Source organism: Nuphar pumila, chromosome 6, assembly GCF_984573655.1.
Source record: "Nuphar pumila chromosome 6, dmNupPumi1.hap1.1, whole genome shotgun sequence".
Lineage (NCBI taxonomy): Eukaryota > Viridiplantae > Streptophyta > Magnoliopsida > Nymphaeales > Nymphaeaceae > Nuphar > Nuphar pumila.
This window is the reverse complement of record NC_143254.1, coordinates 120,807,250-120,872,401: the sequence shown is the minus strand read 5'-3', so window position 1 is coordinate 120,872,401 and position 65,152 is coordinate 120,807,250. Positions and strand designations below refer to the sequence as shown.

Genomic DNA, 65,152 nt, shown 5'->3' with positions numbered 1-65,152 from the left:
TAAGGTTGATTACCTTCTGTGTTATGAACATGACCAATAGTCATAGGCATAACAACCAATTTAGCACCAAACATTTGGGCTTGATCAAGAAGTTCATAAGCATATCTTTTATGATTCAAGAACAAGCCACTAGAGAACCATTGAACTTCAATCCCAATGAAGAAGTGAAGAAACCCATGGTCTTTCATGACAAACTATCGACTTATTTGCTCAACAAATTGAGTCAGAAACCTGAGGATCACTTCCAGTGAGAATAATATCATCAACATAGAGCAGCAAAATAATTTTCTTTTGATTGTCTTGACAAATAAATAAAGATGGATTTGCCATAATAGAAAAGAACCCAAGGGATAACAAAAAAATCCCAAATCGATTATACTAGGCACATGGTGCCTGTTTGAGGCTATACAAGCCCCGCTTCAACTTGCTAACATCATTTGGGTTCTAAGGATCTTGAAATCTGAGAGGTTGTTCCAGAAGCACTGTTTTATCTAAGTACCTATGTAGGAACACATTTTTGTCATCTAATTGTTTGATGTTGCATTAATGAATAAGAGCTAGGATGAGAACTAGGCATATGGTGGTTGACTTAATAACTGAGAGAAAGTCTCCATAAAATCAATACCATGAACTTGATCAAAACCTTTTGCAACAAGTTTTGCTTTTAACCATTCCAGAGTCCCATCACTTTTTAACTTAGTTTTATAAACCTATTTGCAATGAATAACATGCATGTCTGGATGATGGGGAACATGTTCTCATGTATCATTGACATGCAAGGCTCTCATCTACTCTCTTATAGCATCATTCCAACCCTTGTGCTCTAAGGCATTTTTAAGGATTCTGGGTTCAAGCAAAATTGTGAGGGCAATGAAATACTTGGGGTTTGGCTTGATGATATGCAAGTCAACATGTGATGTGCTCTTAATGGAGGCAACCCTGAATCAGTTGGGGGATTCACAATGTGACTATCAGCTGAGGTGCTTCCAATACCTATTTTGGCCTAGTCATGGATCATAATAATGTCTAACTTAGTATTACCATTACTCTGATCATGTGTCTCGCTGGTCACAGACTCGTTGAATTCATGTTGATTAGGGTGGGAAATATCATTGGACATCCGAGCATCCTCACTATCTGGACTATTCTGAACACTATCATCTTGACGACTATGGGTCTCTTGAATTGTTTGGCCATCCCACTCCCTAAAACTGATGAGTTCTTTAGATTGTTTACTTGAAGAAAAGATAGTGCTTGTCTTGGAGTAAAAAAATATATTTTCATCAAACACAATATGTTTGGACGTGTAAACATGCTCAGTAGAGGGGAAAATACATTTATACCCTCTGTGTTGAACATTATAACTCAGAAAAACACACAAAAGAGTTTTTGGTTCAAACTTGTTAGCATAATCCCGAAGATAGGGAAAACACCGACATCCAAAGACCCTTAGACAAGAGTAATATATATTTTTTTAAAAAGTAGGACCTTAAAAGAATATTTCATCTCTAAGTTGGGTGTGGGCAGTTTGTTGATAATCTATGTCACAATCAAGAAAGCTTCAACCCAAAATTTGCTTGGCGTTTGAGCATAGATCATAGCAAAGCCCAACTCAGTAATAGAGCAATAGAGTTATTCAACCAGGCCTTACCGAAACCCACATCGAAGGTGGAAGCGGTAGAGGAAGAGTGTGGTGGTTGTCGCCTCTCCCTCTTCCCTCTCGTAAAAGGGGAACCCTAATCAGGCTCCTCTCTTATGAATGAAAAAAAAGAGAAAAAAGGAAAGGAAAAAATAAAGAAAAAGAAAGAAAAGAAAAGAAAAGACAAAAGAAGAAAAGGGGAAAATATTTAGATAAAATTACTTTCCTACCCTTGACCTTTTCAATTATTTTTGTTTTCACCCGTCTATTTTTCCAAATAGAGGCTTTGTTTTCTAGGTAATTTCAAAAACATGCCTATTCTCTAGAAAATACCTGAGATATAGTTATTTTTTTGTTTTGTTTAGAATGATCCCCAAACTTTTTTAAAATTACAAAAAACCACCTAAATTTTTTATTTAACTCAAAAATTTCTAAATTTCCTGTTTTTGAGTTTAGAATTGTTATTTTTGCTCAGAACTACTTCTAACTTTTCTAATTTTGTAAAAAAATGCATTTGGTTTGCAGAATACCTTTGAAAACTTTAACCAAACAGGTTTGGATTTGGATTGAATCAAATTGGTACTGATAGTTTCTTATAAACCTAGTTGGATCTGATAAATTTCTTTTAGACCTAGTTATAATCTATTTTGGATCTCTACTATGGCATGTGAGAGAAATTTTTAAAATGCATATATTTATTGGATCCTAAAATGATTTGCATTATTGAATATTATTTTGATAAGCTATATATTTTCTCCATGTTTGAATCCTAATATATATAGATCTGGATCCAATATGACTTAATTTTGATCCATTTTTTTATGGATCAAGTTTAACTAGAGTAGGATCTATTAGATCTGATGTTTGAATAAATATTGGATCTGATCAATATTGGATCAAAAGTTTCTATCTAGTAAGGTGACATAGACTTAGTTTGACTCGATAAAGCAATATTGGATCTGTGTGAATTTGGATAGATCCAGTTAAATGAGTTTAGATTTAGTTGATTTAGTTTTGGATTCAGACAATGCGATTGGATCTTGTTGAACTTGAATGGATCTAAATATATTCAGTTAATAGGGTATGAATTTAGATTTGATCCAGACACAAATCAGAAAATATACTGCAGATATGGGATATGAAACTAGTTTTTGATCCAGGTTTTATCTGGGTAGTGTCAAGACCGAATGCTGGATCTAATAATAACATGTTCTGTATGGGTCCTAGTTTGACCCAGATAGATCCATATAAGAATAATGCTAGATGTAAGATATGGATCAATTTGAATTTGGAATATATGCATATGGATTTGGATTATAAACAAATTCTTTTATGATCCATGGTTTTATTTTTCTTGAGATGCATTCGAATTTTAATATGGATCGTGTTGGACTTGATGGATAATATCTAAAGTCGAATTTGTATATGAACTCATACAAATCCAATGGATATGGATATAGATTTTTGAGTATATCCAATAATGGATTGAACTTATATGTTCACAAGCTTATGGTTTGATTAAAGCCTCTGAATGAGCTTATCATGTTTGGCATATCTAAATAGTAATAAGATAACTTTCATGGGATTTGGATATGGATATGTTGATTCAAAAGAATTAGGTGGTGATTAAATGGATATTAGGAGTATGTACTATGGTTAAAACTTCGAAAAGTGAGTATTTACTTGTTTGGCAAATCATTTGTTATCATGAATCCATGAGTATATAAAATCCATAGTACTCAACTATTACGCATGTGGACATGATGATGTCCTATAGTATGGTCATGGAAGAGTAATAAGTACCCCATGACTTATGTGAGATGCACATTATGATTTATTCACTTTACTCTAGAACTATAGACTACATAGTTGAGTATGCAGTGAATGGTGAATACTGAAAATATATTGCTACACATTGTATTGCACATTAAGGGTTATGATAAAAATTATGACATGAGAAAACTATATAGTTATATGAAATGAGCGCATGAAAGGATCATCCTATATTGTGCATAACCGCATGATAAGGATACATCATGAAGGAGAAATCCAACCAATATATGTAAAACCTCATGATGTCATAGCTAAATTCATATTATATGTAAAAAAATATTATGGTTCATATGATGATGAAAAAACTATATGACTATGTGGGAAATAATTCATAGCATATGTGAAAACCTCATTCTTGAATATAATGATAAAGAAAATCCATATGACTATGTGAGAAATAACCCAAAGCATGTATGAAAACCTTATACGTGAATGATAAAAAAATCACATGATTATGTAAGAAATAACCCATAACATGTGAGAAAAACATCATTGATATAACAAAAAAAATTATGCATGGTTATTTGGTGCATGTTTTATCATGAAATGCTATATGTGATACATGATGCACCAGTTATTAGATGTTGGATCCTAGATTTGAATCTAGTGTGTTCATAGGGTCTCACACCAATTTGAATCAATGCTTAATTCTGGTATTTATACAAAATTTATCGACCATGGACAAATTGATGAACTTTTGGATGTTAAAAAGGGTTGGAGCTAAATCAAACACATTATGGATCCGGACCTCGGTAGCAGATCCAACTACATACCTCCCTTTTCTTTAGTTTTTTTTGTTTGGATCTTTAAAAGATCCAAATCCAAAACACATTGTCTTTGGCTTTATATATATATATATAGTAGATAGGCCCTACCTATGTCTGCCTCCTCCCCTTTTCCCCCTACTCTATCAGCAGGCCACAGTGGCATGCCCGCCAGCTTCGCTCCCCTTTCCCCTTGCTCTGTTAGCTGGCCGTGGTGGCCACTGCCTTCAGCAGTGGCTTGGCCGCTAGCCTCGCTCTCCTTTTCCCCCGCAGTGGCTTGGCCGTTGGCCCTCTCACTCTTCCCCTCTTGTTGGAGGACTGAGCCAGACTCAGTCCTATCCTGGTTTGGGATCAGGTGCAGCTCGACTTGACTATCAAGCCCTCACCCCCCGTCCTCTTGATATACCCAAGCCGACTCGGTCCAACTCTCCCAGGCCGACTAGGTTACACCGAGTTTGACTCGGTTCCTTCAAGCCAGCTCGATCAGATTCTGTCCTGCTCCCTCGGTTCTCCTTGGCCCAACTCAGCTAGCTGTTGAGTTCGGCTTGACTTCTTGTACTGAGTCTGGCTTGGTCCAGTCATCTCGAACTAGGTTTAAGTTTGACCACTACGACACGATCATTTCCACTTTTACTAAATTTAAGAACTTAAACTTGTTTCTTATGCATTGCGTTAAAAACTATTTTGCAGCACACCACATCGGTGCAACAGACGAGACTCCATATTTCCAACATGCTTATCGAGGCACGAAAAATCTAATAACCTATGCTTAGAATCGTTAGAGATTCATAGCATCTCTAAGGTAGGGGAAAGTTGTATATAATGACGCCGACAAAATATTTACTGATATATATGTATTATATTTATGTCAATCTCTCTCTATATATATATGTATACGCTTTTAACTTAAGGATATAATTTTACGTATTCTCGTCCTATTTAAATTACATTATTTACTTTACCATCGCATTGTATCGTGCATAGACTATTGCTTTATGAAATTTACTTAGCCCGATATACAGTTTCATATACCCAAGCCTTGTTTACACAATTTACTTAGCCCAATATATGGTTTCGTACATCAGATATTGTTTACGCTATTTACTTAACCTGATGTATGGTTTCGTACACCGAGCCTTATGCAATTTATTTAGCCCGATGCATGGTTTCATACACCGGGCCCTGCTTTATGTTGTTTACTTTGTCGTCATGCTGTAATGTGCACAGGCTTCTGTTTTAATATATATGTATTCTATATACATATATAAATATATAGGATATGTATTTTTACATATTTTTGTTTACTTTATATTATGTTAGTATTTAATTATTTAAAAGACCCTGATTTGAGCAATCCTTGTTGAAACTTAAATTTTAAAAGAATTTTCATGCGAGGTTTTAAACTTGCATGCCTCGATGTCTCAAAAAATAAAACAAGTGTTTTGCGTTCACATATTCGCGATGTCCATCAATTACATACATAACTTATCCTACGTATAAAGCAAGGCTCACATGGCCACATATATCAATGTTGTTGCATCCATGCTTATCAGTCAAACTCCCTAGCGTTAGAGAGATCTTCTAAACACCTTTGCAACTTGGTTCAAACTTTAAAATAAGTTGGGATTGACATGACTCAAGAATTCGCAAGTGAGTTTTGTCTTCGAACCAACATAACAAAAAGGCTTCGACTACATAGCCTTTGGTGGTACGTACTTTATGTCCTTCATTTATGTATCCAGAATGACTAAGATATTACCTAGCCTAAGCGGTGAGACATCATGATTTCCAATGTTGTGTTTGAGTTTCTTTTTGAGAAACCAATATCCTTCTCATCGTTGTAGTACTATCAGATATGCACGACATGCTAGTATGACGATGAATAGACTGGATGCTTATGATAACCTTATAGTGCGACAATGCACCATGTTAAAAAAATCACATAAATAAAGATGATCACTTTCACATGCAAGATGTTCGATTTGGTTAAATACACTAGAGCACATTGAATGGGTTGTCAGATAAAATAAGACTTGACATACCCATTCATCATTTGGTTATGTCAAGAGAGAATAGGAGGTCCAAACTTTGATGGATAAGTTATTAACAACTATGTTCATCAAGTGGTAATGACTCGACGTCCTCAATCATTAGAGTTAGAGGACTGAGCTACCAAATATTATCCTAGGTGGTAGATCTCTTAGACTTCTACAGAAGTTCGGATGCATCCTCCGGTTATAAATGACCTTCAAAATTTTTTCTCTCGATCATTAGACTGTCTCCTTTGGTGCAGATTCAGCTAGTTGTCCGGGGTATCAAAATATATGAAATTATAAATTTCTAAACGATCTTAGTTGTTTCTATGCATTGTTCTGTGAGTATCCACCAGTCCTAATTATCAAAACAAAATTATCATGTTCACTTTACTTCGCTTGAAACTGAATGTTGTGAAATATGTTAATGTATATGTTAGTTTTGTTCTGACGTCTTATATCAATGCACTTATCAAGCTTTCATGAGTCTGACCCATTTTATGGGATACAAGTGACAAAATTAGGTTGATGTTGCAGGTAATGATGCAATGACACGATGATATTAAGAATTCTCTCTTTCTATTGTTCGTTCTTGAGCCTGTTTTATAATTTTGTATAAGAATTCCTTTGTAATAACTCTTTATATATATAATCTTGTTTTTGAATCTGCATGTTTTGAACGAATCTATGAAGATATTAACCTAAAGATTTGAAAAAAAAAGTTTGCCTGTAATCCACTCAAGGTTCGTGAACTTGTTCTTTTCAAACATTGTTTCTGCTGAACTATTGTTTTTAACTGTGAAAAATGATTAATTGTAAAATTTTTAAAAAAAAATTAAAATTTTACAAGTTTGAGATTTTAGGGTGGTTACACCGAAAGCCCAAGAGCTACAAGATTGGTAGGCGCATTAAACCTAATTATAAAATATAATTATATGATTTATGAAATATTTATGGAGAGGGGTACTCGATTTTATGGAACACTATTTCTAATTAGTGGTGAATTAAATTCAATCCTCAGGAGTGCCTGTAAGTGAAGACCATGGCTATAATAGTTCATAAGCCAGAGTGTTTGCTCATTGAAAGGATTATGGAGAGCCCCACAATCAGAGATGGGCTGAAATAGCTCAATGGATAGAGCATGTGTTCTTCGCATAGATGACCTCCAAGGCTTGTACTTTCTTAGGCTTGTGCAGAAAAACTACATATTTAGGTTTTCAAGCATTCAACATCCTAATCAGAAGGACGCCCAACCCCTGGGCTAGGAAACAAGCTGAGCATCTCGTGGTTCAAAAATGGAAAAGGGAGCACATGGACAGAGCTAGCATGACCAGTATGTGGATATGAGAACCCACCCATGATGAATCCATCCAACCTGCACCATGTCTCACTCGTGATAGGACTGACTTATTACATTGGTAAACTGATGATTCTCTCTATACACATCAAATTCTATGTTTTGATGTTGATCAAAGTGAATGCGAGCTCTGCCTAATCTTCTCTCCAGTCTCCACTGCTGCTTCATTTCCAAGTGTTGGTGTCACAAGGAGAGCACCCTTCTTGTGCAATTTCCTGAATCTGAACACCCGAATCATAGACCATCCCAGCTTTCCAGACATCTGGAAGGACTTCCTGGTTGGCCCAGATCCATTTTCCATCATATCCAGCTGTTACCACGAACCGGAATTGAAGCGGACCCGGAGGAACCCGGCTGGTCTGCCAGACTGCTCCATAACTCCTACTCATGAAATTCCAATTTGATGATCCCACCTAAGTACAGGAAGAATGAAAATATTAGTGATAACAAGAAGGGTGCAATTACTCAGTCATGGTTGAACAGGCGAGAATTGGTAGAGGTGTCAACAGGTCGGGTTTGGTTCAGACTCAGGTGGAACCGGATTTTGATAATGGTATCGGGTCTGAACCCGAGTCCAATCGGGTCTGAACCAGATCTTGTGATCACGGTCATGTTTCTCCTGATATCAAATGGGTGCCTCTAGTTTTAGAAGCGTTGAAATTCAAGAATTTGGTCAGAGATGCCAAACGAATTCTAATCGTACCCGAGCAACATCAACGGCCACGATGTCCGTTTGTCCACCTTGGAACAGAAACTTGACTGCTAGATAGTATGGGTACTGACTTCTCTCTTCCACCCTTACACTCAGGTTTTGCTTTTCATAATCGCAAGGTATCCTGCACATTCAAATAGCATCGTTAACTTGGGACACTTGAACTGTAGATCACAAATAACTTGACAAAAATAACTCGAAGTCTGAAAATGAGATAAAACCAATCATCATTGATCAAGGAAAATGGTGTTTCTCTCTCCAAAATCAATCTTTTGACAAAAGTAACTCAAAAGTTTGAAAATGAGATAAACCAGTAATCATTCATTGATCAAAGAAAATGGTGCTTCTCTCTGCAAAACTAATCTCATTATACCTCTTGTAGTCCACGTCCACAATGCCAAGTTTCATGAGCTCTAGGCTCCTTCCTGATCTGCTCATGGCCATGAAAGCCTCGCTGCTCAACACCCAACCAGTCTTGTTGTTGGCATTTTGGTCTGTAAGCACCACTTTTACACCTCCACTACCGCATAACGTTGAGTTTTTACATCTTATCTGCACAATCATATAACACCATTAAAACCAAAATTCAACTATACATTTCATATTATACACGTTGCTAGTATAAAAAGACCAACAGAATTTTCTTTTGCTAATTTGCTTGAGGCGCTTGTAACTTGCTGAGTGAAGAGCCCTCTTCTTTTTTATTTTAATTTTTTTATAGAGAACCATCCAACTCCAAGCTGCAGACGAGAGATACTAAAGGGAAATTGGTGGGTCTTACAATGAGTCACCACTTTTAGCTAAGCATAAATGCACCATATCTACTTTTGGTCAAATATAAGGGAAAGGTGTGCATACCTGAAAACACCCTCCACAACCCATCCCTTGCCTGTACAGTGTAGGATGAGCAGCAGCAATGAGTCCACCATTGAAACCCAAAGCCAATGAGCCATACCCACAAGCCCCAACTGAAAAAGGCAACCAAAATCAGGCAAAAGATCAAGTAAACATCATCTTCATGAGAAGCCAATGACCCCAAAACGAAGAACGGGGGAAAAGTGCCAAGGTAAAAATAGGAACCTGAAATGGCAGAAGGTGAGGAATAGTAAGCAGCAACTGAACTGTGAACGCAACGATCACAGGCCATTGATGGAGAGAGAAAGAAGAGGAAGACACCCACTAGAGGGAAGAAGAAACCCATGTTTGCTTCTGAAAGCGCTATCCACAAATTGAGAAGCGGTCACTCGGTTGATCTCATATATAGCAATGTGATGGACGGTGGGAGTGGAGTACAGATGGGTGGATCTGTGATTGGGATCTGGACACCAAGTATTTGAAAAATTTGCACGCGTAAACATGGAGGGTTTGCTCCACACAGACGTGTGAAGACCACCATTATTTCCCCTTTAGAGAGAGAGAGAGAATACCGCCGGTTTGCTTTTCTTTGTTGACAGCAAGTAATTGAAAAAATTGCACGCGTAAGAGGGGAGAGTTTGTTCTGCACAGCTGTGTGAAGACCACCATCTTTCCCTTTTCATTTTTCGGGTTTCCTTGAGAAATCTTTTGGATTATTTAATGCGTGTAGGAGGAGAAGGAGAAGGAGAAGGTTCGTCTGTTGACGTTTGTGGTGTATCATAAGGGAGTACAGTTGGGCCACTTTGAATCTCTTTCAAGGAAAAATTATATGCCAAGGACAGCCCTTCTTTTTCACAACCAACAGTGGCGATGTGGTTAGCACATGGGGGTATGGTCACCACCCACTACCCACTAGGTTGTTTGGTTCCAATTCGGCTCAACCTGTGGTCCAAACCAAAAGGGTTCAGGTCCAGTGTCTTGATTCGACCAGATATTCTAATATTCTATGGAGCCATTCTTAGACATAGATGACTGGGCTTAGTTGAGTTGACACGCACCTACCTTATGAAATAGATCATGAGTTGATGAATCCACTCATTGAAAACATTTGTCAAGACTTAAATCATATCATGTAAAAACACATGAACTTCCTAGGTTTACCCCTTTAATCATCATGTGCAGCATGACCCAATTGATTACCCATTAGAAGTCACGAACTTGTCACATCTTGCACATCACCCAATGTTACTTATGGTCTAGGACTCTCTTAAGACTATGGTTGTAACGACCCCAACTCATATCTCTTGAAAATATAAAATTTATTTTTTTATGCAAAAAACTTTTCAAAAACCTCAGATTATCATAGTTCCAATTTCAATTGGATAGCTAAACACTACAAAAAGACTTACATTTATCATCAACAAGAACCAAAGCAAACCTTTTTATTTATAAATCAAAATCCAACTCAAGAGACAGTATTCTACTTAACAGAAAATGAAGTAGCAACTAACTGAAACAAAAGAACTGAAAGAAGCAACAAACTAAAAGAATAAAAATAAAGAGTCATTCTGTTCGCTAGTGAAGTTGTCAAGAACCAAGTGTGATACTCGTGCCCTCCAAGTAGCGGCCAACTTCACTGATCACCCGTCTTTATGAAAAACCAATAAAGTAGGGTGTCAAAATCGAAATCTTGAGCACAACTACTTCTTTGTAAAACAGGACAAAGGGTTAAGATAAAATGTCATGCAGTAATTTGAGAAAAATGCAAATATGATCATTTATAGCATTTAAAGAATTTTTCATACAATAACTATAAGTGCTAAGCATGCAGAAACATTAAAGCAGTAACAAATAACAAACCTTTAACATGCAATAGGAAGTAAATATCACACAATCACCATCAAGTAATGATTGAAGAAAAAATTAAAATATACATGATCTAATGCATAGCATGAAATGCATGAGACATTTTATTATATTTCATTTAAGTTTCTCTTTTCCATATGCATGCCCTATTAAATGCATACAACTTTAAGTTTCTCTTTCTAATTATCATTGCCCGCTGATACACCAAATGAGTACAATTCTCGAGGTCAAGTTAGGTTCCCAGAGTAGCTTAACATACAATTTGTATTTTATTATTGGGTTTCAAACTTAGCCCTCGATCGATATCAGAAAATAACACCATCCATCAGAACATTAGACCTCCACATCTAATGTCGGGGACACCAGAGACACCCCACGCCCACAAGTGCCACTTTCTTGGTATACCAAAACAACAACTGTGTCAAAACACACCACCCCAAGGTCAAATGGCGGACTCTCCCTAAAACTGTGGCCAAGAGAAGGAACCTCAATATCGGGTTCAAGAGATAAAATAAAGCCCACAGAGTTTTTGTATCCTCACAGTCTCTCTAAGACCGGATCGCTAAGATCCTCATTCTTTTGATGAAAAATCCCAGAACGTATATTATATTATTCTTAATTATTATCTTTTATTAACAATCATTTATTGACATTTGTAATACCAGATGCATAAGTAAAGGCAAAAGCTCGCATTCACACCTGCGAGGACCCTTAAGGGACTTCAGCCAGTGAGAAAAACAAGAACAGTGTAATAAAGTGCAGTACCACCAAGTGTGATTCAAGTGATGCAATTAAGTATATAAGAAAAAGTAGCCAAGCACATGGCTCCCCAGGCTGGCGATGGTCCACTTAGGCCATCGATGCATCACACGCCAAAACCAAAGCAGTAACAAAAAGTCTCATATTCCATATGCACATACACACATGCAATGCTTTATCGAATATGCAAATAGACTATTCATAAGCATGTGATTTCTAAGGGTATATGCATATTTGCTATGTGAAACCCTGCATTAACATACATATATTCGTGCCAAAACATACTCCCTTGAGTGTGTGTGCACGTGAATAAACCCATCAATTATGCATGTTCATGTTAAATGAAACATCAACCATCTAACAGTTGCATGACAACATATTTTGCATGTTTTATTGCGTAACCATATCATTGTTCATGTCAATCAAAAATCTGAATATATATATATATATATATATATATATATATATATATATATATATATATATATATATATATATATATATATTCTCATTCTTCCTGTCAACACACACAGTTCAACATATAATTGAGTTAGGGGTCGGGTATGTTGCCCCGGACAGGACAACCTGCTGGCTGGCTAACCCCACCAGTCCAAAATCACATGAGCATACATGACTGCAAATACAAAAAAAAATGCAAATTTGACTTATACGTATACATTTGTATACTTTCTAGATTTTTTTTTTGAAGAACACACATCCAGTCGATCACTCGGCTGGGTCTGTTCAGCCCACACCCAACCGACCCCTCGGTTGGGTATGACAGCATAAACACAGGCCCAATTCGGGCCTATGTATACTGTCAAACTGCATAGCATAACACAAGAAAAAAATACTTTACACCATATACTTATTTTTTTTCTTATAGGACAAAACCAGCACAGCCGACCCTATCGGCTAGGTTCGTCAGCCTATGCACAGGCCCGATCCGGACCTGTTTTTGTTGTCAGGACCGAATAGGGTAACCATTAAAAAAAAACTATCTACCCCTTTTTTGTGTGTGTTGGTCCATACCATACCCAGCCGACCCTGTCGACTGGGTCTGGCAGCATATGCACAGGCCCGATCCTGGCCTGTGTATGTTGTCCAAACCCTACAGCAAAGTAAACAAATGTTTATAATTTTTTTTAAAAGCCCAACCCAGCCGACCACTGTCGGCTGGTCGGCTGGGTCTGACAACATATGCACAGGCCTGATTCGAGCCTGTGTACGCTGTCAGAAATGACCAACATAAGCATAAAAAAAACTATATATTTTTTTCTTCGAAAGGTCACATGCCCAGTTGATCGCTCAACTGGGCCTACTATCATGGGTATGGCCTGATAGGCCAACCGAACCGGGTTCGGTTGGTCTGTTAGCCACCGGTTCGGTTGGTCTATTAGCCATCACCAACACAATCTTGATGGTCATATATAATTTTTTTTCTTGAGAAACAGTGAAAAAACACATAAAATATATATATATATACAACAATAGAAGTCATGGGTCCACTGTTTCACCATGGATTTCCATCAAAAGCATGCATGGAATCCATCTCCACCCGATTTCTCAACCATTTCATATAAAAGTACCTGTACCTTGAAGGAGAACACAAAAATAATGGTGGAAGAGCTTGGGCTGAAGGTTAATGGCCTCTCTCTTCCTCTTCTTCCTTCTCTCTCTCTCTTCCTGCCTTTCTTTCTCTCTTTTCCTTTCTCTTCTTTCCTTTCTCTCTCTTTCTTCTTTTTTTTCTATAAATAATGGGTGGGAGAAGGGATGACGTTCCCCCTTCTCCAGCTTTCTCTTATGAGAGTTTCCAAGAATATGGAACTCCTCTCTAGTTTCCAATTTTTTTGAAAGACCATTAAATGTTGACTTTTCTATTCCTAAGGCTTTCCAAACTTTCTAAAACTCTCTTAACCCCTCTTGGGTAAGAATAGAGACTCTTTTAGAGAGCCCCCACCCATCCCACAATACAAACTCGAAATTCATATTAATTAATTAAAAATATCTAAAAATTTCCAAAAATTACCAAATTAATCCAGGAGGCTCCCTAATCTTATTTAACCCCAAAATAAACCTTGATACTCAGTTTAAAGTTACAAAAATGTTGGACTTGGATTTGGATCTGGATCCGGATCTAGATCTAGATCCAAGATCCAAACTCATACCCAAAACAAAAATTGGAGTAGGACCCGGATCAAGTTCAGATTTTCATAAGACCTAACTAGGACCCAAATCCATAAAAAATTGGATCCTAGGCCTTGGATCCAATCCGATCCAACTCGGATCCATCTCGACAAACTGCTAAAATTCTAGAAAAACACAATTTTCGGGTCAACCAGAACTTGAATTGGGAAAAGTAAAATACCATCGCGCGCAGAATTCTGACACATCCAACGATATATTACACGAATACCAAATTCCAAATTTTGTCTGAAAATAACTCAAATTTCGCTTGAATTTTGCTTAAATTTAAAAGTCAAAATTAAAACTCTTTCTCACACTTCATTTGACTCACCTTGGCCTTGTCGATGAGATCTTGGTTAAGCCCAGACTCAAAGGCTTCAGCCCAAAAATTGAGCTTCAAACGATTTTTCTTTCACGCAACCAAATTTTTGTCAAAATCATAAAATGACCAAGTGCTAAACTACGAGGTATTACAATGATCCGAGGTGGATTCCAAAAGCATGGACTAAAAACCTGACCCGAAAAGTGAAGCCAATGAAGCCAAGTTGAACCGTGACTAGGTTGTGCTCGGTCAAGTTCCAACTTGGTCAAACATGGCTCAAACTGCTTGTCACCATTTCGCCTATTGCTTATGGTCAATTTCCAAGATGCAGTCGTCACTGTCATCCATAGTTGAGACTGAACCTGGACCCTTGGTCAAATCCAAGCTGCAGAGTCATTCGACTTATATAATACAAAGATACACTACTTATCGTGGCAATGTCAAGTAGGGTTATCAATGGGTCGGATCTGGTTCAGACCCAAATGAGTCCAAACCTGGAACTGTTTTGAGGTGCAGGTACCTAGTCGAGTCTGAAACCAGTTTCTATTGGGTACGCTATAAGAAAAACCATACCCGGACCTTATAAGGATTATATGAACCAGACCCGGTTCATACCCTGTAAAATAAAAAAAAAAATTTAATCTTTTTATATTGAAAATTCACACGTCTTACCCAGGTCTGGTATGAAATTTTCACAAACCATACCCAACCTTATATATTAATCGGACCTTTTAGGTCTGATGCTGTTTCTAATTGGACCTCCTTTTTTTATCACCAAACTCTCACCCTAGAGGGGGGTTTAGTACGAATTGGATCCGGGTCATATAGGATCCATTGACACCCCTACTATCAAGTCATCATGCGTGCCAGCTAATCATTCATTTGGTGCATACCTACCATGCCACATGGGTCTTGTCTCTTTATGGGGCATGTAGATTTTGAAAGTTGCTTTCTTTGTTTATTTTGGCCATCACCGGAGGTTTTGGCACTTCGTATCTTCAAGATATATGTAGCGTGGCTAAGGTCAACTGTTAAATTCAATGGGCTATTCCTGCTTTTGGGAAAAGAAGAACAAATAGGCGTAGGTAGTGAACACACTATCATTGATTCAATTAGAAATTAAAGTAGGGAACAAGCAAAGTGGTTGGTTTATGCAGGGCCCCATTCATTATGTTGGCTTTCCACGTTGAATTATAAAGAATTCTGTGGGTGTTACACCATTGCCTACGACATGGGCTTGACCTCTCCCCTACTCCTCAGGTTGAAGCAAACTTTTAAAGATTTCCTTGCTCATTACGATAACTGTTTTTTCTTTATTTTTATTCTTTTTGTTTTTAAACTCTTGGCACTAATCACACATCGATTGGTAAAATCTTCCCCTAGTCCGGCAGGAGCAGCTAGTGCATGTCACGTTGAGTTGTTGCAAGTTCGAATCCCAATGGTATCATTGTATAACTGGTAGGGGTCTAACAAACAGACCATAATGAGAGTGTTCCGGACTACTATGTTCATGTTTGTGACTACCCGATGCTACGTCACAGGGGGCTTCGTTTCTAAGCCAATGAGAGAGATTGTTATGAATAAATCACCTAAATAAGTGAGGGACTATTGGATTTTTTTTTTCCGCAGAACCTGCCTCCTAGATAGTAAACCCCGATTGAGAATCCTATCCTACAAAAGAAACCTATCTGGCAAGCCACCGGTTGATGTAAGGAAAATTGATCCTAAGCAAAACAGGTTCCATAGTCTTCTCTACAATTGGGCTCACAGATAGATGAGATAAACTAGATGCCCCAAAATGCAATGTGCCATATTATCCCATTTTTCAGGCATGTGGTGCAACCAAACATTCCACTGAAGGAGAACTTGATCCTGAAAGCAATGTGGGTTATAGAAGATTTTGGGAGACAACAAATGGCTGGATCCCATGCAACAATATGCCCTCTGATCAGACATGCATATCTTCTTGTTGTTTAGTGTGGAGTGTTTTCCATGACATGACACCAAACTGGAAGTGGCTGCATTGACCTTTATTTTTTCTTTTTTAATCTAACATTTCAACATAAGAGGTGCTTCTTTCCCTTTCGCGAATTGCCTCTGTTACTGTCTTCTTAAAGCAAAATTTAGATCTCAAGACATCTTAACCGTTGATTACTACATGCGAAGGACGTGGCTATATTGTGCCACTCAACCATGACTTTCTAGTTTGCTATGATAACCAGCTCTCTTGAGTTTGGTACCCAATGGAGCTTCACTCTGCACCCCCACTAGTCCACACAGAAAAGCTGCACACATTCAGTATCCGTAGAGCATGACCACATTCACTAAATTCGGTTAACACAAGTTGGAAATTTATGGAGGGCATTCTTTGCTGCAAGGTTGAAGTGGGCTGTATTTCTTAGGTGAGAAACTAACATATTAATATTGTTCACATGGAATATTTCAATACCAAATAAGGTGTTTATACTTTTTTAGAGAACCAAAATGTATGGTATCTTTTTTAAGAATGTGACAAGGTATTCATTGAACAACATTGCATATTTATATTTATGTATACATATAGACAAATTACTTATGTCTTAAACTTATTATATGTTGCATATCTTCATTCCTCTTAACTGGGGCAATGAACAGTGGTTCTATGGAAGATGACTATGAAAGAAAGGGACTTCAGGCTCTACAATTCTACGGGATCTATATATAACGCAGATACAAACATCAAAAACCTAGTACGAACTAATTACTTATTCAATAATATCTTTATTTTTTTCTTATATTATGTATGATTAATGTTGAATTATATGTTAATTTTTTGTTGAATGTTTTGGCTACGATACTTACTCAGATTGGATGGTTTGCCCCATATATGGTATTTCACAACAAAAGAACAAGTAATTGCTTTGCACATGTGTCTAAACTCAATACATACTTATATATTTTGATTTTTTATATAATTGCTACAAAAAAATTATGATACATTTGTTTAGATATACATACTATACTTGAGCAGAGATATGAGTCTCTATTTCACGCAGGTATGCGTTTATATTTATTGTTTTGAATTATTCTTGCGATATAAGCTAATTAGTTATTTGATAATAACCATTTTTTCATGTTAATCCAAGAATAGCATGGTCAATTACTACAAGAAATTGAAGAAGAAGAACGAAAAAAGGCAGTCCAAAAGAAAGTAAAAGGAGAGACAATGAAGCAAAAAGGACAACAACCAAAAAACATCTCTCACAAGGAAAGCGAAGCCTACTACCTCAAAAGGCCCAGAGGCCAAACAAAAAGATCTAGAGGAGGAGATATTGAAGGACCTTGATGAGAAAGTTAACATGAAGCAAATGTGTGGTTTTCTAAGTCATTGTTGACAACATTGTAATGAGATGTTTTTAATATGTACTTTATAAATTACTTTGATTACAAAGTTATGCACTTATATTGTTTATTGTTATCTTTATGCCAATTTTACTTTAATTACAAAGTTATGCATTTTCATTTTTCATAAATGGAATGAATATATGTAGGAGCAAGTTCATTTTGAATAATATAATAAATATATGCAGGAGCAAGTTTATTTTTTAATGAATGAATGAATATATGTATGAGCAAGTTTATTTTTGAATGAATGAATGATTATATGAGCAAGTTCATTTTTCAATGAATAAAATGAATATATGTATGAGTATGTTCATTTTTAATGAATGAAATTAATATATGGGCATTATAGGGTTTATTTTTTAACAATTTAATGAATGAATATATATATATATATATATATATATATATATATATATATATATATATATATATATATATATATACGAGTATGTTCATTTTTAGTCAATGAAATGAATGTATGTATGAGCATGTTCATTTTTTAATGAATGAATATATGTATGAACATGTTTATTTTGAATGAATGAATGTATGAATGTAAATACACATCAGAGTTTCGAACCTTACCATAATTGAACGACATTCACACATTAGAACGTGTTAACCTGAAACCATATTTGCAAATGTGGTCACATATTTAGGGAGGTTCATCTTCGAAATTTATGAGATTCACATAAAAATAACACACAAATATCCCAACATACGCAAATATGTGACTACATTCATATATAAGGAGTTAACCTTATCAATTGGATAAAATTCTCACATCAGAATATGAGAACCTGAAACCATATATGCGAATATGGTCACATATTTGTAGATGTCCATCTTTGAGATTTGCGAGATCTACATGAAAATAACATGTAAAGGTTTTCATATTCTCAAATATATGACCATATTTGCAACTTAGGAGTTAACCTTATCAATTGGACAACATTTACATATCAGAATGCACGAACCTGAAACCATATTTGTGAATGTGATCAAATATCAGTGGATGTATTTTTCAAGATTTATGAGATCCGCATAAAAATAATGTTCAAAGGTCTCCATATTTGCAAATATGTGACCATATTCGCATATGAGGTCAATTGGACAACATTCACACATCAGAATATGCAAACCTGAATCCATATTTGCGAATGTAGTCAAATTTTTGTGGATGTCCATCCTCAAGACTTGCAAGATCCACATGCAAAATTCTCCACATCTGTAAATATTTGAGAACATTTGCAACTGGGGAGTTAACCTTATCAATTGGATGAGATTCACACATCATAATGTGTAAATCTGAAATCATATTTGCATATATCCATTTTTGAGACTTACAAGATCTACATGAAAATAACTCGTTCATACAATAATTCATTTCATTCATTCAAAAATGAACCTGTTCATATATGTATTAATTTCATTCATTCAAAAATGAACCTGCTCATATATGTATTCATTTTATTCATTAAAAAATAATTTTGCTCATATAATCATTCATTTCATTCATTAAAAAATAAACATACTTATACAATTATTCATTCATTAAAAAATAAACTTCCTTATGCATATATATTCATTTAAGTCATTAAAAAAATAAACCTGCTTATATATATTTATTTTATTCATACAAAATGAACCTGTTAAAAACATTCACACTATATGCATTTCAGTTATAAAGATTCATAGTATATACATTCTTGTTACAAACATTATATTCAAACAAAAGAATGTATCTATATAAATTATATTTGTTTGTAAATGTATCCATACAACAAAAACAAATAGGAGAACTACATTGTGGAGGCTACAACTACTGACCTTGTACTCTTAGCTCCTTATCCTTACTAGAGATAATGAGGTCCTCACTAGAGAGAAACATTGTCTAAGCTTGAGAAAGCTCTTGTAGGTTTGAAATAATGAGGTTCTTGATAGACACCTCTCTATTCCTGGATTCAAGCAAATCCTGCATCCTACAAACTTCAACTCTTGGAAGAGTTAAGTCCATATTCTCTCCACTCAAAGTCCTTTGTTGCTTATGTTTCCTCACTCATATTTGCTCTTTCTCCTTTCATTTGTAATCAAAGTATATATAAGTATATGAAGTAATAAATTTGTAATGAAAGTAAATTTATAAAAAGAGTTAATATATATACATATGCATTATCATCTTCTTGAGACCCCTCTTTATCATGGAATAACTTGGCAACTGCTGGGTGTTAGAAAGTATGTTCTCATGGCAATAGAGTCCCATGAAATCCAAGTTGATGTCATCACTATCGTCATGTCAGTTTTTTAGTTTGAAGGAGAACAACATGGGGTAATCATTGGACCTATTCTACTAACGATGAGAGGGTGTCAGGGTTGTTGTTGAGCATATTGAAAAAATTGGACAACTCAACTGACCATTTGGTGTTCAACTTTATTCATGTTCTGTAAAATATTCTTCTTCGCGAGGTATATGACTTAGATAATCGCATCCTCCTCCACTATATCTTCTCTGTAGGGGCACCACATTACCTATAGAATGATGTTTCATTTATAGTTAGACATATATTGCATTTTTTATAAAAATATAATCATTTTTTCAATGTATACTTACATGTTCTTAGATTAGTACACAATTTTTTTCCTCCTATTCCTTTCCAGCACGTGACCTGATCCGCATAGCAATACGTGAAAATTGAAGGACAGGGCCATGTCTAAGGAACCTTCTAATGCATATGTGCTCATATATCCAAACCTTCAAAGATCAATACATGGATCAATACACAAATTAGTAAATACATATAGCAAAATTATGTTTTTATATCAATCAAATCAAATCAAATCAAATCAATATTCATACCTCCAACAACAACAACAACATGATGATCAAGTTTTTTTCGCATGCTTTACTTGACTCAATGTTGCATACAAATGCACAAGTGAAGTTGCTCTTCATAAAAATTCATTGACGTGATTCAAGTTTTACAACAATTACACATATAATGCCTGAATTGACTTTCCATTATTGTTAGGTGCCCAAGAAGTAGAGCAGGAATGCCCTCAATTCCCTCTCTACCTTATCGTTGGCCTTCCCTCAAAGACAAAATACCTTCTCATTTATTTTCATAGACTTGTTATATGCCTTCCTCAACCATGACAACTTCAACCTTTTACCTTCGAATGCATCATCAGGTGCTCTCAATAATACTTCACATATGTGCTTCAAATCTCTAAACCAAGGTATATTTACTAGCTCCCCGTGTCATTTCATTTCAGTGATATGTGTCATGTCTTCTAAAGTGATGGTCATCTCAAACTCAAAGATCTTAAACGTGTTGGTTGTCAGGTTCCATAACTGCACAATGAAATCTACGAGACTGACAAATTTGACATGATGTGACCTCTAAGAATTATCACAAATGTATTCAATCTAGTTAGCCCTTTGCTTCCTTCGATAGTGTTAAGAACCAGAAATGTGCATGGAACCAACAAAACTAATGCATAAGGGTTGTTGGATCCTCAAAATCTTGAGCATGTGAATCTTGCAATCATAATAAAAATTTTATTATATCAATCAAATATTATAATTCATAGAAAAATAGATAGGTGGGTCCAATGACAATTCAGTTTTCTAACTTGTCAGACAAATAGGTCAAGATTGGACCAACATGCTAACTTGTTTTGGCCATATCTCCATAATTGTATGTCCCTTTGAGGTGATTTAGGATGCTTTATAAAACTAACATCCTCTACTTTAATTCATCTTTTAAGTGAAAACCAAATTTGATCAATTTACTAGTAAAAAATGTACTCAATTTAAACCTTACCTGAAAAGATAGGTTTTTAACTAAACAAGTCACCTTTTCTATCATAACTTCCTACTCTGATGTCAGATTGACCTGATTTTTATCATGTTTGAAAGCTAACACTCTCTAGTTTAATTCATCTTTTGGATAAAAATTTTGAAAGTATTGTTTTGAAGGCCAAAAATACATTTAGAGCAAAACTTGTCATCTAAAAGACCCAAAATACTTTACTTTTGAAATATATTGTTATAGAAAACTATTTTGGTCAAAATTAGGGTGTTTACAGATGCCCCTTTTCATTGTCGAGTGTGTGAAGCTCGATCAATAACAAAGAAGTAGACACACTAATAAAAGTGATCGTATTTGTTTATTATAAGAGATCACGATTGGCTTGCAACCAGTTGCATATAAGAGATCGTGATTTATTTTTTATATAAGGTGTTCTATCATGATCTGTACAACCATCCCACCTAAACCCATCAACTAATCGAACCAAATATGTTTGAATATCCTATTGCGATTTTCCTTCATGAGCTTTATCCTAGGAAACAATGTGTTCCATTGCGATTTGCACAATGACATTCGAAAATGACGAAAAAGAAAAAATAAACAAATCGACACGATGTTTAGACTTAGTTAAGAACAAATAAAGTTAATTGTTTAGTGTACGGTTTATGGTGTAAGCTTTAGGGTTTACAGTTTAGGGATTATTGTTTAGTGTTTAGGGTTTAGGGTTTAGTTAGTAGGGTGTAAGGTATAGGGTTTATGGTTTATGGTTTAGGGTTTAAGAAGCTACCGAGACAATGATATATCTTTGTTTGTCTTTATGAATGATAGCAATATATAATATCGTGATTGACAAGCTTTGTGTTTTAGGTTTATGGATTTCTTGTGTAGGGAATTGGATTTAGGGTTTAGGGTGACGAGCTTTGTCTATGTGGACGATATAGCCTATTACAATTTACAATTTCATGTCGATTTAAGTCAGTTGCAAATTGATTTCGCTGCTACAATTTGTCTGATCACAATTTGTGTTGACGAGCTTTGTCTAGTTAACAATTTTTCTATTGCGATTTACACAATCACATATAAAAAGCGCAAAAGATGTTGAAAAATAAATCCACACGAGATGTGCTATCGTGTTTTGACTGATTCGTCCTATAGCTATGATTAGTTTTGTATAAGAAAGATGAAATGATATTTTTTAATTTCATTACTGCGCAATGCAATTTATTGGCTCTTGTTTTTTGGTTACTGGCATTATTTGTTTGAAAACTGGTGGTCTGTGAAATGATGTTTCCTTCATATATGAATGACACGTCGCACAAGTACTGGATGGTGTGATTATCCTCTGCTATGTGAACAAGGAACAGACAAACCGACGATTCCTTTATAAACGACGTGTTCGTGAATCAAACATATAACCTGCTTCATCGCAAATGGGGTATCAATATCGATGAAGGGGACAAGGAAGAAGAAGATGACAACTACATGACCAGCGATGGCGAATCAGGCGTATATTGTCTAAACATTGTGTCCATTTTACTTAAAATTTATCTCTTTTATGCCATTTATGCGATTTGTGTTGTGTACTGTATAATAAAATTTTAATATCGTTTATTGAATATTCTGCTAATGTCAGTGAAACATCCACCAAAAAAGGTGGGCGAAAACTCAGCAAATCACTCCAAGAGAATATCAATTGACTGCAAAACGAATTCGCTAAAGAGAACACTATCAGTAATTTTATTCGTATAAAACCACTATCAATTATATTTACGTATGGCATGGGTATGTAAGTTAACAAGTTCATATTTGTTGTAAACAGACTATATCCGATTTTGTCAGGTATATTAAAAGCAACGCAACAAGCAAAACTAGACGCATCGTCAACCCTTATTTAATGGTATATCGGTTTTCTTTTATGTTTATTTTGTTTTTTTATTTACTCTTGTTGTTTCGTGTTTTAACATTGTTATTATCACTGTTTCGTTCAACAGAGTATCATCCGTCGATTGTCATACTCCATTGGATTTCATGATGAACTACCATACTGGGTTAACGATGATCATTGAGGAGACTTTTGGTTAAGTGAAAAAGTAAGTGAACAAACCTCTTGTGCAAGGTTATAGCATAACAGTTCTAACACTATTTGTATGATCGATTTGCAGATATTGATTCCTACATTCTGGCATTCTGAAAAGCATTGGGTCACTATTTTCTGTTGAGTAAACATTGTCTTCAAAATTAATTATTGATTAATTCCTAAATAAAGAGTTTTACTTTGGTTCTTATTGATGATGGTTGTAAGTTTCTTTGTGGTGTTTGGCTATCCAGTTGGAATTGGAACTGTGAGGACCCCAGGTCTCTGAAAAGTTTTTCACACTGCTTTAAAAAAAAATGCATTTTCAAAAGGTATGAGTTGGGGTTGTTACAGTATCAAGATTGGATTATGCTGTCATGTTACTGTTAGCAACGCCCTCATGACTGCCTACTCAAAGTGTGGTGAATTGAGTATGTTTAGGGAGATTTTTGGGAGTATGAAAAACAAAGATGTCTCATGGACGTCGATCATCGCAACATATGCACAAGATGGGGATGGGTATCAGGCTCTGCAGCTTTATGTTGCTATGCGAAAACTGGAAATCAGACCAAATGATCACACGTACATTAGCACACTTGATTCTTGCACTACAATAAATGATCTGAATCTTGGGAAACAACTTCAAGTTGACATTGTGAAAAATGGATTTCACATTGACATTTCTGTCTGCAACACTTTGATTACTTTTTATGCTAAATGTGGTTGTATAGAAGATGTCCGAAAAGTATTTGAGGGTATGGATGATAGAAATATATCATCATGGAACTCGACTATTGTTGGTCATGCTCAACATGGGCATAGTCAAGGACTTAAGTTCTTTGAGGCGTTGTTGCAGAGTGGCTTGACCCCTGATTCCATTACCTTTGTTGGGGTCCTTTTGTAACGCCCCAAATTTCAAACTTACGAACCTTTTCAGAAAAACAGGCAAGAGACTAGAAAAAACTCTTTCCTTCAAAGTTTGTTTATGAAATCAGCGAAAGATTTTTCTTTTGAAAAATCATAAGACAAGCTGACAACTTTGAGCATGTTAGCTAAAAGAACCAAAACTCACAAGATTCGGATATCCCAAGGAAAATCTGATACAAACTCATAGCGTCCAGGACGCGAGCTAAGAGCAGGAAGAAGAAGTCTTGAAGTCATCTTGCAATCGCGTCATCGCTCGTACAATACCTAATTATCACCTGTACCCATAGAATGAGTTAGTTTCACGAAAAACTAGTAGGTGCACAAGAGAGACTACAAGAAACTGAATTAAGTACATTTAATTAAGTAGGTTACGCAATTTAAAGCATATATGCAGTTAAACAGGTAAGCAATGCAAGCAGGTGAATAGTGCAAACGCGTAAGTAGTACAAGCGAATAAGTAGTGCGAGCGAGTAAGTAGTGCAAGCGAGTCAGCAGTGCAAATGCGTAAGTAGTGCAAATAGTAAGCAGTTCAAAGCAAGTAAGCAGTGCAACTGACAAACGCAGCATACGATTCAATTGATCGTAGGCTGTGAACCACCATGCAACTAGCTTGTTCTCGTTTCTAGAATGAGGTCTTTGCATTGAATCAGTATCAGGACATCGTTTGTCGCTCTCATGACTTCTAACAAACGCTTTATCCTGAACCACCTTAAACTATTTCCATTTCTCAAGGCCTTACGCGGCCACCTGTCACTGGTTATGACTCACTAAGGCGTCATACTTTCTCAGAAAAGCTCACCCTTTCGTAGAAGGTCCAAAACATGATCACTATCTCAAATCGCTAACGATCGGATTCTCACATCTGAGTCATACATGTAATCATGCTAAAACAGAAAGCCGAAACTATGTATTCATAGTTGGCTATCACAAACAATCTCAGAAGATCATCACAGCTCACCATAACTTTTTATGGTAAGCAAAAACACAAGATCCATGTCGGATCGCTCGGTCCGAAAAATATAAGACCTGACAAGGAATTACCGCCCTAAAGGGTATACTTGGTCTTGGACCATACACTTCCTCACAGGAGTTCACCGTCTTTGCGGCTACCCGTTCGTGGACAGTGTACATCCTCACAGAGATTTCCCACTCTAGTCGGGTCACCTGATCTTGATCATATATACCTCCACAGTGAAACCTTTGGGAAGTCGATCCCCAATAAATGCCATATCCAATGAAAATCATTATGATACACGCATCAACACGAATGACCGCTCTCAGGGTCGATAACCACTAATACAAACAACAAGGTCCACGCAAGATCACCTGGTCTGGGAAATGTATAACCTCACAAGGAATTATGCCCTAGATGGTATATCTAGTCTTGGACCATACACTTCCTCACAGGAGTTCACCGCCTTTGCGGCTACCCATTCGTGGACAGTGTACATCCTCATAGAGAATCTATCACTCTAGCCGGGTACCTGGTCTTGATCATACACGCCCTCGCAGATAATCCTTTGGAGATCAGGTCCTCAACAGACACCCTACTCGGTGATACATGCATAAATAATCGACTGCTCTGAACCATTGACCGCCTCGGGGTCAGCAGCCACAATATGGGCACAAGCATGTATATCAGCAATATGCATCGTATCACTCCACACAGAAGCATATAATCCTACACATCATATTATTGCCACAAGGAATATTGCAATCCTCAAATAGGACCTCAAAGCATGTGTAAACGACACATGAGAACACGCAAATATGGCAATCTAGTTGATTCTATAGGCGAAGTGTAACTAACTCTACCTGACAACCAAAAAAAACAACTGAATAAGACAAGCACTCGTAACAATGCTCGTAAAACATACAATTACCATAATATGGCTCAGTCCATCAGCAAGTAATTAAATTAATCGTAAGGCATAAACCATTACATCACAAGCCATTCATAAGGAATCATATGGCAGCAGTTATATCATAATATGTAAGTAGCTTATAAGACAAGCGACCACATCAATCCTAGTTGCCACCAGTTCGTAGATTACGAGTTGTATGCAATCACATCAATCATAAGAGATGCAAGCCAACAAGTACTATGCTATAATAAGCACCAAACAGTTCGACCAAGGGATAAAGCAAGTCACATGCTAATTATGTAGCAACTGGCATAATGCTATTATTATAAGCATTTAATTAGTATAAGAAGCTCCTTATTACTCTGCAAAGAACTGCGTAAGCAGTTTAACCAACTAAAGTAATGCCTCGACAGGCGGATACAGCTCTACGAGTAACATACTAAACTATCGAGCAAGCAAGCAATCGACCAATGTGAACAGACTTTATGTTTCGATATTACTGACCTGCGGGTACGCGCAAGCAAAACGTAGAAACAACTAAGACTAGTTCAGACGTCTGTTATTCTATGTATTTTCAATAACCCGAATAGTTAGTTGAGTCCGCTCCTAAAGGATCGGTTTTAGCCGAGAGAGGATTCCCTAAAGGAGGATGTGCCACAGATGCATTCAATTTCTTTAGAAGTGTTGAGCTAACTAATGTAGCCCCTTTCCCCTTAACTCCAATGACTGGGGAGGTCGGATCATTGCCCGTGGAGTGGTTGTTAACAACCTGTCCATTGGATTTTTGTACTGCTCTGTCCTCTCCCTTGACAGAACAACCAGAAGCGAATGAGTGTGTTAGGGGTTGTTTAACTAACGACCCATCCTATGTTGTGGTCTTTAAACCACTCGAGCATCTTGCCTGTGAAGGCGAATGTGAAACCATTTATGTGATTACAACATTGTGCATTTAGCACTATCCGAGGTCGCACGCCCGTCTAATCCGATCATCGCAGTACTAGACGTGTCGTGCACAACTACAAGTACTCTAGAATGAAAGGGGTTAAGCTCCTCAATAGAAGCCTCAACAGGAGTGTTTCACAAAGATCTAAAGTTTATCAACTTTACTTTATCTTTTGAAACAACAGTACCTTGTGCCATCATTATGCATGTGATTATCTCGAATCACATACGCTATCGAGGTATCTACATGTCTCGCATGACTCGATACCGGCCTCGATAGACGGGATATGGGTTTCTCAACAGAACACCCGCTAAGAGTTCGCTCGAACCCCCAATTCGAGATCACCCGAGATATGCCAAAAAGGCGAGCAGAACCAGTCAGTCACATCCTTCCAAATGCTTCAATTTGGAGCAGTCTTTGATGCTTTTGCACAACTCCCTAAAATCTCAAGTCGACTCTGCAGGACTGCGCACGTGAAGAGTCAGGATCCTTGCAAGGTATCCCTATCCTTAGACGAAGGTGTATTGACAGCTCCCGACTGAACTCTTGTCGCAAGAGAGAGTGATAGATGTCTCTTGCATTCTCCACAAGGATGCCAAAAACGCGTATGCAATGAGCGAGAACCTGAGCGTCATCTGCAATAGCAAGACAATAACAACATATATGCAAAAGCAAGAGCCTAGCGCAAAGCGCGATGGCAAAGTAAAGACTGTAAGCAGGAGTGCAACGCAGAACCTTTGCGCGATGCGCGACGGCAAAGCAAAGACTGTAAGAAGAAGTGCAACGCAGAACTTTTGCGCGATGCGCAACGGCAAAGTAAAGGACAAGGATCGCGAAACCGCATCCTTGAGTTAAATGTGTACTCGTATAAATAAATAAATATATATATATATATATATATATATATATATATATATATATATATATATATATATATATATATATATTTAATGGTCCTTTTTTAGTTAATTGAACTTAATTCAATTGTCCAAGTCTTCCGTGCAATCTTTCCCTACCTTTGAGAGTTGCAAGCTTGGTGGTGTCTGCGAGTGTAAGCGATAGACGACTCGAGTCGCGGAGCGCGAGCAAGATCAGTCGCACGAGCTGCAAAAGTAACAATCTTAGCAAGCTAATACCAAAAATAGAAGGTCAGGGATACTGTCGTTGTCCTGACATGAAGAAAACAGAGGCAGGGGCATCGTGCCCCTGCGCACCTGCTATCCGCGTAAGAAGCAAAGGCAGGGGTTGCAAGCCCCTGCTAACCTACTGTCAACAACCAACGAAGAGGCAGGGGGTTGCACTCCTGCCCTCATAAAGCGAAGGCAGGCAGGGTTGCGCCCCTACCTGACAAAGTAGGAGAGAGGCAGGGTCAAAGCCCCTGCCTGACAACAACGGACAGAGGCAGGCGGCTTCGCCCCTGCCTAACAAACATGCTAAGAGGGAGGCAGGGGGCCTTGCCCCTGCCAGTCAAAATACAAATAGGCAGAGGGCGAAGCCCCCGCCTGATGCCATAGAAAAGCGAGGCAAGGGAGCTTGCTTTCGTCTGCCGAAAAACAGTGAAGGCAGGGGATCGCCCCTGCCTAATGAGAGAAGAGGCACAGGGAGAGCTCGGCCCCCTCCCTTGTTGTAACAGGGAGCAGGGAGGGGGCTTGGCTCCTCCCTTGCTGTAACAACGAGCTGGGAGGGGGCTCGACCCCCTCCCCTATCAAAACAAAGAGCAGGGAGGGAGCTCAGCCCCTCCCCTACCGTAACACAAAGCAGGGAGGGGGCTCAGTCCCTCCCCTGCCGTAATAGAGAGCAGGGAGGGGGCTCAACCCCTCCCTTGCCTAATAGGGAGCAAGGAGGAGGGGCTCGACCCCTCCTTTGACGTAACAGAAGCAGGGAGGGGTCGTGCCCCTCCCCTGCCGAACAGAGGGAACAGAGAGGAGGAGGGCGAGCCCCTCCTCTGCCGTAACAGGAGGCAGGGAGGAGGGCTCAGCCCCTCCCCTGCCGTGACAGAGGGAACTGAGAGGAGGGGGGCAAGCCCCTCCTCTGCCGTAACAAGAGGCAGAGAGGAGGGGCTCGATCCCTCCCTTGCCGAAAAGGTGGGCCAACACAGGGAGCTCCGCTCCCTGCCGGCAAAACAAGAGGGACAGGGGGAGCGGAGCCCCCTGCCGACACAACAAGTGATAGGGGGCGGAGCCCCTGCCGACAAAAAGAAAGGAAAAGGAGAAGGGGAGAAGGGAAAACAAAGAAGAAAGATGAAAGAAGAGTAGCGTACCTGGAGCTGTCAGAAGGAGGGGGTCCTCGATGGGGTTGCTTGGCAACGCAGAGGCCGACGAGGAGGGTCGCAGGTGGCGGCGACAGCGAAGGTCGAGTAGAGGGGCATCATCCACGAGGTCGCAGAGGGGAGGCTCGAGCAGGCTGTCGGCGATGCAATCATCGGTGGCTGTGCTCGGCAACGCAGAGGAGCGAGATGGGAGTCGGTCGGGGGAGAGTGACCAAGAGACGAGAGGGGGAAGGAGGTTTCAAGAGCCTCCCCCCTTCGTCGTTGTGTGCTTTTAAAAGCACGCAGCCGAGTTATTTACCTGGGTCGGATCCGAGTCCGGATCCGGCCCGGATCCAAACGATTTGTTTTTTTTTGGGTTATTACATCGTACCCTCCTTAAAAGAATTTCGTCCTCGAAATTTCTATTGCATAAATTGGTCAAAATACAAGTCACGGAAATTTTCCTTAATATTTGACCATTCGTTAGCCGAATCTTCGTTCGAGTTCCTTACCATCCTTGAAGTAAACAAGGGATACCAAGGATAAAAAATCTCATGAAGCTCGAAAAAAAAGGCAAAAACATCCATACTATTTATGCATAACATGAGTAGTTTACAAAAAACCCAGCAATGCTGGTATATAAGCAGAACGTGTCAAGTCATTTAGCTTAACAACCCTAAAATACACCCACAAAGCAAGAAGCAAAGTATACTCACAGTGCGATGCAGATGCTCAATGGTCAAGAATCCTTAGTTCTCTTAGCTCTGATACCAAATTGTAACGCCCCAAATTTCAAACTTGCGAACCTTTTCAAAAAAATAGGCAAGAGACTAGAAATATCTTTTTCCTTCAGAGTTTGTTTATGAAATCAGCGGAAGATTTTTCTTTTGATAAATCATAAGGCAAGCTCACAACTTTAGGCACGTTAGCTAAAAGAACCAAAACTCACAAGATTCAGATATCCCAAGGAAAATCTGATACAAACCCATAGCATCCAGGACGCGAGCTAAGAGCAGGAAGAAGAAGTCTTGAAGCCATCTTGCAATCGCGTCATCGCCCATAGAGTACCTAATCATCATCTATAACCATAGAATGGGTTAGTTTCACGAAAAACTAGTAGATGCACCAAGAGAGACTACAAGAAACTGAATTAAGTACATTTAATTCAGTAGGTTACGCAGTTTAAAGCAGATATGCAGTTAAACAGGTAAGCAATGCAAGCAGGTGAATAGTGCAAACATGTAAGTAGTACGAGCGAGTAAGTAGTGCAAGTGTGTAAGCAGTGCAAATGCGTAAGTAGTGCAAACAATAAGCAGTTCAAAGCAAGTAAGCAGTGCAACTGACAAACGCAACATACGATTCAATTGATCGTAGGCTGTGAACCACCATGCAACTAGCTTGTTCTCGTTCCTAGAACGAGGTCTTTACATTGAATCAGTATCAGGACATTGTTTGTCACTCTCATGACTTCTAACAAACGCTTTATCCTGAACCGCCTTAAACTATTTCCATTTCTCAAGGCCTTACGCGGCCACCTGTCATTGGTTATGACTCACTAAGGCATCATACTTTCTCAGAAAAGCTCACCCTTCCGTAGAAGGTCCAAAACATGATCACTATCTCAAATCGCTAACGATCGGATTCTCACATCTGAGTCATACATGTAATCATGCTAAAATAGAAAGTCGAAATTATGTATTCATAGTTGGCTATCACAAAGAATCTCAGAAGATCATCACAGATCACCATAATTTTTTATGGTAAGCAAAAACACAAGATCTATGTCGGATCGCTCGGTTCGAAAAATATACGACCTGACAAGGAATTACCGCCCTAGATGGTATACTTGGTCTTGGACCATACACTTCCTCACAGGAGTTCACCGTCTTTGCAACTACCCGTTCGTGGACAGTGTACATCCTCACAGAGATTTCTCACTCTAGCCGGGTCACTTGATCTTGATCATATATACCCCCACAGCGAAACCTTTGGGAAGTCGATCTCCAACAAATGCCATATCCATTGAAAATCATTGCGATACATGCATCAACACGAATGACTGCTCTTAGGGTCGATAACCACTAATACAAACAACAAGGTCAACGTCGGATCACTTGGTCTGGGAAATATATAACCTCACAAGGAATTCTGCCCTAAATGGTATATCTGGTCTTGGACCATACACTTCCTCACAAGAGTTCACCGCCTTTGCGGCTACCCATTTATGGACAGTGTATATCCTCACAGAGAATCTACCACTCTAGCCGGGTACTTGGTCTTGATCATACACGCCCTCGCAGATAATCCTTTGGAGATCAGGTCCTCAACAGACACCCTACTCGGTGATATATGCATCAATAATCGACTGCTCTGAACCATTGACCGACTCGGGGTCAGCAGCCACAATATGGGCACAAGCATGTGTATCAGCAATATGCATCGTATTACTCCACACAGAAGCATATAATCCTACACATCATATTATTGCTACAAGGAATATTGCAATCCTCAAATAGGACCTCAAAGCATGTGTAAACGACACATGAGAACACACAGATATGGCAATCTAGTTGATTCTATAAGCAAAGAGTAACTAACTCTATCTGACAACCACACAAAACAATTGAATAAGACAAGCACTCGTAACAATGCTCGTAAAACATACAATTACTACAATATGACTCAGTCCATTAGCAAGTAATTAAATTAATCGTAAGGCATAAACCATTATATCACAAGCCATTCATAAGCAATCATACGGCAACAGTTATATCATAATATGTAAGCAGCTTATAAGACAAGCTGCCACATTAATCCTAGTTGCCACCAGTTCGTAGATTACGAGTTGTATGCAATCACATCAATCATAAGAGATGTAAGCCAACAAGTGCTACGCTACAATAAGAACCAAACAGTTCGACCGAGGGATAAAGCAAGTCACTTGCTAATGCGTAGCAACTGGCATAATGCTGTTATTATAAGCATTTGACTAGTATGAGAAGCTCCTTATTACTCCGCAAAGAACTACGTAAGCAGTTTAACCAACTAGAGTAATGCCTCGACAGGAGGGTACAACTCTACGACTAGCATACTAAACTACCGAGCAAACAAGCAATCGACCAGTGTAAACAGACTTTATGTTTCGATATTACTGGCCTGAGGGTACGCGCAGGCAAAACATAGAAACAACTGAGACTAGTTCAGGCATCTGTTATTCTATGTCTAGTTGAGTCTGCTCCTAAAGGGCTGACTTTATCCGAGAGAGGATTCCTCAAAGGAGGTTGTGCCACGGATGCATTCAACTTCTGCAGAAGTGTTGAGCTAACTAATGTAGCCCCTTTCCCCTTAACTCCAATGACTGGGGAGGCCGGATCATTGCCCGTGGGGTGGTTGTTAACAACCTGTCTATTGAAGTTTTGTACCACTTTGTCCTCTCCCTTGACAAAACAACCAGAAGCGAATGGGTGCGTTAAGGGTTGCTTAACTAACGACACATCCTATGTTGTGGTCTTTAAACCACTCGAGCATCTTGCCTGTGAAGGCGAATGTGAGGCCATTTATGGGATTACAGCATTGTGCATTTAGCACTATCCGAGGTCACACGACCGTCTCGTCCGATCATCGCAGTACTAGATGTGTCATGCACGACTACAAGTACTCTAGGATGAAGAGGGTATAGCTCCTCAAAAGAAGCCTCAACAGGAGTGTTTCACAAAGATGTAAAATTTATCATCTTTACTTTATCTTTTGAAACAACAGTACCTTGTGCCAACATTATGCATGTGATATCCGCTATCGGAGTATCTACATGTCTCGCATGACTCGATACCGACCTCGATAGACGGAATACGAGTTTCTCAACAGAACACCCGCTAAGAAGTTCGCTCAAACCCCTAATTCGGGATCACCCGAGATTTGCCAAAAAGGTGAGCAGAACCAACCAGTCACATATTTTCAAATGCTTCGATTTGGAGCAGTCTTTGATGCTTTTGCGTAACTCCCTAAAATCACAAGTCGACTCTGCAGGACTTTGCACATGAAGAACCAGGATCCTTGTGAGGTATCCCTCTCCTTAGACGAAGGTGTATCGCTAGCTCCCATTTGAACTTTTGTCGCAAGAGGGAGTGATAGATGTCTCTTGCATCCTCCACAAGGATGCCTCAAACGTGTATGCAATGAGCGTGAACCTGAGCATCATCTGCAATAGCAAGGCAGTAACAACACATATGCAAAAGCAAGAGCTTGGCGCAAAGCGCGACGACAAAGTAAAGACTGTAAGCAAAAGTGCAACGCAGAACATTTGCGCGATGCGCAATGGCAAGGTAAAGGATAAAGATCGCGAAACCGCATCCTTGAGTTAAATGTGTACTTGTGTAAATATATATATATATATATATATATATATTTATTTATTTATTTATTTATTTAATGGTCCCTTTTTAGTTAATTGAACTTAATTCAATTGTCTAAGTCTTCCATGCAATCTTTCCCTACATTTGAGAGTTGCAAGCTTGGTGGCGTCTGCGAGTGTAAGCGATGGACGGCTCGGGTCGCGGAGCGCAAGCAAGATCCGTCGCACGAGCTGCAAAAGTAACAATCTTAGCAAGCTAATACCAAAAATAGAAGGTCAGTGGTACTGTCGTCGTCCTGACATGAAGAAAACAGAGGCAGGGGCATCGTGCCCCTGCGCACCTGCTATCCGCGCAAGAAGCAAAGGCAGGGGCTGCGAGCCCCTGCTAACCTGCTGTCAGCAACCAACGAAGAGGCAGGGGGTTGCACCCCTGCCCTCAGAAAGCGAGGGCAGGCAGGGTTGTATCCCTGCCTGACAAAGTAGAAGAGAGGCACGGTTGAAGCCCCTGCCTGTCAACAACAAACAGAGGCAGGGGGCTTCACCCCTGCCTAACAAACATGCTAAGAGGGAGGCAGGGGGCCTTGCCCCTGCCTGTCGAAATACGAATAGACAGGGGGCGAAGCCCCCGCCTGATGCCAGAGAAAAGCGAGGCGAGGGAGCTTGCCCCCGCCTGCCGAAAAATAGCGAAGGCAGGGGATCGCCCCTGCCTAATGAGAGAAGAGGCACAGGGAGGGCTTGGCCCCCTCCCCTGCCGTAACAGGGAGCAAGGAGGGGGCTCGGCCCCTCCCTTGCTGTAACAACGAGCTGGGAGGGGGCTCGACCCCTCCCCTGTCAAAACAAAGAGCAGGGAGGGGGCTCAGCCCCTCCCTTGCCGTAACAGAGAGCAAGGAGGGGGCTCAGCCCCTCCCTGCTTAATAGGGAGTAGGGAGGAGGGGCTCGACCCCTCCCCTGGCGTAACAGAAGCAGGGAGGGGTCGTGCCCCTCCCCTGCCGAACAGCGGGAACATAGAGGAGGGGGGCGAGACCCTCCTCTGCCATAACAGGAGGCAGGGAGGAGGGGCTTGACCCCTCCCCTGCCGAAAAGGTGGGCCGACACAGGGAGCTCTGCTCCCTGCCGGCAAAACAAGAGGGACAGGGGGAGCAGAGCCCCTTGCCGACACAGCAAGTGAAAAGGGGCGGAGCCCCCTACCGACCAAAAGAAAGGAAAAGGAGAAGGGGAAACAAAGAAGAAAGACGAAAGAAGAGGAGCGTACCTGGAGCTGCCGGAAGGAGGGGGTCCTCGATGGGGTTGCTCGGCAACGCAGAGGCCGACAAGGAGGGTCGTAGGTGGCGGCGACAACGGAGGTCGAGTAGAGGGGCATCGCCGACGAGATCGCAGAGGGGAGGCTCGAGCAAGCTACCGGCGATGCGATCGTCGATGGCTGTGCTCGGCAACGCAGAGGAGCGAGATGGGAGTCGATCAGGGGAGAGAGACCGAGAGACGAGAGGGGGAAGGAGGTTTCGAGAGCCTCCCCCCTTCATCGCTGCGTGCTTTTAAAAGCACGCAGCTGACTTATTTACCTGGGTCGGATCCGGGTCCGTATCCAAACAATTTGTTTTTTTTTTTTGGGTTATTACACCTTTCGTCAAGCACTCATGCAGGACTTGTAGAAGAGGGTTTACATTATTTTGAAACCATGAGCCAAGATTATAATATCTTGCCAAGGATGGATCATTATGGATGTGTAGTTGATCTCTTGTCTCGTGTTGGACATTTAGATGAAGCAAAAGCCTTCATTGATAGGATACCATTTGAACCTGATCATGTAATTTGGAGTACTTTCTTGAGTGCTTGCATAGTTCATAAAAACATTGATCTTGGTAGAGAAGTTGGAGATCGTTTGCTTCAAATAGAGCCCAATTCCATACCAACTCATGTGTTACTTGCGAATCTGTACGCAGCAGATAATAAGTGGAAGGAGGTTGTTGATGTTAGAAAATTGATGAAGGATAAGGGGTTAAGAAAGAAACTCGGTTGCAGCTGGGTGACTGTCAAGATTGTTACATATTCGTTTACAGTTGGTGAAACAAATCACTCATACACAAGAGAACTTTTCATGATGTGGAACAAGTTGGCAGTTGTTCTGAGAGATGATGGTTATGTTCCTGATACAGAAGCTGAGCTTCATGATATTGATGATAGTGACAAGGAAAGGATTCTAGGTCACCATAGTGAAAAGTTAGCAATCACATTTGCGCTATTTAACACATCACCAGAAACTAGAATTCTGGTCACAAAGAATCTTCGTATTTGTGGTGATTGCAATACTGCTACCAAGTACATTTCAAAGGTAACTGGCCGCGAAATTGTTATGAGGGACACCATGTTTTCATCATTTCAGAGATGGAGTATGTTCTTGTCAAGATTACTGGTAAATATTATTCAGTAGATAGTATCAGACTGTCACATTCTACGTGTAAAGTCAACTTAAAAAAAATGTATCAGGCACATGCTAGCACGTGTCGAACACATGTCACGGTTTGCCCGTCGCGTCAGATCCGAGCTGGACCCGGATCCAGGCCCAGACCCGACTTCTCGAACGATCGAGAAGATTGTGTCTTTAATAAGACACAGGCGCCTTGGGCTATGGCAAAAGCCCTCGCCCCTCCTCTTTTCTCTGCTCTGCCTCATCTCCGACCCCTTCCTTGCGGATGCCAACGATCGGAGCTGCTGGCCGCCTCCAAGCTCCGGCAACCCACCGCTTCCTCCCCTTCCTCTACAGCCACTGACAATCGGAGTTGCTGACAACCAACCCCGTTTGGCCTCCTCCCTGTGTCTGGCAAACACTCCGACGACCCCGTTACCCTCGACCTCTTGCCTCTTCGGTTCGATAGAGGAGACCCCGATGTCGGAGCTCCCTCTACTCGTCAGAGGCCGCACGCCGGTGACCCCGAGAGTGCCTCCTCTCCTTCCTTTGTCCCTTCCTGCCCATTGAAGAAGGTCTCGTCACCGCCATCGCCTTCGCCTGAGTCGTCTTTGGACTCCCTCATCGTTGATGTTCTTCTCCTCAAGTAACCCCCCCAACTGTTGCTTGTTGTGTTGATGGGAGGGGGGGCTCAGCCCCCTTGCTGTTTGCTTTGTCGACACGGGGCTTCGTTACCCCTGTCCTTCTTGTCTTGTCGGCAGAAGGCCCCTGCCATTTGCCTTGTCGACAGGGGGCTCCACTCCCACTGTCCCTCTTATTTTTTCGGGGGGGAGCCCCCTGCCGTTCGTGGTGTCGACAGGGGGCTCTGCTCCCCCTGTCCCTCTTATATTGCTGGCAGGGGGCTCCGCTCCCCCTGCCATTTTGTCTTGTCGACAGAGGGCTCCGCTCCCCCTGTCCCTCTTGTATTGTCAGCAGAGGGCTCCGCTCCCCCTGTCGTTTGTCTTGTTGACAGGGGCCTCTGCTCCCCCTGTCCCTCTTGTTTTGCCGACAGGGGGCTCCGCTCTCCTTGTCCCTCTTGTTTTGTCGACAGGGGACTCCGCTCCCCCTGCCGTTTGTCTTGTCGACAAGGGGCTCTGCTCTCTCTGTCATTTGCCTTGTCGACAGGGGGCTTCGCTCCTCCTGTCGTTTGTCTTGTCGACAGAAGGCTCTGCTTCCCCTGTCGTTTGCCTTGTCGACAGGGGGCTCTGCTCCCTCTGTCCCTCTTGTTTTGCCGGCAGGGGGCTCCGCTCCCCCTGTCATTTGTCTTGTCGCCCTATTCCTCTTGTTTTGTCGGCAGAGGACTCCACCTCCCCTGCTTTCTTTGTCTTGGCAGGCAGGGAGCCCCTGCTCCCTGCCTCTGCTGCTTTTTGCCAAGCAGGGGTGAGGCCCCTGCCTCTGGCACCCTTGTCGGCAAGATGCAGAGTGCATGCCTCTGCAGCCTGCAGGCAGGAGGCCTTGCTGCCTTTGTTGCCTTTCTGCAGGGAGCTGAGCTCCCTGCCTACCCGTGTGGTCCGGTACTACTGCAGGTGTTATCGGACCCGCTTTTGGCTTTCGGTTTGGATACTAACGTTCTAAGCATCGCAGGTTGAGCAGTGGATCCTGCTCGCCCTTCGTGGCTCAAGCTTGTGCTTACCTACGTCGCAGGCGTACGAGGACCCGCAACTCCTCAAGGTAGGAGATTCTTGCGTAAAAGGACAATGAACAGATAAATGCTAAAATAAGGAAAGATAACTAAAAATGTAAGCGGACGATGATATATGTATACGTATAAAATATATATGTATGTCTTTTAATTTAAAAACGCGGTTTTGCGATCCTTGTCCTTTTTACTTTCCTTGCACTTTCCTTTTCTGTTGCCGTCGCGCTATATGTGCCTAGGCTTTTAATTCATCTCTTTACATTTTATGTCTATTAATTCAAGGATGTGGTTTCGCGATCCTTGTCCTTTTTATCTTTCTATACTTTACTTTTTTGTTGTCCCGTACTTTATGCGCCTTGGCCTTTACTTCTTGTCTTGTCTTTTCTGTTGCCCCGCGCTTTATGCGCCATGGCTTTTACTTGTCTTTACTTTGCCATTGCACTTTATGTGCCCATGCTTTTGTTTCGCATTTCCTTATATGCACTTTCTTTTCTGTTGCCCCGCGCTTTATGCACCATGACTTTACTTCTTGCTTTTACTCTTTGTACCTTACTTTTCTATTGTGATCGTGCTTGCTTTTGCACTTACTTTTTGTATGTGTTGTTTGTTCTTACGTTGCTGTCGCATTTTGCACATATGCTTTACTCTTTGCTTGTGATCTTATCTTTGTCGTAAGCTTCTTTACTTGCTTACGCTTATCATTTAATCGAGGCACAACTCTATGCCTCGCGAGTCATTTTTTGCAGCTGCTTAGTCAAGATAGGATCATATACCTCGTGAGTTGCTTACGTATTTGTTTGCTTGTGTGTTTCGATGGTCGAGGTATGATTTCATACCTCGTGTGTGGTTTGTGCATTTTACGCTTGTGGTGCAGTTTCTCACATCGAGTCTTGCTCCTCGATTTGCCATTACACTATAATGTGCACGGGTTTGCCTCTTGTCAGCTTGCACTCCCTGAGTGCAGCTTCGAGTGTATAATGTACAGCGTTTCACTTATCTATTTTAAAAGTCACGACGCACACTTATGCACTTGGTTCTTCAAAAAGTATGACTTTTAAGCACTAACCTAATTTCGAAACGTATAATTTTGTAAAGCAGATTTCGAAAGCCTTTGTACAATAGCGGCTGAATCTCCTAAATTGATGTATTTGGGAGAAGTGTGGTATAACTTTAGTTCACATATCCGATACGACTCGAATAACCCTGTTTAGGAGCATGTGCATGAGTTGGGCGAGAGTTATATTGAGGAACTGGCGCCATCGCTAGATCAACGTTACATCACCTCTGATGTGAGACCTAGTTTCTAGGCTTTTTGGTCAAACTAAGATAGTTGGCACACTTTCTTCCTTCGCGAGATTATTGTTGATGGATTTCTTTCGAGAAATCCATGCTCCTCCCCTTATAGTCGTACTCTTAGTCATGTACAATATGTTTGGACTATGAAGAGCAGGATGAAAGGTCTATAGTAACCTCGAAACGTGTATTGACACTTTAAGAAAATCATGTAATGTTGATATTCGCCTAATAGGCAAGATGCTTGCGACTGTTAAAAGGACCCAATCACGATAAGTTGGAACTCGAATGAGTTCACTGTGGACTTCTGTAAAGCAGACGTGTTGGGGGATTTCCTGCGAAAGATCTTTATCCCTCTCATTGTGGTTGTACTTTTGAACAGGTACGTTGAGTAGAATGAGAGATGTGTAGTTGCCTCGAACGCGCAATGGCGCATGTATTTCACATAATGATAATTATGTACCTTCACAGGCAAGATGCTCGAGTGAGTCGAAAGACCAGAGCATGTAGAATGGGACGACGGTTAAGAAACTCCCGTCGTGCCCGTTCAACATGATTCATCAAGAGAGAGGATGGATGGTACACAACTCCGATGGACAGGCCATTAATGGCAGTCCCGGGCAAAAGACCCGACTTCCTTAGTCATCGGAGGTTAAAGGAAATGCTACAAAGATAGCCACTTCTGCAGAAGTTCGGATGCATCCATAAGCCTTTGGGGACTTACTCTCTTGGTCACTGGTCGTCTGCTTAGGAGTGGACTCAGTCAGTCATTCGGGGTAGCATAAAATATATAGCATAATGGACCCCCGAATTGATATCAGTTGTTTCTATGTTTCGTGCCTTGTGCGTACCCACAATGGCCAACTAATAATGAGAACAAAGTATAACCAACACATACGATTATGAGACATGCGTGTTGTGGTGGGAATTGATTGCTTGCTTGCTCGGTAGTTCAGTATGTTATTCGTTGAGCTATGCACGCCTGTCGAGGCATTACTCTAGTTGGTTAAACTGCTTACACAGTTCTTTGCTAAGTAATAACTAGCTTCTCATACTAGTCAATTGCTCATAATACTAGCATTATGCTAGTTGCTACATATTAGCATGTGACTTGCTTTACCCCTTGGTCGAACTACTTGATGCTTATTGTAATGTAGCACTTTGGCTTGCATCTCTTATGATTGATGTGATTACATACAGCTCGTAATCTACGAACTGGTGGCAACTAGGACTGATGTAGCCTCTTGTCTTATAAGCTGCTTACATATTTTGATATAACTGCTACATATGATTGCTTATCATGTGTAGCTTATGAATTGCTTGTGATGCAATAGCTTGTGTCTTACGATTAATGTAGTTAGTTGCCGATGGACTGAACCATTTAATAGTAATTGTATGTATTGCGAGCATTGTTATGAATGCTTGTCTTATTCAGTTGCTTTGTTTGGCTGTTGAATAGAGTTAGTTACTCTTCGCCTATAAAATCAGTTGGATTGCTATAATTGCTTGTTTAGCACTATGGTCCTTACTGCTCTTATATTTAGCTGTTTGCTTTACTGGAATTTGCTTACTCTGCAACACGTTTGGTTAGTTCTGCTAGTCTTGCTTTTTCCTGCTTGATCTAGTGCTTATCTTGCTTATTGAAGTCTTTGTTCCTCGTCTTTTGCACTCCTACTAGTTTCTTGCAAAATGGACCCATTTCATAGGCAGGTGGTGGACAAGTTGATACAGCTTGCGATGGCACGATGACATGATAAGTTCAAGGCGAAACCCTTTCCCTGACGTTATGCTCCTGAGGATATTTTGGTAAATATGGTATAGAGTTTTTTTGAAAGCATCGCTTTTGATTAAAACTCTGAATTATTAAATCTATGTTACCAAAACTTTGTTTTTCTTTTCATTTCAATAAAATATATATTTGAGTTGCAAATCAGTTTGTAAAAGGGAAGTTTGTGCTATAATGCACCCAAGGTTCGGAGACTTGCTATTTCAAACATGATTTTCCACTAAACTTTTGTTTCAAACTCTGATAAATAACCGATTTCAAAGCTTTCAACCTTTTCATAAAAGGTTTCAAGTCCAGGATTTTGGGGCGTTACACTACGGTTGTTAGTTCCTCTGCTTCGTAATCAAGGCCTGCAAAATTATTGCTCTAAGCTTTCGTTATCCTACTTTATTTTGTCACTTATAATCTTCTCATGCATGAATTATTTTCCACATTAAAGAAGTGTATAATGATACTGCCCTAGTTATACCTGCTTTTATTTCATTATCCTCTCTAAATCACAAAAGCTTATAGTATGAATAACACATCCTTTTCTGCAGTTTCCTTGAATTATAAATGTGTACTTGTTCTCACTGGTTTTGCTATAGCGAAAATTTACACTGGTCTTGATAAAACAAGTGTTCCTCTGACTTGTCTCCCCACTTGTCCTACGTGAGTCTATTTCCAAATGCAAAGGTTGACCACCTGTCAGGAGAGCTGTTGAAACTTGCAACTAATGATGCAACGGCTTGCAGCTTGCAACTTCAATTAAAAAATTGTTCACCAACCATAATAGGTGTAACTAACCCATGAGTTTTTCTTTGTTTTTGGTGTTTTATCTCATGTATGGTTTAATCGCAAATTATAATTATCCTAAAGATGGTCCATGCTGATTTAGCACATGATAAAACATTCTGAGAGAGACAGATACACCTTTTCTTCATCAAAGATTTAACCTTTGATGCTAACTATGATTTAACTTTAATGTGCACCTTAATGCCCAAGTAACACGTGCATGATACGTAGATATCTTGATGCATTGTGCATCAGATGGCTGAAATCTTGCAGATAAGAAGATTTACATTTTCAAACTCTGGTTTTCTCTCTTTTTATCTTTTTCTTTACTTTTTAGTTCAGAATTGGGTGAAATATTGGTCTAAAGGTTGCACCACATAAATAGGATTGACTAGATGGTCAGATGGATCTGACACCTACCTATTTTCTATCAGCAATGAACTACATTTGATTTCTTCTGGAGAAATAAAGATAGAAGCAGAGATAATGAAGAAAAAGACAAAAGGAGGGAAATGAAAAGAGAAAATAAGAGATAAGGAGAGATTTGGACCAATGTTGATATCTTATTTTTTCTCACTGCATTACTTATCACAATTTGGTCTTTTATAATCTTTTATAAGAATTACTATGACAAAACTGCTCTTGACACCCAAAATATATCACATATAAATGTAAAGAGCATGCACAAGGATGGATGTAACCAACTTACCAAAATATCCTTCCATTTTTTATCACCCTTGAGCAATGGTAACACTGTAACAGGCTGCTTCAAACCAGAATTTCAATTTTGAGCTTTTATCATTGTCTTGTTGTATGTCATGAACTGCCTCTTTAGCCTATTGAAAACACCACTGGATGATACTTATGCTCATGCACACTGATGATATGATGTCACTTTACTCCCTTTGATTATGGTGACTTTAGTTTTAGAACAGGTTTATATGCTCTATTATCTTTTTCTGGTAGATCTGCTTGTTAAGCAATTACATGCATTGCGTGAAAATTCAGTGCAGGAAATGAAATGACTAATGTCAATAATAAATGACATGCAGAAATTCTTGATAACAAAGGACTTACTTGCAATATGTACATGATTTCTAGCTTGTCTGATATTAACTCAATGGAGTTTCAAGTTCTTTCTATTGGCATTAACATAAAAGACCAAAGTAAACCAACATGCTTTGCATCCAGAATGGAGTAAATGACTTCTCATCTAGCTATCTATTGCTGAATATTTTGGTAGATATATCCATTCTTGATTACATTGAATCTCTGGATACTGAAACTGGCTTTAGGATAGCTCATTCAAAATTTTTACTTGTGACATACTTTTACTTTAGCATGTTTTGTTCCTGGCTATTGTCAGTACAACACCAACTTGGAACCTTAAGAACTCTAGATATTTCAAGTAAACGCTTGGGTCCTCTGGAGATTTATCTCTGAAAATTTCAATAATTAGCTTCTCAGGAAGGGAGTTAAAGGTTGGGAGCAAGGTGAAGAATACAAAGTTTAGGCATATCCCTGTCTGTATCCAACAACCCAATGTTAAATCCGATTTGGTATTTGGCTTTTTAGGCATTATCTATATATCGATATAAGGTGCATAACAATCAAGACCCTAGTTGTTTTATGTTTCAGAGTAACTATACATAATTCTTAGATTTTTCCTGCTTTTTTATTCCTTATTTTTTCATAAATCTCAATAATGTCATCTGTTAACTCTGTTGAGTGATGTGGCCTTGGATCAAATTATCCTATGGTTGAAGAAGAAATTGTAATGAAATATGCGGAAATACAAAATGAGGACCTCTAAGGGCTTACAAATTATAAACACAGTGCTAATGCACATACACGAGCACAAAGGCACAACACAAGCACTAAGTGCATTCAAGACATTAAAGAAGTAAAGAGAAGAACACAAAATATAAAAAATGTTGATATTATTGAGCATGAATGCTCAAGAGAAGCATTAAACAATGAGGGGAACAAAGCCCCTATTTATACACATTACGAGAGAGAGAGAGAGAGAGAGAGAGAGAGAGAGAGAGAGAGAGAGAGAGAGACCAAATGGGAGTTCCCAATAGAGTCGTTGGGAGCCGTTGAAGGGCTCCCAACGACTCTATGGTCAAAAGACCATAGAGCCCTTGCTTAAGAGGGCAAAATACAAAAAGGAAAAAATAAATAAATAAGGGTAAAATTGTTCCTAACAGTCACTATTACATGAGAAAATGACAAAAATACCTCTAGAGAATATTTACCTATTACATTATTATATATATATAGGGAAATGAAAACCTTCCCAAAGGAAAAACCTCCCAAACCTCCTCAATGGATGTTTTATTGGATTTTTGGTATTTTTTTTAAAATTTGGACTGTAGCTTTTTTTTATAGGAATTAGTTATTGGAGCATTTGATTATGATGCATGAATAGGTTTTTATAAGTTTCAAAATCAACGGCGTACAATTTTCATAACATTTTTAAGCTCCAAATACCATTTTTTCTATCCAAAATTCATGATCCAAGTGGCGATTTATATTAAATCAATCATGCTGAACACATCTGTACGGTCAAAATTTTGAAAAATACACCAAACAATTTTCATTGGGGAGGTTTGAGAGGGTTTCCATTGGGGAGGTTTTCATTCTCCAATATATATATATATATATATATACAACTTAACACTTCCCTTCAAACTTATGGTGTGATATACTGAAAGTTTGAAAATACAACAGATTCAATGGGAAGGATTCAAGTCTTCAAGTGTCCTTAAAGGAAATCACCATCTTTATGACACATTAGAGAATTTTGTAAATACAAGTCTTCAAATGTCTTTATTGGTGATAATCCCCAAACTCCTTCATCGGCTATCACCATCTTCATGATATGATGCATCAAAAATATTTCTTTCTCAATCCATCGCATCTTTAAGAACTTGTAGAGAAAACAAACCAAAATGTTCCAACTACACAAGGAAAATATCTTAACCCAATAGTTATAAAGTTTTAAAAGCAATATATTTTTAAAACAAGAATAACACTTAAGTAGAATTTTCAAATAAAGTAGTAATAATTTTTAGAAATATTAGATAATCATTAAAAAAGATAAGACGAGTATTCCTCAAGGATAAATTTTTATGAAATCAAACCATAAACTCAAATTCAACATATTTTTCGAGAAAACATAAATATCAATCATAAGAAAATTTGATCACTAAAGGACATATAAATCATCAAGAAGAGATAAACAATTATGCATAAATAATATCCTAAGCATTTCAAATAACAATATGCATATAAAATATAACAATTCAAAATGAGACCTCAAGAAAAAAGGAGCTATTTAAATTCATGCATATAATAATATGAACAAGATAATTAATATGAAACCCACATATATCCAACATGCAATTAAAGAATGTTTAATGCACATGAAACGACAATAAAAAATAACTACAAATAAAATGTATGAATTTAATGTAAAGAATCAAGTAGCCTTCAATTATGAACCAAAGTATCCACCAATATCAAGTGGACAACATACAAGTGTTCACTTAAGGAACACACTCTCAAAACCCACAAAGAGGCACACACAAGAAGGCTCACAGTATAAAGAATAAGATTTGTATTAAACATTACAAATATGCAAAAATGCATGAATTTTTTATCAATAAACATCTTCCATACAAAAAAAACTAGTAAAAGTTTAGAAATTTCATGAAGAGATTTTAAAAATCCCACATAACAAAGAGAATTTTATTTACAAAACAACACCAATTTGCGAAAAATATAAAGAGAATTAAATTTCCACAAATATCAAAAAATGATATTTTGCAAACCTCAACAATATTTTGACTGCCACATGCAATCACCTCACTAGACCTTCAAACATCAAAAGTCAAGTGTATTAGCTACTAGAACAAGAGCACAACAACAAAGCTATTAATGGGCTACAAAACACACAAAAAGTGTGAATAACCAACATCTCTTGTCTACATAAAATGACACTTAAAAAACAAATGTATCAGCGATTAGAACAAGAGTATAATCATATTGCCGTTAATGGGCTAAACAAACACACAAGAGTGTGAATAAACATCTCTTGTCTGCATATAATGACACTCAAAAGCGACTAGAATAAGAGCATAATCATAATGCCACTAATTAGCTAAACAAACACACAAAAGTGTGAATAAACATCTATTATCTACATATAATGATACTCAAAACAAGTGTATCAACGACTAAAACAAACACATAATTACAATACCACTAATGAGCTAAACAAACACTTAAAAGTGTGCATAAACAACTCTTGTCTATATATATTGACACTTTAAGAGGCATGACAGGAGAAAAACATAGGAGGTAAAAGTGCTTGTAATGAAAACAAACTATTGTCACCAAGAAGAATAAGAATATCAATTTTAACAATCTTTCGAAACATCATGGTTTAAAAAATAGATAGTCATCATAGATAAACATAATTATAAGCATTTATTCTAACAATGGCCAAATAAACAAATGAGTGACACAACACACTCATAGAACCATAGATCAAATAACCGCCAGTTAGAGTCGAACTATAAGCCAACAATCTAAACTGACAAAAATGAGGTGCATGCAATTCATTCCAACAAACATTTTTGGTTCAATAAAAAGGCCAAAAATAAATGATGCATCAAAAAAAAATCTGTGATGGACAACACAAATGCCATAAGAAGACAATAAATACTCACAAAAATCAATTTTCAAGTGATTTCATATATATAATTGATTTGAAAAGATAATTTCAAATCAAATCCTAATAGCGGCAGATGAAAAACTTAGAATGAATATAGTGCAATCATATGCACATCGAGAGGTCAATTGATGCAATCATATGCGTAGTCAATATAAGCAAGCTATATAGAGAGATAGCTCAATATAGATTATAAGTCTACTATGAGACAATCACTGTCATATAACATTAAAGAGGGCCAAAACATATATAGAGATTCTCAAAGAACCATATAGAAAACCAAGTGTATACACAAGTACAACCAATCATGGATACTCACAAACAAATAAAATGCATGTATATACAATAATCTTAATAACTTAAAGTCACATATCTTATACAAAAACTATAAAGGATCACATAAGATACACATAGGAACACATTTAAGCATATATGCAAGTGATAGATTAAGGCACTAAAGGTATATACCAAAGATGCCACATTATAAAAATCAATATTTTACAAATAACAAGTATGCAATGAATCAAGAGTTTTTAATCAAGAACACACATGTCCACCAAAGATCTAAGTGGACAACATCCATGAATAATGGACAAGAACTAAAGTGAACCATGAGAAAACACTTATAGCACCCACAAAAGGCAAACACAAAGAAGTTTCTCACAATGTTCAACTTAATATTTTATTAAAAACTAAGTATGCAATAAAAACATAATATTTAAATTCCATGCAAAACATGTAATATAATGTTCATTAAAGAACCATGAGACTAAGAAAAACAACACAATCATAAGGACCAACAAGAGACATTTATTAAAGTGAATGGCTCCCATAAGAAATCGTGTTCAATACCTTGTGCACAAATAGACAATCGCATTCATCATGTAAAGCAATCACAAGTGCACAAGAATCAAATATCAACATAAAAATAATTTATTCATAAGCTAGATCATAATTTTTAATACTTCAAAATTGACTTTAAGTTTTACATAAGAATACACCGAGTAAAGAAAAATTAAACTCAAGTTAAACACAATTTCAATAGATCATACTTGTGAAAAATACACAACACCATTTCAAATTATTTTTAAAATATATGACAATTTTTCAAAAGGAAACAAAACAAAAGTTCAATAATAAATATGAATATGATTTGATATTTATAATCGTGAATTGTTCAAATAAAGCATCTAAATGTCAACAATACATGCTCAAGAATACTAGATCATATACGTACATGTAAAGCAAGTTTTGAAAAAACTAAGATTCAAACCAGATCTCATAAAAGCATATACATATATAATTTCACAAAATCAAACAAGTATTATAGACCTTATAAAAATAAATCCAACTATAATTTTAAAAAGAAACATTTAAAATTTTTAGTTTTTAAGAAAAATAACAAATGAATTTTCAAAGAAATGAGTGATTTCTCATGCATAATAAGAAACACCTAAAGACATAAGATAACACAAGAAACACCTAAAGACATAAGATACATATCGGGTCAAGATTTCTCTTTAATCCAAGCCACACAATGACCATGGATCTTTCACAAAGCATGAACTTGAACCAAAGAATCCCAAGACCCAAAAGAGACAAAATTCCAAAAAGGATTTCTTGACTTTGATACCATCTAATGAAATATGCAGAAATACAAAATGAGAGCCTCTAAGGCCTTACAAGATCATAAACATAAACTGCACATGCACATACATAAGTCAAACTAAGGTACAATACAAGAGCACAAAGGCACAACACAAGCACTTAGTGCATTCAAGACATTAAAGAAGTAAAGAGAAAAGCACAAAATATAAAAAATGTTGATATTATTAAGCATGGATGCTTAAGAGAAACATTAAACAATGAGGGGGAACAAAGCCCCCATTTATACATATTACAAGAGAGAGAGAGAGAGACCAAATGAGAGTTCCCAACGACTCTATGGTCAAAAGACCACAGAGCCCGTTCATAACGAACAATCCCTATTACATGAGAAAAATAATGAAAATGTCCCTAGAGGATATTTACCTATTATATCATTATAAATAATATATATACATATAGAGTAAGTGGTAGCTACTAAATCACTACCCACTAAACCCAAACTAATTAATTCTGACTGTTGGATCTTCTTTAGATCCAACGGCTAGCATCTAAGCTACTTAAACCTTGAAAAAAACAAAAAACCTACCCTTTCAGTTTCCCTTTCCCACCCTCTCTTGAGAAAAAAAATGTCTCCCTCAAGCTCTCTCTCGTCTCTCCCTCTCCCTCTCCTTATCGCTGCTCCCTGGTTGTCGCCTCCAACGATTTACCATCGCCTCTGTTGTGAAGCCCAACCCAACATAAATGATTTACCATCATCGGTCGTCACCTCGGACCTCCAACCATCACCTCTATTGTGCTACTGTGAAGCCCAACCCCACAAGAATGAGCTGCCCCAACCTTTCCCATCTCCCTCTTGCAACTTCCGCTTCCCCTCTCCTCGTCATTGCTCACTCCGGCAACCCCAGACCCCCTCCCTCTTCACTGCTGACTCTGGCAACCCCTGACCCCCTCCGTCTTAGTTGCTCACGTCGGTGACCCCTGACCCCTTCCTCTTCGTTGCTCACTCTGGCATCAACGACTTTCGCTTCTCCCTTTTCATTGCTCGCTCCGGTGACCCTCGACCACCTCCCTTTTCGCTTCTCACACCGGTGACCCCTTACCCTTTTTTGAAAACCGCATCGGGAAGATTGATGTCATTACACGACATGTTTATATTCCATCTTGTTATAAATGGAATTATAAATGCCTTGTTGTTAAACATGACAACATGTACATCACTACAAAGTTCTCTAACAGAACGTCGTACCTTGTCACTCACACCTTTATATTTCATCTTGTTGTTAATGAAAATATGAAAGTCTTGCAGTCAAATACGGCACCATGTACATAACGACATAATTTTCTAAATTTAAGGTAACTGAACGTCCTATATTGTCACTCATGTTTACATTCCATCTTGTTGTAGATGGAATAATGAATGCCCTATTGTCAAACACGGGAAAATGTACATCACTACGTAGTTTTCTAACAGAATGTCGTATCTTGTCACTCACACCTTTACATTCCATCTTGTTGTTGATGGAATTATGAATGCCCTATTGTCAAACACGACACCATGTATATAACGACATAGTTTTCAAAAATTGAGATAATTGAACATCATATCTTGTCACTCACGTTTACATTCCATCTTGTTGTAGATGAAATTCTAAATGCCTTGTTCTCAAATATGGCACCATGTAATTCACTATTAGGTTTAACAACAGAACGTCGTATCTTGTCAATCACACCTTTACATTCCATCTTGTTGTTGATGGAATTATGAATGCCTTTTTGTCAAACACGGCACCATGTATATAACGACATAGTTTTCAAAATTTGAGATAACTGAACATCATATCTTGTCACTCACGTTTATATTCCATCTCGTTGCAGATGAAATTATGAATGCCTTGTTCTCAAATACGGCACCATGTAATTCACTATTCAGTTTTCTAATAGAACATCGTATCCTATCACTGACACCTTTACATTTCATCTTGTTGTTGATGGAAATACGAATGCCTTGTGGTCAAACACAGCACCATGTATATAATGACATACTTTTCTAACTTTGAGGTGACTAAACATCCTATCTTGTCAATCATGTTTACATTATATCTTGTTGTAGATAGAATTATGAATGTCTTGCACTAAAATATGGCAATATGTACATCACTATGTAGTTTTCTAAGAGAATATCATATCTTGTCACTCACATCTTTACATCCCACCATGTTGTTAACCAAACTATGAATGTCTTGCGATCAAACACGGCACCATGTATATAACAACATAGCTTTATAAATTTTAGGTAAATAAATGTCTTACCTTGTCACTCACGTTTACATTTCATATTGTTGTAGATGGAATTATGAATGCCTTGTTGCCAAACACGATGCCATGTACATCACTACATAGTTTTCTAACAGAACGTCGTATCTTGTCAGTCACACCTTTACATTCCATTTTGTTGTTGATGGATTTTATGAATGCCTTATTGCCAAACATGGCACCTTTAATATAACGACTTAGTTTTCTAAAGTTGAGGTAAATGAACATCCTATCTTGTCACTCATGTTTACATTTCATCTTCTTGTAGATGGAATTAAGCATGCCTTGTGATCAAATATGGCACCATGTAGTTTTCTAACAAAACGTCGTACCTTGTCACCCACACCTTTACATTCCATCTTGTTGTTGATGGAATTATGAACTCTCTGCGGTCAAACACGGTACTATATACATAACGATTTAGTTTTCTAAATTTGAGGTAACTGAACGTCCCATTTTGTCACTCACGTTTACATTTCATCTTGTTGTAGATGGAATTATTAATGCCTTGATATCAAACACGACACCACGTATATTACTATGTAGTTTTCTAACAGAACGTCATTTCTTATCACTCACACCTTTACATTCCAGCTTGTTGTTGATGGAATTATGAATGTCTTGTGGTCAAACACGGCACCATGTAAATAACGACATAATTTTCCAAAATTTCAGGTAATTGAATATCCTATCTTGCCACTCACGTTTACGTTCCAACTTGTTGTAGATGGAATTATGAATGCCCTATTGTCAAACATGGGACCATGTACATCACTACGTAGTTTTCTAACATAACATTGTACCTTATCATGGTACCATGTATATAACGACATAGTTTTCTAAATTTAAGGTAATTGGACATCTTATCTTGTCACTCATATTTACATTCCATCTTGTTGTAGATGGAATTACGAATGGCTTCTTGTCAAACACGACACCATGTACATCACTATGTAGTTTGCTAACAGAACGTCATATCTTGTCACCCACAACTTTACATTCCATCTTTTTGTAAATGGAATTGTGAATGCCTTGCAGTCAAACATGGCACCATGTATAAAATGATAGTTTTCTAAATTTGAGGCAACAGAACGTCCTCTCTCGTCACTCGCGTTTACATGCCGTCTTGTTGTAGATGGAATCAAGAATGCCTTGTTGTCAAACACGGCACCATGTACTTCACTAAACATTTTTCTAACAAAACATCTTTTCTTGTCACTCACATTTCCATCTTGTTGTTGATCAAATTATGAATGACTTGCTGTAAAACACGGCACCATGCATATAACAACATAGTTTTTTATTTTGAGGTAAGTAAATGTCCCATCTTGTCACTCACGTTTATATTTCATCTTGTTGTAAATGGAATTATGAATGCCTTGTTGTCAAACACGGCAACATGTACATCACTACAAAGTTTTCTAACAAAATGTCATACCCTGTCACTCACATCTTTACATTTCATCTTGTTGTTGATGGAATTATGAATGCCTTGCGCTCAAACACAACACTAAGTATATAACGACATAATTTCCCAAATTTAAGGTAACTGAACATCCTATCTTGTCACTCTGGTTTACATCCCATCTTATTGTAGATAGAATTATAAATGTCATGTTGTCAAACACGGCACCATGTACATCACTACATAGTTTTCTAACAAAATGTTGTATCTTGTCACTCACACCTTTACATTTCATCATGTTGTTGATGGATTTTATGAATAACTTGAGCTCAAACACGACACCATGTATATAACGACATACTTTTCTAAATTTGAGCTAACTAAACGTCCTATCTTGTCAATCACGTTTACATTATATCTTGTTGTAGATAGAATTATGAATGCCTTGTAGTAAAATATGGCACTATGTACATAACTATGTAGTTTTCTAACAGAATGTCATATCTTGTCAGTAACACCTTTACATTCCATCAAGTTGTTAATGGAATTATGAATGTCTTACGGTCAGACACGGCACCTTGTATACAACGACATAGTTTTTTAAATTTCAGGTAACTGAACGTCTTACCTTGTCACTCACGTTTTTTACATTCCATCTTGTTGTAGATGGAATTATCAATGCCTTGTTGTTAAACACGGCACCATGAACACCACTACGTAGTTTTCTAACAGAACGTTGTATCTTGTCAGTCACACCTTTACATTCCATCTTGTTGTAGATGGAATTTTTGAATGCCTTGTTGTAAAACACGTAACCATGTATATAACCACATAGTTTTCTAAATTTGAGGTAACTGAACATCGTATGTTGTCACTCACGTTTACATTCCATCTTGTTGTAGATGGAATTAAGCATGCTTTGTTATCAAATATTGCACCATGTACTTCACTATATAGTTTTCTAACAAAACATTATACCTTGTCACTCACACCTTTACATTTCATCTTGTTGTTGATGGAATTATGAATGCCTTGCGGTCAAACACGGCACCATGTACATAGCGACTTAGTTTTCTAAATTTGAGGTAACTGGACGTCCCATTTTGTCATTTACGTTTACATTCCATCTTGTTTTAGATGGAATTATTAATGTTTTGTAGGCAAACACGACACCATGTACATCACTACGTAGTTTTCTAACAGAACGTTGTATCTTGTCATTCACACCTTTATGTTTCATCTTTTTGTTGACGGAATTATGAATACCTTGTAGTCAAACACGACACCATGTATATAATGATATAGTTTTATAAATTTGAGGTAACTGAACGTCCTATCATGTCAATCACGTTTACATTTCATCTTGTTGTTGTAACAACTCAAAAAAAATTTGTTGATTCGGGTCGGATCCGAACCCGACCCGAACCACCGCCTCTCGTTGTCATTAAAGACAGTGAGGCAAGCGGGTGGAGGGTTATGAAACCCCCCTCACCACCTTCCCCTCTTTTCCCCTCTTCTCTCTCTCCCTCACCTCTTTGTGTGGCCACGGGAGGGGTCAAACCCCCTCCCTGTGCCCCCTTTTAGCAGGGGAGGGGCACTATCCCTCCCTGCTCTCTGCTACGGCAGGGGAGGGGCCGAGCCCCTCCTCCCTGCTTCCTGTTCCTCTAAGAAACCGACAGGGGCCTTTGGACCCTGTCTCGTTTCCCTGCTTAGCAAGTCGATCGGGGGCCTTTGGTCGTTGCCTCCGCTTCCAAAAACCGCAGGGGGGCTGTTGGCCCCTGCGCCTCTTTCCTTTTGCTCATTTTCCTGGCAGGGGCCATCGGCCCCTGCCCCTTTTTGATGTTCCAGCAGGGGCCATCGGCCCCTCCCCTTTTATTTTAGCAGGGGCTGAAGGCCCCTGCCCTTTTTATTGTTCTAGCAGGGGCCGAAGGCCCCTGCCCCTTTCTTTGTTCTACGGGGGCCATCAGCCCCTGCCCCTTTTATTGTTTCAGCAAGGGCCAAGGGCCCCTGCTCCTTTTTATGTTCCAGCAGGGTCCAAAGGCCCCTACCCTTTGTGCACGAGTTTATACCCTTGGCCGACAGGCCCGGGTAATCTTCGGAAACTACATCGTGATGGGGATAGATCATTGCAATTGTTGGTCTTTAACGAGGAATTCCTAGTAAGTGTGAGTCATCAGCTCGCACTGACTACGTCCCTCTTTTGGCGGCAAGGGTCATTTGGCCCTGCCCCATCCTTTTTTTGAGTCAATTGGGACGGTTGGCCCCAGCCCTATGTATCGGAGAAGTCGAGTCTTCTCCTTGCTTTTGCTTTTGTCTGGGTTGCATGTTAATATCACATATTTGCAGCTACGACGGATCTCACTTGCGCTCCGCGACCCGAGCCATCAATCGTGTACATCCGCAGACGCTAGCAAGCTCGTAACTCTCCAAGGTAGGAGAAGATTGCACGAAAGACTTGGATAATTGAATTAAGTTCAATTAAACTAAAAATGATAATTAAATGAATATATATATACAAATATATATATTTATACGAGTATGCACTTCACTCAAGGACGCGGTTTCGCGATCCTTGCCCTTTACCTTCTATCAGTTTTTACTTGCCGTCGCGCATCGCATCGAGATCTTGCGTTGCACTCCTGCTTACAGTTTTTACTTGCCGTCACGCATCGCATCGAGGTTTAGCGTTGCACTTCTTCTTACCGCCTTTACCTTGTCGTCGCGCTCTGCACCTAGGCTCTTGCTTTTGCATATGTGTTGGTATTGCCTTGCTATTGCAGATGACGTGCAGGTTCTTGCTCTTTGCATATGCCTTAAAGGCATCCTTGTGGAGGATGCAAGAGGCATTTATCACTCTCTCTCTTACGACGAGAGTTGAGTTAAGAGCTAGCGTTACATCCTCGTCTAAGGAGAGGGATACCTTGCAAGGATCCTGACTCTTCGAGTATGCAGTCCTGTAGACGAGTTGGGGTTCGAGCACACTACTTAGCAGGGGTTCTGTTGAGAAACCTGTATCTCGTCTATCGAGGCCGGTATCGAGTCATGCGAGGCATGTAGATACCCCGATAGCGAATGAGATTCTAGAAAATCGCATGCATAATGTTGGCACAAGGTACTGTTGTTTCAAAAGATAAAGTAAAGTTGATAAACATTACATCTTTGTAAAACACTCCTGTTGAGGCTTCTATTGAGGAGCTATACCCCTTTCATCCTAGAGTACTTATAGTCATGCACGACACGTCTAGTACTGCGATGATCGGATGAGACGGTCGTGCAACCTCGAATAGTGTTAAATGCACAATGCTGTAATCACATAAAATGGCTTCACATTCGCCTTCACAGGCAAGATGCTCAAGTGGGTTAAAGACCACAACATAGAATGGATCGTTAGTTAAACAACCCCTAACGCACCCATTCGCTTCTTGTTGTCTATCAAGGGAGAGGACAGAGCGGTACAAAAACTCCAATGGACAAGTTGTTAACAACCACCCTACGGGCAATGATCTGGCCTCTCCAGTCATTGGAGTTAGGGGAAAGGGGCTACAATAGTTAGCTCAACACTTCTACAGAAATTGGATGCATCTGTGGCACTGTTTTTCAGCCTTTGGGGAATCCTCTCTCGGCTAAAGCCATCCCTTTAGGAGCGGACTCAACTAGCTATTCGAGTTATTCAAAATACATAGAATAACAGACGCCCAAACTAGTCTTAGTTGTTTCTACGTTTTGCCTGCGCGTACCCGCAGACCAGTAATATCAAAACATAAAGTCTGTTCACACTAGTTGTTGGGTCGTGAGATTCATTTGCACAACTAACTCGCTTGCACTACTGACTCGCTTGCACTACTAACTCGCTTACACTACTTACTCGCTTGCACTATTTACGCGTTTGCACTATTTACCTGGGTGCATTGCTTACCTGTTTAACTACATATCTGCTTTAAACTGCATAACCTACTGAATTAAATGTACATAATTCAGTTTCCTATAGTCTCTCTTGTGCACCTACTAGTTTTTCGCGAAACTAACCCATTCTATAGGTACAGGTGATGATTAGGTACACCACAGGCGATGACACGTTAGCAAGATGGCTCCAAGACTTTCTTCTTCCTGCTCTTAGCTCATGTCCTCGATGTTTGGGGTTTTGTAACGAATTTTCCTTGGGATATCCGAATTTTGTACTATTTGGAGAACTTCTTAAATGAAAGTGGTTTTTCCAAGTGTTTGCAAGTAGCATGGGTTGTGTGCTTTGGTTCTTTTACCTAACGCGCCCAAAGTTGTCAGCTTGCCTTTCTGAAATTAAAAAAGAATAGTCTTCCACTGATTTCATAAACCATCTCTGAGATAAAGAGATTTCTTTTTAGTCGCTTGTTTGTTTTTCTGAAAGGTTTACAAGTTTGAAATTTTGGGGTGTTACAGTTGTAGATGGAATTATGAATGCTTTATTGTCAAACACGGCACCATGTACAGGTAAGTAAACGTCGTATCTTGTCACTCAGTCTTTTACATTCCATCTTGTTGTTGATGGATTTTATAAATGCCTTGCGGTCAAACACGGCACCATGTATATAACGACATAGTTTTCTAAATTTGAGGTAACTAAACGATCTATCTTGTCACTCAAGTTTACATTCTGTCTTGTTATAGATTGAATTATGAATGCCTTATTGTCAAACACGACACCATGTACATCACTACGTAGTTTTCTAACAAAATGTCGTATCTTGTACCTCACACCTTTACATTTCATCTTGTTATTGATGGATTTTATGAATGTCGTGCGATCAAACACGGCACCATGTATATAATGACATAGTTTTCTAAATTTGAGTTAACTGAACGTCTTATCTTGTCACTCACGTTTACATTCTATCTTGTTGTAGATGGAATTATAAATGCCTTGGTGTCAAACACGGCACAATGTACATCACTACGTAGTTTTCTAATAGAATGTCGTATCTTTTCACTCATACCTTTACATTTCATCGTGTTGTTGATGGAATTATGAAAGTCTTGCGAACAAATACGACTGCATGTATATAACGACATAGTTTTCTAAATTTGAGGTAACTAAATGTCTTATCTTGTCACTCATGTTTACATTCTATCTTGTTGTCGATGGAATTATAAATGCCTTGGTGTCAAGCACGGCACGATGTACATCACTATGTAGTTTTCTAACAGAATGTCGTATCTTGTCACTCATACCTTTACATTTCATCGTGTTGTTGATGGAATTATGAAAGTCTTGTGGTCAAACCAAGGTTTTAAAACCCGTGACTCGGGACTCGACTCGTTCTTTATTGACTCGTGACTCGGCGGGTCAACTCGGTGACTTGGACCGGGTTTTGTTAACTTTTGATTTTAAAAGAAAAATAATATATAAATATGCACTAGAAGATAAATAGTTGAGAAATGATAAATAGTTGCTTCATCCTTGTGATTTGAGGTTTTCATTTGGTTGGTGAGTCTGTTTTTCTTGGATCTAGTCATAATGATCATTCTTGTAAAGGAACATGAGAAATTCTCAGAACTGTTTGATCACTTCTCCTTCTAAATCTGTTCTTTTTCTCGTGTTGTTGTAACCATCTATTTCTTTTCTCCTGTTACCTTTATGTTCATCATTTATTTCAGAGAAGCTTTCTACTATAGTTGATCTGCAATTTCTATGTTCTCCTTCATTGAATTTGTTATGGTAAGATGAAATGATTTGGAATTTTGGATGTGTTAGGAATGCACATCTATGTTATGTGTTGTTAAAATTTTACTGGTGCATTGTCTTTAATGGAACCTACAAGTCACAGGTTAACAAAAAATACACATACGTAGAATTGCAAAGTCAAGGATGAAAGCACATAGTTGAGCGTGTGATGGATAAGACTGATATTTCCTTAATTTTTACCTTCAAAATATTTCTTATAGTAAGATGAATTGGATTGTTGTGGTCAAATCATAGTGATAGACTTCTCTTAAGGTCTTTGTGATGCACACTGTAATCTAGTGACAATTTTGATGCATAACTAGATAAAAACAATTTCATATGCACTAGTTTTTTTTTTCTTCAGTATGATCTAAGGCCCAGCACTCGCCCGAGTCAGGCCCGAGTCTTGGCAAACCGAGTTTGCCTTGCCTGGTTGACTCGCTGGAGGGCCAAGCCGAGTCACCGAGTAGACTCGGCGAGTGTAACGCCCCAAAATCTTAACCCAAATTTTGAGGAATTATTTTTTTTTTCTTTTTGAAACAGCAGAAACAAGCAATACTATAAGGTTAAGTATTCTGGAACATTACAGTGGGAAGCAAAACCAAAATATTTATTTCATTTTATTATCAATAAATAATAACATTAGAGTTTCTCAAACTATCCTTGGAACAGTAAATCCAAAATCTCGATCTGAAGCCTCATCCCGCAGTCGCTCATAAGTTCTACTCTTAATGTAAAAACCAAAAATTTTCGCTACCAAAATTTTGTTTATGTTACAAAATATTTCAAAATATGCAAATTGAGCCTAGATCCACATTTCGGATCTAGGACCCATAAAGGGGTAATTAGGTATAAATGATATCAATCACGATTTAATAATAATAATAATAAATGAATAAAATTTTAATTTTTAAAAATTAATTCGAGGATCCACAGTTGGATCCAACTTGTGGATCCATATCGTTTAGGGTCGGGTTACGGGTCTCGGGTCCGAACTAGAGCCGCACCCTCTGTAAAAAGCTTTTTAAAGAAAATGGGGCAACCCGATAAGTCTGTAACAGAAACAAGAAAGGGGCAAAGGGGGGGGGGGGTACGCAGGGCGTAACCGACCCCGCGCCTCTCGGCAAGAGGGGAGGTGGTTAGCCGATAAAAGGAGGAGTGGAGAGAGGGTTTTGCCCTCTTCTCTCGGGCTCTCTCTCTTCCCCCGTCTCTCTCTCTCTCTGTCAGTGTGCGTACGCTGGAGAAAGGGCTTTTGATCGCCGAAAAACTGCGGCAAACAGCGGCCATCATCGGCTGCAGCGAGCACTCCCTGTTACGGTTGCAGTGAGGAGCGACACCCGCAGCCCTGCCTTCGCGTCTCCAGCCTACGATCGCCGGAAATTTCATCAAAAAGGTACGGGTCTTCTTGGAATCGGGGTGAGGAATCGAACATGGGTTCGATTCCATGAGTGGATTTGAGGGGAGGATTTGGGGTTCTTGTCAACCCTAAACTTAAAACCCCAAATCTATGATTTGGGGGTTTCAGATTTTTCCTGATGAGGGGTGTTTTCTTTTGTTTTTGTTGGATTTCTGGAAAAAGGGGTGGCTCAAGAGAAGTTGTGGCATTATCGACTTTGATATCGTTATGATGAGGCTGTTAAACTTTTTTTTTTCAAAGGGTTGTTAGTCATTCAGTCATAAGAAGATAGTTCTTGTGATAATGCTGAAATATTCTTGTGTTTAAAAAATCATTTGATACTGTTTAGTTGAATAAATGAAATAGCTTCATTTACACTTTAGTTTAGGCATTAAGATGTTTGGGGATTTTCATTAGGTGACTTTAAGTCTTATTTCCTAAGAGTTTTGTGGATGATTTTCTCAGTACACATGATTTTCTTCATTAAGCATGAGTGCACAGTTTCCATATTTATAGCTCCATGGCTCGATCCCTTCTTTTAGAAGAAAAAAAATTATGTGCAAGTTAATGAGCCCAACCTAGTCTTTTGCTCCTGTTGAAATCTTTGCGTTTGATTTGCTTTTGCTGTTTCGATTTGGGTTATCAAGCCTCAGAAATCTATTTCAAATTTTGTCTTGCAATTTCATACTATGATGTGCCAAATAGGAGGACAGAATTTTCTGGTACACATAGCCGACCTCCACTCTTTTGTACAGTCCTCCATTCATATTCGGTATAACATGTAAACTGGGCACATTTGTTATCACTAGCTCACTGAATATTTGTTGGTCTTCAAAATTTTATTGAGAGTTGATTGTTTTCATTAATGTGCTCTAAGTTACCCATTTACCGAAATACTGGATATACTCACTGATATTTCAGGTTGTTCATTTACAAAATCTTGCATGGGTTCATTGGTATTTTTCGGTAGGCGGTCTATTGATAGAAGTTGAAATTCCTTCACTTTACTTTTCACTTTCACATTGACAGAATGTTGCACATCAACCTAATATCCTATAGCTAGAGGGTTATTATTTGTTACTCTGTAGCATGTAAATTAATGCTTTTGTTAGACAGGTTTATTATATAAGTGATGCACAAGCCTTATATGAAGGCTACCTGAAATCGAGGCCCTGGGTCATGATCAGTCGATCCTTGTGGTTTCAAATGTGATTATTTTTCCTAGTACTGGCTCCTGGCATTATGCAAACTATATTCTTCTTTCCTGTAAATCCATGTAATTTCAATATGATTGGTGGATATGTAGTCGGCTAAATTGAATGGACTGTTTAGTTAGGAAGATGGGGGTCCGGGATGGGTAAGCCCGACCAACTTCCCTAGCATATGTGGCTTACACTTCTGCCCGGTAATTGTGTAAATGTTGTTTTGCATTTCATAATACTAGTTGTGAAATCTGGAATGTGTGCATGTCTCGGTTATTGATGTTTCTTCTTGAGCATGTATGCTTGATGGTTATGAGAAAGTTTACATGTACACTCACACACTCAAAAGAAATGTGCATTGGTTAATACACATATATGATGTAGTTATCACACATAGTGAAAATGCATATGGTTGAGTAATTACATTCATATGGTTGGGTTATGTTTGCATGAGTACACATGCTTTTGGCACTTTGGCTTTATTATGTGGTGCATCGATGGCCTAAATGGACCATCATCGGCCTGCAGAGTCGTGGGATTGGTTTCCTTTCACATATGTTTTTAACTGCATCACTTGAACCGCATAAGATGGTTTGGCACATTACTACACTGTTCTAGTTGTTTATACGGGCTGAAGTTCCGTAAGGGTCCCCGCAAGGGAGGATGCGGGTTTTCACTTTACTTTTGCATATGGTATTGCAAACCTAAAGAATTGACTTAAATAAAAATATAATGAATAAGAACAGTGTAATATACGTTCTGGGATATCTCATCTGGAGTATGAGAATCTTGAAGATCCGGTCTTGGGGAGACTGTGAGGATACAAAAACTCTGTGTGCTGTAATTTTGTCCCCTGAACCCGATATTGAGGTTCTTTCTCCTGGCCACGGTTTTAGGGAGAGTCCGTCACTTTACCCGGGAGTGGTGTGTTTGACACAGCTGTTGTTTATGGTACCAAGGAAGTGACACTTGTAGATGTGGGGTGTCCCTTGTGTCCCCGACATTATATATGGAGGTCTAATGTTCCGAAGGTGATTCGGTCGAGGGCTAAGTTGGAACCCAGTAATAAAATACAAATTGTGTGTTAAGCTACCCTAGGAACCTACTTGACCTCGGAGATTGTACCTGTTTGGTGTATCCGCGGGCAACGGTAATTAAAAAGAGGAACTTAAAGCTGCGTGCATTTAATAGGGCATGCATATGGAAAGATGAAACTTAAATGAAAGATAACAGAAGAAATCAGGCATTGCACATAATCATGCATTTTCTTGTTATGCATTAGATCATGCATGTTTGAATCATTCTCTATATCATGACATGATTTGGTGGTAGCATATGATTTACTTCTTGAAATCATGCTGCAAGGTTTGGTTATTTAGTTCTTGATATATGGTATTGTTTTACTGTTCTTGACGGGTGAGCATATGTAATTGTTGGTAGATATGGATATTTGAATTCTGCAAATCTTATATCTTCACTCACTCAAATCATTGCATGAAATCTTATTCATGTTCTTTGTCTCACCTGGTTTCTTTAGAAGTAGCTGTGCTCAGAATTTCGGTTCTGACACCCTACTTTGTTGGTTTTTCACAGGATATGGTGAACAGTGAGGTTGGACTGGCTACAGGGAATGGATGAGAGTCATACTTGAGCTTGTCAACTTCAGCAGGGGACATAGTGGCTCTTTCTTCAATCTTTTTTGTTTTTTCAGTTGTTACTTTACTTTCAGTTGAATAAAACATTGTCTCTGAAATTTACTCTTACTCATAAATAAAGAAATTGTTTTTGTTTTTATGGATGATGGTTACAAGTTCGTTTGTGGTGGTTGGGCTATCCAATGGAAATTGGAACTGTGAGGACCATAGATCTCTGGGAAGGTTTCCGCATTGAAAAAAAAATTAATCCGCATTTTCAAAGGGTATGGATTGGGGTCGTTACACTTAATCTGAAAAATGATAAATTTCTAGGAATTAGACTATAACTGTCTAAGTAGGAATTACTGTAATTTTTTCTTGCAAGTATATCATGTGTCATGTATGTGGTGCGGGTGTCGAGTGTGATTTTCAGCATACACAAGAATAAGTAAAGATTTACGCTACGACAGTCAACAATTTATCAGAAGCTAACAGGCAAGTAACATTAATAGCAACATTTAAATGTCTCATAACCATAGATACGAATTCATGCAATAATTCAGAGGAATGCGATTATGAGAATTACATAATTCAGGTAAGCATTCATGCAACATGAAACAATTATTAAGCATGTAGAACATACATCAATAACGGGAATCATAATGTAAGTAAGCAGTATATTTAGCATGCATTAGAACTTAAACAACATGCATTCCCCAACATGTAGCAATTAAAGGAACAGATAAAAGATGCATGTCCTGATGCATAGAAAAAATATGCATGATTTATGTGCAATACATGAACACTTTATTATCTTTCCTTAAGGTTTTTCTTTTCCATATGCATGCCCTATTAAATGCATACAATTTAAGTTCCTATTTTTAATTACCGTTGCCCGCGGATACACCAAACGGGTAGAATCCCCGAGATCAAGTTAGGTTCTCTGGGTAACTTAACACACAATTTGTATTTTATTACTGAGTTTCAAACCTAACCCTCAACCGATATCAGGAAACAACACCATCCATCGAAACATTAGACCTTCACATTTAATGTCGAGGACACCAGGGACACCCCACACCCACAAGTGTCACTTCCTTGGTACCAAAACAACAGTTGTGTCGAACACACCACCCCTAGGTAAAGTGGCGGACTCTCCCTAAAACTGTGGTCAGGAGAAAGAACCTCAATATCGAGTTCAGAAGATAAAATAAAGCACACGAAGTTTTTGTATCCTCACAGTCTCCCCAAGACCGGATCTCTAAGATTCTCATACTTCATATGAGATATCCCAGAACGTATATTACACTGTTCTTATTCATTATCTTTTTATTAAAAGCTAATTATTGAGTTTTGCAATTCAGCATACAAAAATAAGGCAAAAGCTCGCATCTATCCCTGCGAGAACCATCACGGGTCTCCCACCCGTGGAACCACATAGAACAGTGCAATATAGAGCAATAAAATTACATTTGCAAATCAACATGCAAAATTAATAACATAGGCTTGCAAATCAGCATGCAACCATAAGCTCGCAAATTAGCATGCGCAGCTCTTCACAGTCTACCACCTGTGACAACAATAGAACAACATAATTAAAACCATGGTATAAATGTGATGCAATCAAAGAAAGAGCAAACCAAAGCTCAAGGCTCTCCAGGCCTGTGATGATTCATTTAGACCATCGATGCATCGTATGTAAAAATCATAACAATATGCAATTTATGCAATGATACCAACATGATTTCAAATGCACATTCATTCATACCAATTTAACAATGTGCATAAGCTACCACACTCATATGCATGTATTCACCATCCATGTGAAATTGCTTTCATGTAATCACCTAATACACATGCATTCATTCATGATTCATAAGTACATGAGAACATTTATGCAGGATTGTACATGTCAAACACACATAGATTTCATGTATGCACATGCACTTGAAACCAATTCATAAATGCGCGATAATTAAACATGTCCTATAAATGTAGGCACATAAAACTTTTCATTCATAACATATGTTAACATCCACACACATGAACATAACCCGGACCTAGGAATTGAATTTCAGGGTTGCACACATTCATATCATGTATGCACGTGTACCAAAACAAACTTTGCAATAACCTATTAACAAACATGCATTCATATCCATCAGGCTAAATCCAAATTAAAGCATAAGGAGAACTCAATTCATCAGATTAAGTCTACCATCATATGTTTGGAACCAATATAACAACCTCATTCCTCAAACACAGATAACATGTTGCATACAAGCAATTCAAACAAAAAAACACTTTAAGCATGTGGTATTTCATGTAAATCAGTTACTACACTAGAGGAACCTGGAAGAATGCAATTTAAAAAACCCTATAAAGCCCAAACAACAACTGTGTGCAGCAAAAAAAATCCTTTGTCGTATACATTTCAAGTTTACATGATTTCATGATTTTACCCTCAAAGACACTTGGGATAGAAACTCTCAATGTAGGATATAATTTCAATACATGTGTGTACATTTATTTAACCCGGATTTACTATGGAACTCATTCCACTTAGCTTGGCAGTTTATTACTATTATAGAGTTCCATAACACATTTAATTTAGTACTCATGATATGGGGTTGGAAATGCATTGGAAACACACATGCTATATGCAGTTTACTACCTTAAACCAAGAATTTCATCATTTACCACATGGTGACCCCACCAACCGATGCGATGGGATTCATACACGCACCCGACACTGTAATGGTTTTATCACTTATTATAGAAGTGACAACTGAAAAATATCAATTATAATATTGTGCATCTTGAACTGCACTCCTATTGTTACAATGTTAATACAATCTGATCAGAGAATTTACTGGGTGTTACTTTCCAAATTCTGTAGCCTTTAGCATAAAAAGAATGCACTTACAGAATATAAAAATAATGTATATACTGAAACCATTCGGTGTGACTGGTATTTAACATGCCAGTGAATAACCCTTCCAAACTTATAAAGGTATACAGAAACTGGTACATATAACTTGTTTTCATGGAACCCATAAGGTTATTAACACCTATTGATATAATCAACACTTAGTAACAGATTATGGATTAACACAATGCTATTAATACACAGAAGTATGATGTTACTAACACCTAGTGATGTAATCTTCATTCACACATCCCACAATTTACCTGTGTCATAGTATGCACCATTTTACGATAAACCAACAGATAGTTTAAAAATTTAACTAGAACTAACAAAATACATATGAATGCACAAATGTCCAGTCCA

The 65,152-nt window shown here is 38.6% G+C and overlaps 1 protein-coding gene across 1 annotated transcript; it reads right to left on the bottom strand.

The window, feature by feature from the left end:
* Positions 1-7,633: 7,633 nt before the first annotated feature.
* On the bottom strand, positions 7,634-42,865 carry LOC149835962 (expansin-like A2). The gene is made up of 6 exons (XM_090008880.1): positions 42,576-42,865; positions 9,419-9,556; positions 9,197-9,306; positions 8,712-8,890; positions 8,330-8,462; positions 7,634-8,039 (listed from the first exon to the last, which is right to left on the bottom strand). Exons 1-6 carry the CDS (start codon positions 42,589-42,591, stop codon positions 7,791-7,793), a joined length of 825 nt encoding a protein of 274 aa, XP_089865006.1. The 5' UTR covers positions 42,592-42,865; the 3' UTR covers positions 7,634-7,790.
* Positions 42,866-65,152: the final 22,287 nt, after the last annotated feature.

Excerpts from the sequence above, each read along its gene's own strand:
- LOC149835962 (XM_090008880.1), bottom strand. Across the intron at positions 8,891-9,196 it reads GTTGTGGAGGGTGTTTTCAG|ATAAGATGTAAAAACTCAAC; the intron begins GTATGCACACCT and ends ATGATTGTGCAG. Across the intron at positions 8,040-8,329 it reads TGGCCGTTGATGTTGCTCGG|GTGGGATCATCAAATTGGAA; the intron begins GTACGATTAGAA and ends TCCTGTACTTAG.